The following is a 61,693-nucleotide window of genomic DNA, read 5'->3' on the forward strand; positions in this document are numbered from 1 at the left end:
CCTCTGTCCAGCCACTTACCCCTGCAGCCAAAGGCTGGAACTATTCTTCACTTCTTTCCCTACAAAAGAAATGATGTTACCTCAATGCTCACCTCACCAGCCTTCTGAGTCTCTCTCCTGGCTCCTTAGCAATGATTACATCAAATTTAAGGGTTTGCCAGCACTACGAAAAGCTCTGCTTAGCCCATTGGAGGATCTTGTGCTTTCAGCACCAGGGAGTGTCAGGAAAATACAAGTTTACAAAAATGAAGCAAGTGCATTGTTATTCCTGCTAGTCTCAGAGTCACAGCAACTACAGAAGACCTCCATTTCCTGTGTTTCAGCACTGTACAACAAAGCAGGAACATCTATACCTGGATTATTCCTGGTAGACATATCTCTAATCTGTTTTCAAAGTTCTTCAAAGACAGAGATGCCATGACCTTCCCTAGGCAGCTTTTCCATTCCTTTACTACTTGAACTGTTAAAAAACTTCCTTGGTGTCTAACCTGAATTTTCTGATGTAATGTAAGCCCTTGCATCCCATGGCATACATATGTCATAGACAAAGAGAACAAATTAATTCCTTGATCTGCACTGAAGACCTTTTCTTAATTGAAGTTTAACACTTCTTTCCCTCTACTTTTCTCCTAATAATCCTTTCTTCTTTCATCTAAATAACCCTTGTTTGTTTAGTCTTTACTTGTAGGTCATGTTATCCAGTCCTCCGGTCTCTTTTGTGGGTCTCTTCCTGAATTTCTCATTTTCTTCTCCCATGAACTGGAAGCCTCTGCTTCTGCAGAACCTTCATCAATGATTCTCTTCATCTGGACATTTTCATCTAAATGAGGTGTATTAAGCATATGGGTATCATCTGTGTGTAAAAGAAGTAGAAGAATAATCAGTTGCTTCTGTTGGTTTTCTTTTATTATGTCTTTCTTAGCCTCAGGTTTTTCTAGCATTCCATCATTTGAATTATGAAAGAAAAGCACAAAGTAAAGCCCTGGACAAATTCCAGTAAAGGTGAGACAAATTGTAACACTCAATAGGGATGTGATTGTCAGAGGCTCTTTTAAAGCTAATACTGAGGTAATACAGAGAGATCTCTGTTAGAAAAACACATCTGTAACTGAATTTTTGGTTAAAAAAGATGTATGGAACTGGAGCTTAAAAGGTGGCTGTTATCTTCTGGCTATGTGAGAACTACCTGTAGGCAATCTTGCTGGGAAAGTACTAATCATAGAATCACAGACTGGGTTGTGTTGGAAGGGACCTTAAAGATCCTTTAGTTTCAATGCCTCTGCCATGAGCAGCAACTTTCCACTTAACTGTGTGGCTCAAAGCCCCATCCAGCCTGGCCTTGAGCATCCCTGACCTTCCAGGGATGGGGCATCCACAGCTTCTCTGGGCAGCCTGTTCCAGTGCCTCACCACCCTCACAGTAAAGAATTTCTTATTAAAATCAAATCTCAACCTAGGATCCCAGTTGGAAGCCATTCCCGCTTGTCCGATCCCTACAGACCCGTGTAAAATGTCACTCTCCAGCTTTCTTTGTAGCCTGCCCTTTAAGTATTGGAAGACTGCTCTAAAGGTCTCCCTGGAGCCTTCCCTTCTCCAGGCTGAACAGCCCTAACTCACTTAGACTGTCTCTATAGGAGAGATGATCCAGCCCTGTGATCTTCTTCGCAGTGCTCCTTTGGATTTGCTCCAGCAGGTCCATGTCCTTCTGTGTCCTTGGGTGCTCCAGAGCTGGATGGAGCACTCCAGTTATGGTCTCAGGAAAGCAGAGTAGAGCCGTAGAATCATCTTCCTCAACAATCACTAAAAATCCAAATGAAATCTGATGGAATACACACCTGGCCTAGGCCCTTTATTCCAGTTCATAACAAAGGGAGTTACCTGAACACATCATTCCCATGTGACTAGAAACATAAACCCTTACTATCTGGTAGATTGAAAGAAATATTGCTAAAGGGACTAAATAACTGACAGTAACGACAGAAATTTTGGCAGCAATCAAATACAATTTGCAAAATGAATGCTACAGAAAGGCATGCCCTCTATTAGTTTTTGCCAATTTTTTAATTAAAAGAGTGAGTCATACTTCATGTAAACGTGCTTCCCAATTTTACTGACTCCCTGGATTTAGGGAGCAGAAAAAGAAGCACAATACATGAAAAGTTCACAGACTTTCACATTCTAGTTTAAGGCCCATGGGCTAGACCTGTTAAAGGAGGAATCTAAACTTTGGAGTCTAAACATTTGGTAACAAGTTCTGAAAACGGCAATCCACATTTTCAATTTGTAATCTCTATGAAGAGAGGTAAATGTTTATAGAGAGTATTTAAAATTAAATACACTTTCCTATAGCTCATCAGTAGGACTCCATCAGGGTAGATCTTTACAGAAGCATCCCTTTTTCTGGAGCTGGATCCTTGATTGGGGGCCACAAGGATACAGTACCAGAGATCAAAAGCACTGTCTCCTAAGCACAAGCATAATTATTTTCCAAATACTGTGTAGGAGTCACTCTTTTCATTCCAAACAAGGTCAAAGTAGGAATGGTACAGAAAGCAGGAAACCTGAATTAATTTCTTCTCTCAGAGAGTGCTGAGGGAAGGAGACTGCACTACCTAGTATTTGCTGTTGAAGTCGATCCATTATTTGGCAAAGAGGATACTGTGGAAACTGCAGAATTAAAAACCAAGACACTGGAAGCACAGCTCAGTCATATTTACACACATGACTAGGCAGAGACATTAGCAGAAGATATACAATGCATACCATACATAAGGTAATATTTCTTGCAATGTATACAGCCTAATTACTGTCTGAAGAACTAAGGTCCAAAAAGCACCTCAGAATCCAATTTTTAAAAGAGCAGGCAGAGTTCACTCAGTAATGTTCCTACATGCAGTAGAGAACCTGCTCTGGCATGAAGGACTGAAACACCGGACTCACACTAATTTATTCCCAGTGCCTTAATCACTAGATAAAGAATGCGGCATGATTATATGGCTAAGAAAGCAATTTCCAACTCAGGGGACAAAGATAGTCTGGTGGTATGGTCAAAAAATTTAAAAATACGTATTTTTCATTAGTTTCACTCAGATGCATTAATTTAATGTGGGTCGAGTCTATGTTTCTCAAGACAAACCATCCTAAACATTAACTCAGGACATTTCCAGGTTATATTGAAACCTCTTCAAAGGTGGAGGACATCTCTTTCCTGGGCTGGAGTCATGATGTATATAGCTACATTGTAGCTTTCTTCTCTTCCATGGTCCTTGCAGCTAATCGTCATCTGCATATGTTATTAATTAAAGTATTCAGCATAGCAAACCTTAAACAGAATTTTGGAACTTCCATCTTGGCCTAAAGCTGAGCATTGAGGAATGTCCTATATTCTGCTATGCAGGAAAAAGGAACTGCTCTGTGAATGTCAGAAGTGAAAGGTGTCTTTGAAAAAATCCTCTGAATGCCCTTCACAGATGGCATCTCTTTCACTGATTTACTGAAGTTTGATGATCATTTGATTATATTGTATCTGTCACTCAGTGTTAAAATATCAATACTGAAGATAGCTTTTTGTAGAAGGATAAAAAGATACTCCATTTCTCTTAAAGTATTTAAACAGGAATGCATAATATGATATACATCTGTCTGCCTCAGCATGCTTTAAAGCAAAATCTTATGTCAGCTAAAAATAACATTTCCATCACAATATTGTTTTCTATGTTAATTTTAATTTCTTGTTATAAATTATATTTTTAAGATTTTATGATTGAGAACTAAACTATAAGCTAAAGAGCAACAACCAGAAATATCAGTTACAACATCAGTAACTGTCTAAAATACAGAAACTGTGAGAAAAAGGTACAGGTTAGAGGAATAAAAATTGTTTACAGGGAAGAATATTCATTGCGAAGGAACTGGATTGAGACTCAAGAACTAAGAATTTTGAACATGCTTTGGTTACTATTCTGGTGTGGCTTTAGGCAAGTCACTTTATGTTTTCTAGTTACATTTGATTGGTGAAACAGAAATAATATTTCCTTACTTTATAGGTGTATTAATAAGGATATGCATGCTGATATAAGACTCCTATGACATTGACTGATGACAAAAATTCTTCAATTAATTAAAAGAGAATTTGCATTATTTTTCTTCTTTCAACTAATATTTAATAGCTCAGTTGTCAGCAACAGAATACTCATCAAGTGAGATAACAGCCTGGGAACCAGAGACTGAGAAGAACAGCCCAAAGTCCAGGTTCTGTCTGTGCATTCACACATTCAATACTTCACAGCAGCTTGGCCAAGAAAAAGTGACTGATACGATCAAAGGGAGAACTGGTTTACTGAAGTTCTTTCCTACCTCTGAGGAAAGCATTAACTCTTCTCAACAATGAATTTGCAGGAAGCACTGGCCTGACATGGAATTTATTTTCTTGAGTTAACTTGACAACGGGCAGGCAGCTGAGGGATGTTTCGCTTCCCCCAGTGCCTGAGCTGCTGCTTGTAAGTCAAGTGTAACCCAGCTCTACCTGTCAAAGGCTGTAAGAGAACAAGTGGCAGCCCAGAAAGATGACATATACAACCACCAAAAAGAATCTGAAAAAGGTAACTCCATTGCTGCATCACTAAGGGTCACTTATCATCTAGAACTCAGTGACAACCTTTGGAAACAGAAAATACAGAGAGCATAAAGGTAAAGATGAGAGATGTCATGAAGATGCCTTTATCCTTTGCTAGGTCTGAACTACTGTAATGAATGCAGTTCTTAACATTCATCAGAGCATCCAAAAGATGGTGAAACTCACGATTTCCTACTTTCACAGCCTTCAATAGACATGATAACAAGTAGCTGTGTACATTGTAAGAATTAGTCTTTTATTCAAGAAACAGCCTCTTCCCCTCTCCTCTAACCTGGCTGCCACCAGGTAGAAAGTCCTGCATCGTGTATAACAATTGTTATGGTTGGACAGGACCTCTGGAGATCATCCAGTCCAACACCCCTGCCAAGCAGGATCACCTAGAGCAGGTTACACAGGAACATGTCCAGGTGGGTTTGGAACATCTCCAGAGAGGAAGACTCCATGACCTCCCTGGGCAGCCAGTTCCAGTGTTCTGCCACCCTCATGCTGAGGTGAAACTTCTTGCGTCTTACTTCATGGCCATTGCTCTTTGTTCCGTCTTTGGGCACCACTGAAAAGAGTCTGGCACCATTCTCTTGACATTGGAAAAAAGTTAGGAGGTATTTACCAGAATCAGTTTTTCAGTTCCTGAATTTTTTGTACAGGCACATCCAGAATAAATTATTCCCTTGGATTTATGTTTTTAGAATTTAAAATTTCAGAAATTAAATGAGTGATGTTTAGTGGTTTGATGGGTAGTGGTGTAAAGTTCGGCTGATAACCTGCTTCACAGCTAGATAAAATCTTCATATGCTATGAATTACTTCTCATTTTCATCTACCACTTTCATACAAAAAAAACCCTAAACAAACAAGGAAAATATGGAAATTGTCACTAATAATATAACACTTGCACTATGCTGTGTTCAGACATCTCAGAACTACGTAAAAAAAAACAGGTCTTAACCCTCTCACTGATACACTAAGAAAATAAAAAATTTATGTTATTTGAATTTTAATTTATAAGTCAAGAAAAATCTTCTAAGTTTACACAAGAAAATGGAATGAAGACTGTGAGAGTAGACATTGAAAATTTTAAGACTAGTAATTGATATATGCCATAGTCAATGTTATTTCGGTTATTCTGGTTTTTTCTACATTTGTTTTTAGGGTACTAACTGATGGATTTTCACTGTGATTTCTGTAAATCAAACTCACCAGAAACTTGGCTCCTGAATCATCATTCTTTTAAGAAATACTGCCTGGTTTTTGCTTTCCTTGTATTTATTTGCAGTGATAAGATCCTTTTAGCAAACAGGTGGGTTTTGCAACCTGCTCCAAGGGAAATCTCACCATGTTGTGTGTAATCTCTTTCGGCTTCTCTGTTTGAACAAATCACAGGTAGATTTAGAAAAATGCACTGAAAACCCTCTCCTACATGCTGACAGTTACAGTAAGCAATAGTTCAGCACTGCCAATAGCAGAAAGTAAACAACATGTCCCTGTGTTTTTGTGACATATCTGAGGCAATGAAAGGAGTACAGGTTCTTATAAAGGACATCCAAGATTTTTCTCAAATGGGAGAGTTTGGATGCATGAAGATCAAAACATAGATTGAACACTGGAGGAATCCTGTTTATCAGAGTTGTACAATAAAATTCCTGCAATAATTATATTATTTTATTTCTTGGACTCTCATGGAAAAGAGTGCAAGTCATAGCAAATACTGCCTAGAATAAGAAAAACAGCACCAACAGAGTGATATATCTGTTTCCACATCATGTGGAAAAGATTAAGCTCTCTTGTATGTCTGCTTTAGTACAATGTTTAATTATATACCACATACAGATCTTTCCAACATGTCTCAGGATTAAAAAATTAAGAAATTATGGCAGAATACTGAAGAAGACTTATCTGTAGCTATCTCATTTCCTGAGGGAATTAGAAAGTCTCTAGTGAATAAGTGGAACAAAAAAAACTGATCTCAAGGTTAAGGCAATTGAATCTTTTGCTTATCCTTTTTGCTTCTAGCCTCCCAACAGTAGTTTTCTGGTTTTGGGTTTTTTTTTTCTGTGTGATGCCAGCCTCCCTCTTAGCTAAGTATTTTACAGATTACCAGTATGTTATTGTTTTCTTTCTTTCTTAAGTGCTGAAGTCTTCACAAAAATGCCGTGCCCCTTTGTGCCATCACAAGCCAACCAGTTTGGTAGATCTGTCTCAAAGGCGTGAGAACTTTATACCGCTTAAGAAAAAAATATGGCTGTGTGTTCTGCCCTGAGAAAACAACTGTATTTTTCTTTAACTTTATTCTTAGTAAAAAATCAGGAGGCTGCCCATTCCACACTTGGGCTGTGACTGTATTAGCAAATCAGACACTACAGACACAGCTGTGCAGCATGAGAAGCCAAGTGGCACAACACAGTTTGCAGACATACCCCTAAATTATTTTCCATCTCAAAACAGAAGGGCCAGAGCCTGCCTGTCTCCCTGGTTTACCAAACGATGCCAGTACCCAGGCTAACAATTAGTACAGCCAGTCACAGACTCTGACTCTGCCTAGATTTATGGTATAAACCTAACTTCCAGGTTTCAGCTTGGATGGGTACAAGTGGTAACTGCTGTCATTATAGTCCAAGAGTTCTATTGTCATTATATTACAGGGGTTCCATATTGCTAGAGCTTTGTACCTTCTTGAAGTTTCTTGTAGGCAGCTCCCCTAAGCACTGACTCCTCCTTGTCCTCACAGTGACCAACTGACTCCAGTTCACTCAACCAACCAATCCACTCTTTTATAACACTCTTCTGATTGGCTACAGGTGTGGCCTGTTAACATCAGGCCGGCTCCTAACCCTTAGTAATTGGCTCAGCTGCAACTCCTCAGGGGGTTAAGACCACTTTCTATACTACCTTTATTTACTTATGTTCTATGCCCCTACAGGTAACATTATGATCAACTGAGATGAGCAAGTACTGATGATCCTTCCCTAAGCCACTTCTCTGAGGTCTTTCTCAAGTGGCATTTCCAAACTCTTTTAATAAAGTTGCCATAGGAGTTTTATAACTTTTAATTGAAAGCACCTTATGATAAGGTCATTCATTATTTCTGTTTCATTATGTATTTATTTGTTTCTTTATAAAGAAAACACATACATGAATTCATTTAAGTAGGTTGAAGTCTGCATTTGAATGTTACCTAAAGTGCTGCGCATCATTTACATTGATTGTGCATTTATAGTTCAATACTAGTATAATAAGAATGATTTATTCCATGAAATTACAGTAAAGCTGTATTTGTATAAGTACTTGATTAAATCTCTTTCTGAAAATTTTGCTATTTAGACAAAATAATATCAAAGCAGATTTACCACTGTTTGAGCATTGTAATTTCTGCATTGTTGTTATTGTTGCTGTTAATACACAAACTGTAGAGACCTACCAAGATACAAACACCACATACCTAAACAGCTCTTTTCTCTGTGAAAGATGCCTAAACATTTTACAAACTATTCATCATTCTTCCCTACAGATACAAGGGTGTTCTGGAATTGCCTCTGGCATTTGATTAGTGGCAACAGTTCAAGTCAGCCTGAGTCAGGAAATAGTATCATACTACTGAAAAAGGGCAACAGTTTACTTATGCATGATAAAATTATCTGAATTAGACTTGTAATGGTTTTGGCTGGGGTAGAGTTAATTTTCTTCACAATGGTATGGCCCTACCTTCTAGATTTGTGCTGAAAACAGTGTTGATAATAGAGGGATGTTTTTGTTGTTACTGAGCAGCCTTTGCACAGCACTTGCTTTTCATGGTGCCACACTGGTGAGGGGCTGTCGGTGTGTGGGAGGCTGGGAGGAGATGCAGCAGGGACAGGTGACCCAAACTGGCCAAAGGGGTATCCCAGACCATATGGGGACATGCTCAGTACATAAAGAGCTGGGGGAGGAAGGAGGAAGAGGGGAACTTTAGGAGTCATCACATTCGTCTTCCAAGTCATCATTACATGCAGCTTTCCAGGGCATGGCTGAACACCTGCCCTGCCCATGGGAAGTGATGAAATCATTTCTTGTTTTGCTTTGTATATATGTGTAGCTTTTTTTTTTTTTACCTCTTAATCTGCCTTTTTCTCAACTCATGAATTCTCTAGCTTTTGCTCTTCCAATTCTCTCCCCCATCCCACTGGTGGGGAGTCAGTGAGTGGCTGTGTGTTGCTCAGTTGCTGACTGAGGTTACACCACAGCAAGGCTCCAAGGCAGTGCCATGAAACAGTATTTCTGCTCTTTCAGAAAAGGGTATGGATTATTTCCCACATTTTTATCTGACATTCCTCTTTACTGGTACAATAGCCTTCCTCTCATTTTGGGGTTCTCATTCATTGTGAATTTCTAGGCTAAAAAATCTCTTCTGCATTGGACAGTAGTCACACCTGAAAACTGAACAAATGGCTGCTGGAGTTGCACTCTCCACTGTTAGATATAAACAACTTGATTACTGGAGCTGTTAACAAGTTTGAAGTGACTTGTAGCAGTTACAAAGCAAAATTACTGAAAAAAGAACTAATATTACTTTTGAGAAACCTTTTTCAATTAAAATTAATTTTTAATTGAAAATTTTAAATGACAATTCCTAAAGAGTATAAAATTCTTGATGCTTAAATGCTCTTATGCTAACCTGTTTAGGGACAAATTTTATAATTCATATAGGATTCATTACTGAGAAGGGACAGATGAAAGTTATTCCAGAGAAAAAGCAGCTTTAAAGCACAATACCTATACTAAATCAAGCTGTGCAATGGTGGCCCACTGAAGTTTAAGTAACTTAACCAAGAACAAATCAGTGAAATAACAGCTAAATTAAGAAGGAAATATGATGGTTTATACATAATAAATGTAAATAGTGATAGTTTCAAAGGGGCTAGTTATGTAGCTGGCTAAATACTACTAATTGATGACGGTAAAACAGTTTTATATATCTCTCTGTTGTGAAAATAGACCTTGAATGCAGTATTTAACTTTAGTTATAAATCTGGCACGTGTTTATGAACTAAAAAAAAAAATCACAATTAATTAAAAGCTATTTTCTGAGGACATCAAGTTAATGAGCTATGCTACTTTAATGTAAACAAGTATGTACAGATTTTCTTGCTAAGTATCTACATGAGCTCATGTCTGCAAGTCAAATGAAAACCCACTAAAGCTTATTTTTGTTTCCAGATGAGAAACACGGTGGGATGTTTGAGACATCGGACACCACAACAATTAATAGCATAATTTCAGAGCTCACCGATGATCTCTTTTAGATCCATTTTATGCTTAATGCCTGCTTGTGAGTGAGGCTGTGGGCAGCATCATATTGTTTCTCTCCTCAATTTTAGTGCATTTCACACTCAAGTGTGCAAATCTCCCCCCTCACCCATAAAGCTTCAGGCCTTGCACCTTTACAGCAATAATTCTCTTCATGACTCAGAGAGAATATCAAATCTCAGAGCCTTTTCTGTGCTAGGCCAGAGACTTAGATTTCTCCATGCCCTCTGAGCTGTCTGCTTTGACAGCTATGGAGATATGGATTACTTAGGGTTTGCCATCATGTCCCACACACATTGGAAAATTGCCTTCTAGCCTAGAATTGCCAAGAAGCTTATTGTGCTCAGAGGGAGATAGATAACCAAGTAATTCAGTAATCAGGTAAGTAACTTTGCCTAGGGAACCTCCCTCATGACATTTCTGTCCTTCACAGTGGCACCATTAAGTGGAGTTACTCCTGGTTTACTCCAATAAGCAACCAAAGGAAATGTGGCTTTTGGTTCAAAATTCACCTGGTTTAGGGACTGTCAACCAAGGTGATCCAGCTGTTCTTAACTCATGAGAAAGCAAGTGAAGCAAAAGGAATTTCACAGGTTGAGGGAGGTGATCCTCAGCCTCTACTTGACCCTGGTCACATCTGGAGTACTGTGTTCAATTCTGGTCTACACAGTTTAAGAAAGACAAGGAGCTACTGAAGAGGAGACCGCAAAGATGATCAGGAATCTAGACCAGCTCTCTCATGAGGAGAGACTGCAGGGGCTGCCCTTGTTTCTCAGTCTGGAGAAGACTGAGAGGGGATCTTATCAACACATACAAGTACCTCAAAGCAGGTGCCAGACTCTTTTCAGTGGTTCCCAGTGACAAGGAGCAACGTCCATTAAGAAAAACACAAGAAGTTTCACCTCAACATGAGGAAGAACTTCTTTACACTGAGGATGTCAGGTCAGAGCACTGGAACTGCTGCCCAGGGACGTTGTGGAATCTCCCTCTCTGGAGATATTCAAAACTCACCTGGACATGTTCCTGTGTATCCTGGTTTAGGTGACCCTGCCTTGGCAGGGGGCTTGGGCTGGATGATCTCCAAAGGTCCCTTCTAACTCTAACTATTCTGTGATTCTGTGATTCCAAATCCTTAGATCCCAAAATATATTCTATAGGATATAAGTCAGTTATATCCTGCAAAGTTTGGCAACTGGAGTATCCTCTGCAAGCTGCAGCACAACAGCTCTGTATTCAACACTTTATTCACAAGATAGGGACAATAAAATTGCTCATATCTGAAACAGGACAGAAAATAATCAGGTACTATCATTCAGAATCAAATGAAGATATGTCCTGAAATACAAAGGCTCACATTTGGATTTTTTTCTCTGTGTGCATTGCTGCCACCAAGGAGCTTACAATATCTTATAAATACCTCTTAAGGAAGGAAAATAAAGGCTATCAGGAAATGGATATGATTGCAGAGTCATTTTTACAGGCTTTGGGACCTACATTTTTAAAAACAATAGCAATAATAATAGTAATGATAATAATAATAATATGATTTTTTAGTCCTGGGAAGGTAAGGTTGTTGGATTTAGACTGTGAATGGTTTGCATATTTATAAATGCTTGCAAGAGTGAGGAATGATTATTGCTGCACATTGATAAAGAATTGCCTTCTTCCTCAACAGGACTAATAGCATCTGCAGTGCTGAGACTCATAAAGCATTACTGTTGGCTTTTAAGATGATTCATAGGCCAATTTTAACACAGAGAGGTATCTTAGCATAGCATTGGGAGTCAGCAGTTCCTCCCTTCTGATCTGGGCTCTGATACAAAATTTTCTTTATAGCCTTGAGCTGTTCACTTAATCTTTCTGCCTCATACTCCACATCTGTGAAATATGTAGTTACCATATTCACCTAACAGTAAAGAAAGGTCATTGTTTCTCTTCTCCAAAAATATTTTCCTTAGGCCATACCTCACCTCAAAGTCACGTGAGGACTGAAAGTTATCCTGTGGATCTTGAACTTTTGAGACTGGGTTAAAAGTTTGTGCTTGATGCCACATAATTTCTCTCCACAGAAATATCTAGTGGCAAACTCAGGTCCTGAATCCTGGTTAGACAGGCTACCTGACCATAGCACAGGCCTGAGTACAGACAATGTGGATGCTTAGTGGCTTAGTGAGCTTCTGCTTGAAGGTGGAAGGTAGAGTCCCCTTAAAATACAGTATAGATGGAATGCAGCTGGGATTATAACTTTGTTGCCTGTGTTCCAAATATCTACTGCATGATTTTATACAGAAAGAACAAAAAAAAAAAAAAAGAAAGAAAAAGTAGGCAATTCTCTCTTTGAACCACAAAGGGATCTCTTTAAATTCTTTTATTGTGAAGCCATGAGTTTTAGTCCTGCAGAAAACTCTGCAGCATGCTAATTCAGACAATGCCCAGCTTGCTTTACATCCATAGCCTAGAAATATATTGTACAAAAGAAATAAGTTTTTCTTTTCTTTCAAAACAGTAGCAATATTAAAATGATAGTTCCACAGACCAGAAGAGTATTCTACCAAAATGATGGATTTTTTTTTTTCAAACTAGTAGCAATATTAAAATTACCTATTCATTAATAGTCTAGGAACTTTTCTCAGTGGTTATTTAACCCTTAAATAGTCCATTCCATTCTTTGAAAGTCTAGTGTTCTCATTTACTGTAGAAGTTGTATTATGGTACCACAGAATATTAGCTCTAGGCTCCTCTTGTGGGATGTTAAACAACACCATTGGGAATCTGGCAATGAGAAAGATATATTAAGAAAAATTATCTAAACCAACAGTTAGGACTGAGGATGTTTCCCTGAGCATCTGGGAAGTCCTATTCAGGACTATCCATGCTATCTCCCAAACATGGTAGGTCAAGTACATCAGGAAAGTCATATCTTTCTCTTCCTCTGCACTGACTAATGATACCAACCAAACCAAAAGATTTAAACCACTGTAAAAGGAGAGGTGCGGCTGTGATCTCTCCTCTAAAATTAACACCACAATTTAATCTTGCTGCAGTGTTTCAGTATTTTTTTTCTAATTAAATGAGTTATGTAGCATGATGTCACTATTACTACTCAGTAGAAAAGCTGCAAATGAGAACTTGATTCGTATATTCTACAAATGTGTTTCATGATAAAAGAAAACTGCTCTCAAACTCTGTGCATACAACAATCTGTTGAGGAAGTTGAGGAGCAAAGGACAGGGCCTGTGACCATCAGACTTTCTGTAACCATCCAGTCAGTAAAAGCAACATAAAACCTTTGTTTAGATTGATGAACATCTAATAGATACTCTTTCACAGAAGGGCAGATTCTAACTCAAAGTAAATACAAGCTTTTCTAGTAGATTTAAATTAGCTTCTCCAGGGTTTATATCCTGATAGAAGAATCATGTGATACTTTAAACATGCTTTATTTTGTTCTAATTTCATTCAAAATCTAGTCTAAAAATAATTTCTGGGATTCTCCTTCATTCAATTCCTTGAGTAAAGTTTACTTTTACTGGTTGACTATCCAGTACTTCTAATGTATACTGTTGCCATCTAGTGTCAAAACCCCAACAGTGTATTTAATATTCTATTTCCCATTTTTTAGGAGAATAAGCACATATTTGTATGTCTCTACTAACCTTTAAAATTTGTTTGATTTTCTTTTCTCCTTATCAACCATTTGTGATAAACTCCTACCATGTCTACTGCATATCTTTTCCAAGGTCAGCTAGCAGGGATCAGTGCTTTAACTTCAATTCTGTTGGGCTCCCTAGGCATGGGACAGTACTCAGGAACAATGGTGGGAAATTAAATTCTTCCCCAGAAGCTGCAAGGAATATGGGATGTCCTGCAGGAGGATCAAAGGTGATCCCAGAGGAAATGAATCTCATCTAACCAGACATATTTACAATATACACATTTACCTCTAAAATTCCCTCTGCAGTCATTGGAAAGACACTGGTACTTTCAGGGAGGAATTCATCTCATACTAAAGCAGAAGATGAAAACAGGTCAAATTACTGATGTGCTTTAAAATTGTCTGCTTCTCTCTGCTCCCCTACTATATAGCCAGCATCAGGTAGCAAACTCAGGTGAACACATCTAAACTAGAGATGGCTAAAGGTGGATGAGATGAATCTTACTTCGTCTCACTCTCATAAGGTCTGGAATTTGGACTAACTGTCCAAATTTGGATTTGAGCCTGTCTTTTAAATAGCCCTGTTTGAATATACCTCACAAGTTGTAATGAGATTTTCAAGCTATGTGCTTGCTGTCACTGATGGCAGCTGGTATCCTTTAAATCTCTTCTAATCATTTTAAGAGAGGTCGACAGAACACTGGAGCAAGCAGGACAATTTGATTACACAATTGATTAAAGTGAAGATACAGCAAAGCTGCCAAGACAATCTCTTTAGACCTGGAAACCCAAAGCACAATCCAACCCAATAATTCATCATAATGGCAAGTAACTGAAGAATGGGGATCCAGTTGTGCTATTTTCCTGTAATAGTTAGAAAGACAGCAGGATGTTTTTTGGTTTTTGTTTTAAGGCAACAGTTTTAATAGAATTGAACCTACATTAAAAGAGAAATTTTGGCTTGTCCTAGTCCACTGGAGTCTTGCCACTGATTTCATTGAGATCAGGACTGTATTCTCAGTATTGCTGCTGCCTACTCTATCAAGTAGCTAAGAGCTATGGAGCACAGCAACTGTGAAGGACCATATGAGGTGAAAGCTTAAGTCAAAAGAGAGTCTTGGAAAGAGTAAGATTCAAGAAATGTGCAACTTTTTCCTCTCTTTTCTGTCAAGTGTTCCTGTCTGACTATTAAATGTACACTCCCAGAACTCATAATTCCTGTGACTCTCCCCACATGTGTTTAAATCTCTGCTAATGCAGTTAGCTCTGCTTCCATATGGCACAGCAGTGGCACTTGGTTGCTGTGATTAACTCTAAGCCTTGGCTGGGAAGGTAAATGAAAAGGCATGCTTGCTGCTGAAGCAATTTGCCAGTGAAGTACTGCAAGCCATATGTTTCTCTATCTTCTTCCAAATATTTGTGCTGATGTTGCTAGAAGGCGATGTCATCCAAGGAAAAGGAGACGCATGATAGATCCTGCTGTGATAGATTACTGAAAGCATACAGCACTTGCCTAATGCATTTTTAGCCTCTAAATTCAGTGTTTTACAACCACTAATGCTGCTGGCAATAGAATTCATCAGATTATTCCTCCCACCAGCAGGACTGCTGCTTTGTGGGGTCCATTACTTTCTTGGTAGTGTTGGAAGTTGTGAAGGCTTTGCTCTTTATCTCCTGATGGACATAATGCTCAAAGCACGTACGTGCCACATAAAATTGTAAAAAATAATAATAAATAAATCAGACCAGTGGTCAGCACTGCTATCCTCAAGTAAGGTTAAATAATTGCAAATTTGTTTTAATTCAGTAATTTTTCTGACATTAAAACAAAATTAATTCCCCAGACTGGCACAGACTTATCTGAGAAACAACAGCATCTTGGGGCTGGTCTTCACTCTGACAAATTCTGGCTGAAGTTACTGAGCCCAGTTCACCTCCCAGATGTAATCTCTGCAGCACCACTTTATTACTGCCATGGGATTAATACTCTCTAAACTAGGCAGCTTCCACAACAAGCATGGAAGAGACTACCAAAGGAAAAATCATTCAAAGTGGTAGTTACATCCAGATGAAACTTCATCTGTCACTATAGTAACTCAACCTAGTCCAGCTTTAAGGGCTAAAATGTCACTTTTTCCTGATCCTCTTATCTCTGCTATGCCAAAACATTTTGTACAGATCCCAGTTCTGCATCTGAAAGATCTAGCATCAAAGTTATAAATTACTCTCATTTTTTATTTAATTAAATGAATAAAATGTAACCATGCTATAAAATAGAGACACAAAAATAGTACATGCCATGAATTTATGTTTTGGAACTGTCAGCAAATTCAATCAGGAAATTATCTCCTCAAATAAATGAACACAGGAAAGCGATTAACTGTTTTTAATTTAGCAACAACAAATTGTAATATCTTTCAGACAGGTAAATCAGAATTATGTCCTAACTTTAATAATCTATAGGCAGCTGCTCTGTCCTCCCAAAGCTGAAGAATTAATGTAAGGGTATAGGTTAACAGCAGCAATCATTAGTGCAATCATAAATATGTTCTTTTAAGCATATTTATTGAAATGAAATAGATGTCACAGAACAGAACTCTACAGGGTGCAATCCTGCTGCCATTACCTAGACAAAACTCCCTTCAGCATCAGCACTTTTCACAACTGGTGACATCACAGAACTGGACATGTATAAAAATCATAGAATACCATTGAAGTAACTGGACTGTCTTTAAACCAATTAGCTGCATCTTTAAACACACTGGCTACACTTTACCTGTGCTTTACAGTGGTCTAAATTCCAGTTTATCCCATAGACCTACTGTTAGTAATGAGGAGTGACTGTTAACCTCCATTTCATGGCAGTGTGGATGCACTCTTCAGGTGCCAATTTGTGCCTACAGGATGATCTAGATGTTAAACACCATCAGAAGAGCTGAGAATGGTCGCAGTGTGAGGAGACAGCACCAGTCCATGGCACTCCCTCTGTCCAGTCAGAACTGTGAAGAGCAGGAGCCTCCCCAGAAGCCATAAAGTAGCTGGAGGAGATGGGACCCCAGCTCCCTGTGGGAGCACAAGTCCTCTGGTTTTTGCCAAGGAGCAGCATGGGATTCTACTCTCCGAGACCTACAAAGTCAAAGTAGAAAGAAAGAAGCAGAAGAAATGGAAAGGGAAAAGAGACTCAATGAAATATGATTCCTGTTCTGTTCTCAGGTTTTAAAGACATTTAGTCATCCTTTTGGTACGGGCAGGCAATCATTGCTGCAGTAAATGTTATGTTCATTTAACCAGGATGCTTGCAGGAGAAAAACATTTAAGTGATTCTTGAATCTAACTCATGGGGTAACTGTATACCTAGTTATGTAATGTCAGCCTAAATAGCATTTCCAATGCTATCAGTAAGACTATTCCCATTGCTTATTGGTATTTGATAGCATAAATTTCCACCTTGAAAGGCACATTGATCACTTCCTGCTGTTCGTCTAGTCTAATACATGTGTTAAGGCGGCAGTTTTATTTAATAGGTTGCAAAAACAATTTATTCTTTGCATATTTCTTGTGTTCAAATAATATATAATTGAATCTATGTGTCTTCCAGGCCTATGAGCTTCTGAAAATGCCTGTTTAGTTTAATGGTAATCCTATTTTTTCTATAAAATGCATCAGGAAAAAAAAATTCCTATCCACAAGGCTTTTGACTGTTTTGTAAAAGTTCCTATCTGCAAACATAGATTTTATTGTTAAGATATCTATAAAACCATAATAAAATTTCAACACAGCATATGAAGAAATGTACACTCAGAATTATATAGTTCTAAACCTCTTGACAACTGTTTAGATGGACTGCCACTTTGTCATGCTGTGTGTAATAGAATGGTCCCAAGAACTATGCAGACATCTATCTGTGAGTGAACAAAATGCTGCTTTTGTTTCTTCCTTATCAGGGAATAAACAAAACACCAAGAAAACAAGTCTGAAATTTGCTCAGCTTTTTTCATTACTGTTTTTTGTACTGGACTGGCACTGAATTTAACTATAAAGTTTAGAATTGTAGTTGTATATTATGTAGTTGCTTTTCTTCCATATAAAAAGCCTGATTCATTTCCTGTGAAATAAAGGTCAAAATCCTCCCTGACTCCCTTGGGAATTGGGTGGCACTTCAGGGGGTCATATGAAGTGGTGCTCATATTAATACAGTAAGCAGAGATCAAATGCAGGAATTTCAGCCCATAAAGCTTACTGGACAAACTCACCACCTCCCCCAGACACCCCTGCCCAAATGGATTCTTTAGTAGGAAATGTGAATTTAGGGATTATAATTACATGGTGAGTAAGGCTATGAATAATAATCATTAAAGTATATTGTGCTCCTATTTCACAAAATATATTACTTTCTAAGGCTTCCCCTGTTTAGTGCTTCCAAAGGGAACTCTTTAGTATTGGAGATCACAGTGGATTACAAATCAAGAGGACTACTAATGATGAGGCATAAAATTACTGACACATACTAATCTCTGACAGACTTTTGAGTAGTTAAATTAGTTGTAAATATACAATATATGGAGCATATATTATACAGTAACCTCTATGACAGTCAATCATCAGGTTTTTGTTTTGTTCATTAGAATTACCTGTAGTTGCATTCTTCCAAGAAAATATAAAATTATTCTGAACCCATCACTCCAATGCCCTACCAACTAAAGGTTCTGACAGCTTGTTTGCTGTTTCATCTCTGGGTCAGATTGATAGTCCATTGATGCCACCCTCATCAGCAGTGCTGTAAATTACTCTATTGAAAACAAAGACAATTATGTTATTTATAACCAAAATTTATTTCTCAACAAAAGCCTAATATGCAAGCTTACATGTACACAAAGAGTAGATTAAAAGCACTAATTTCCAGTTGCTGGAGATGGTGGATTTTAAATATGACAGTAGCTCCCTTTGGCCAAAGCCATGGACAGCCTGAGCTCAAGCTGAACGTCCAAGGGCTTTGTAGAGAAAATCATCCTAATTCAGAACCTCCTGAGAAAGGGGAGAGGAAATGTGAGGTTTCAAAGCCCCTACAGGACACCTGCAAGGGATGACACCTTACAGTGCAAGCAGCCACCTGACTGCCACTATTGATGGCAGACATAACACCCCTCAAAGAAAGCAGCCATTAAAGCTCTGTCTAATATGGAAATGTCTACAAGGGCTCAAGGTCCCAAAGCTGCTAAAACATCACTTCTGGCCACAAAGCTGCACCATGAGGTGATAAACATAATGCATTGTACTAACTCCATTTGTGATAAAAGATGAGCATGAGAGTAAAACCTGCATCCCACAGAAGTGAATACACATGCCAGCAGAATTTACAATGCTCCAGAGCTCATAGTGTGATTATCCCAATCCCCTTATTCTACCACCTACCCCTACAGAAGTAGTTGTTTTTATTTCAGTCCTCTTCCTCCTTGTGCCACTATCTCATTCTAGCCTTTGCGCTGTTGAAATTTGCTCAAAGGAAAGACATGGGAACTGAAACTTACTAAAACCTCAATAAACTAAATGTTCAGTTCAACATGCACAAATCTACCAGAGAAAGGCTTCCAGTAAGAGTGAAAGAATGTCCAGTTCTGAAAAAAACATAGGTATGGGTATAGTATAAAAACAGTTGAAGTAAGAAATTGGTTAGTTTTGTTTAGAAATTTCTGTGGAGTCTGCATTGCCAGTGGAAAGACACTTTCACTTTAGGGACTATAATCACAGTTTTTATTGTACAAGACTTTTCTTTTTCCTTACTATGCATTTGCAGTTTGCTTCAAGAAACAAACCAGAAACCAGACATTTTATAAGCCAGAACCACAGTCCTTTGATAACACTGAGCTAAAGCACAGTAGCTGAGTGTAGCTTGAATTACTAAAGTTAAGATTGTGCATCCCATGCAGATGAAATAGTGTCAGGGTTTCAAGCCCACCTGGAGGTGAAAAACCACACAGTCACTCACTCAGGTCCCCTCTTCCCTCCCCCCCCAGCCTAGCTGAAAGCAGGACAAGATTAAAATGTGTTTGCTAGCTTCCATTAATATTTTGATAAATCAGAAAGTGTGATTCTGTTCTACCGCTTCCATAAACCACAACATAAATTGACTAACACAGTTATTATTTATAGGTTTTTCATTTGGTATAAGCAAAACCTAAGTAAGCTTCAGGGTTGGGGTTTCTTTTAATTTCAACATGCTTTCCTTTTTATTTCCTCATTGGTCAGCTTTATCACAATAACATTGCTGTTATACCAGATACAGCTTCTGCTGCTGAGATAAAGACCATTACTGATAGCATTAGTAATTACATTTGGGTTTAGGCTATTCCATTAAACCATGCATGTCATAGGCATAGCTAAATGGGAGTGAAGCACCCTATGGACAGAGGTTTTAATTATGAGCAGATATACAAATGAAGGTCTGTAGGGAATTTCATTCTGTTTCAAACCACTTCTCCAAGGTAATTTTTAATTCTTAGCATATCTTTCCACATTCTTAGAGATCTTACCAATTTCCCACCATCTACCAATTTAACATGCATACACTTAATTCTGTATTCCAGCTCACTATAGAAGTCATATTAGTATTAGATTTTTGCCACCAGAACTTAAAGTTAAATTTACAAATTATAATTGATGTGTTTTATTTTCATTTTTTGAGAATTGACACAGTATATGCTCTTTTGCAGTTCTGTCACACTTCTCTAATCCTCTATATGTTTTCTATATAAATTCTAGCATCTTTGATTGCTTACTAGCTCTGTAACTCAATTTATCAGGTCCAGCCAAACTAATAAACATCTAATTTCTCTAAACATTCTAGCTATCTTTCTCTTCCAAACCCTATTTTTCTCTTTCTCTTTGAAAACTTACCCTTTTCAACTAGCAGTTCTGCTAGCCATCTCCTTCAGCTGAGCATTTTAGCAAATACCAGTGCATATCATTTTATAGAATAGCAGACTAATAGTTTTCTTCTTTTCTTATCCTTCTAGGTACATTTACTAGTTTGCATGCAGTTCCCTTCAGTCAGATTCTATATCATAACTATATCATATGACCGAGTAAGCTTCTCTTCCTGTAGTGACGAGACTTCTCTGTAAAATTAGATTTCTTTGTTCCAAATCTTCCTATGAAAAAAGCCAACAGAAACAAGAGAGAAAAAACCCTCTCTCCTTCAACAGATATCTTCTCATTTACACATTAATTGTATATCTGTCTTAATTATTACAACATTGTCCTTGGTTTTGATCCATTTTTTCCTTGAGTTCTATGTCCCCAGCTTTTGCTGCAGAAGTCACTTTCTCTTAGGAACATATTTGAAATCACTAATCCAAACCAAGTTAAAGATTCTATGGATGCATACAAATATACTGAAAACAGATGGTAACTTACCAATATAGAAAGTCTGCTTCTAAAAATTGGTGGTTTTTTCTGATTAAAGGTTTCAAGGAGGTTAGAAACCTCTTGCCATCCTTCATTACCATAAAAGCAATAAACCTTATTTTGATGAGTAATTTCTTATCAATTTCTATATCTTGGACTGCCATGAAATTCCACCTCACACTGAAAATTCCTAAACTAATTAATTTTCTTTCTTAGTTATCTTTCTCTGAAATAGGCAAAGCACATATTTCTTGGAAAATGAACATTTCTTTTCCAAACCTTAGTTCTGACCTCACATTCTTTCCATCACAAATGAGTTAGTTGCAGTATCCAACCTGCCATTGATCAAATGGTGTAATTTCTGTTCATGTCCCAGGGCTTTCAATTAAAGATTTGTATCAAGATATGGTACATGCTCTTTTTCAGATTGTTGCTCTGGAGTTATCTAAAATCATGGTTTTACTGCCACACTGAAAGTTCTTCAGTTTCTCCCTTAATGTTATTTCCCAGCAAAATGTTACTGATTTTTTCCACAGAGTAATTATTAGCTTTCAAAATTCTTTTCCCTCTGCTATATAGTGTTTGTTCCAACCAAAGTAAATCTGTTTTTACATTCAACAGTGAATTATTATAAAATACATCTTCCATATTAAATTTCTGCAACGAACATTGATTTGCAAATCTGCCGAAGACAATTACTTTTCTGAGTGTGATCATTAACAACCTACTGTATATCTGTGAATCCTTTTTTCCCCACAAAGCTCTTACAAGATGTTTCTGTTCATCAATTCTTTCCATTCCCCATGCTCTTTGGGGAGCAATTTGTCTGATGATAACACATCCCTGTGGGCTGGGGAGCTGAGAGGGGTGCTGGCGGACAAGGCAGGGGCTTTGCAGTCACAGCATCTCTGCACAAGGCAAGAGATGGTGGCCAGGTTCAACCAAGAGTCCAGATCAAGGGGTAAGGCAGCTTCAGGCAGCCCCAAGCTCAAGCTGGGAAGCCAATCTGCAGGTCTAGGTAGGAGCCCAGCTCAGCAGGCTCTGTGGCCAGGCCAGTCTGGTTCCCCTGGCACTGCCAGCAGCCTCTCTCCAACATTCCCAGGAGGAAAGGGGCTGCCCTGGGCTGCACCCTGCCGAGCTGGACCGGCTCCTCAGCAGCCAAGCCTTTGGGAAGGGAGATGTTGTCTTATGCATCTACAGTTTCCCTAGCACACTAAATTATTTATCCTCTCACACTGAGGAGAGTAATAAACCTAATGAAGGAAGAGCGGTAGCATTACCTCTTGTTTTGGCAGTATCCATGATAAATATTAAAGAAAAAAAAAATGCCAGGCACAAAAGAAATTTCTCAAAAAACTGTGTAATACACTGAAAAACACACATTAAGAAATATCTGGGACGATGAGGCTTTTTTCCAAGTTTTGATATTAGTTTTTATAGGTTGCTCATTTTTTTCCTGAAAAATGAAACTATTAAGCAACTGACTCCTTGGAAAAAGACCAAGTGCTTGGATTATGTGTTCTTTTCAATTTTTGTTTTACATATGAGTTTTGTCTTCATCATTGTCATGTGTTTCCTTCTGCTTTCTAATGATTTTATTGCTCCTGCATCACTTTCCTGTTTCTTTTTGTTAGCATTAAATGTTGCTAAGTAACTGAATCGGGCTGCGGTATTATTTGTCAGAATTACTCTATTTTTTAAAATACGTATAGAGATTACTCAGCAAAATGAAAACCACTCTCCCAGAGGAAAGAAGGTCATTTGCATCTACCACAACCCTCATTTTCGGGTGATTTCTAAGAAAAAATTGGAAGTGATTCCTATTAACATACTATATGTAAACATAAACACATATAAACATTCCTACAATGCATCTTTTGAGACCAAAGAGTTAAGAAAATATGATCTTAATGACAAGATCCTTTACGTGCTCTGTGAGGTTATCCTAAGCCACACCAAATAACATTCCTTTTGCTTTTAATAATTTGTCTCAGATCTTATAAGCAATTGTAATTTTAAAGTAAAATAGCTTGGCTTTCCTTCAGTGTAAGTTCATTTAAAGAATTCACCTTTGCTGTGGATTATTAAAAAGAAATCATAATTTCAGTAATTTAATAGCAAAAAATGGGAAAGATGGAATTCACCATTTCATTCTCCTAATTTCATGTTAACATAGCCATGATCTAGTGTCTCATCTACATGGACCTGCAATCAGCAGTAAGGGTAACTATCCCAATCACAAAACTCATCTGGGTTTAATGAAATTTTCACTTAAAAATCTCTCTGAAACAATCAAAAGCACTAACAGCCACACTGCAGATCAGTTTGTTCAATTTCCACTGCGAAGGTTTAAACTGCTTTAGTATTAAATAAAACATAATAGAAGGCTATGACACCAGAATAAGAAAATTACCATAGAACTTTATAAGGAATATGTGAAATAGAATCGTGTCAATCAATATTAAATTATTCAAGAACTGCTCAAGCTACTCCATGTTGATCAGAATAGTCTTAAAAGCTTCCACATTCTATTAAGTTATTTTACATCTTGAAACCCCCCTGAAGTGAGCAACATGCTTTCTTTTGTATACTTTTAACACAGACATGCACTACACATAAAAAAATGTTTTAAAATAAATTTCTCAGTCTTCAATAAATTTTTATAGGTCAGAGCATGGGACTCTCAAGATAGCAACTATTCTTAACATGGGAAATATCTCCAAATTTTGTCATTTGAAAATTTATCATATTTTATTACAAAAAAAGGCAGATGGAAAGGTATCAAAAACATTAAATAGGAGAATTACTTCACAAACACTTTATAGCAAAATGACTTTGGTTTTGAAGTACACAGTTAGAAAATTTCACTTGCAAGAGAGGATGGCTCAGTAGTAACTCTGGGCAATAACCACTTTGCATCTGCTTCTTGAATAACCACAAGACTTTTAGACACTTGGAATGAAACCACATATACATAAAGTCTTGTAATAAGTGGCTCTCTACTAAAAATAAATTAAAAATTACATTCTTCCAGCTCCCTCTATTGTATAATTAATATAAATATGCTGAAGCCAGCAGGTGAAATATTATACTAGCTGGGCATGAGTAGCAGCAAATATGCAGGAAAGAGAGTTGTCACAGAAAACCCAATTACTTATGTACCTCAGCTATTAATAACTTTATTAAATTTGAAGCACAAGTCAAAGAGTGTGACCGCCTAAGCTGGAAGTCACACTTGTCCTTGTCCTTCTAGGACCTATACCAGAGAAAAAAGAAAAAAGCTAGAAGCACATAGGAAGGAACAGTTTCTTCCCTCCCTATGGTATCCTCCCTGAAGTGTGAGGCATTCACCCAGGGTAACATCCCCCAACTGGGCTTGATGGCAGCAGGTGTGAGCAGCAGGTGTGAGTAGCAGGTGTGAGTAGCAGGTGTGAGCAGCAGGACCAGCAGGTGAGAGCAGCAGGTGTGAGCAGCAGCACCAGCAGGTGAGAGCAGCAGGCTGAGGAGGGGACTCTGCCCCTCCTGGGGTGCTGCACCCAGCGCTGGGGACAGAGAAGGGCCATGAAGGTGCTGAGAGGGCTGGAGCACCTCTGCCACAAAGACTGGCTGAGAGAGCTGCAGCTGTTCAGTGGAGCTGCCGGGAGACCTTCTACAGCTTCCAGTAAATGAAGAAGGCCTACAAAAAACCCACAGAGAGGCTTTCTACAAGGGCATGTACTGATAGGAAAAGCAAGAAAAGCTTTAAACTGAGAGAGAGTAGCTTTAGAGTGGATACCTGGGAGCCTTTCTGCCCTGTGAGGCTGGTGAGCCACTGCCACAGGCTGCCCAGGGAAGCTGAGGATCCTCCACCCCTGCGCAGTGATCAAGGCCAGGCTGGATGGAGCTTTAAGTTCCATCTAGTGGAAGGTGACCCTGGCAGGGGGGTTGGAAATAGATGACCTTCAAAGATCCTTTCCAACCCAAACCATTCTATGATATTAGGAATCGTGGTGCCCACCCCTCTGCTCTCTCACTCCTCCTCTTCAGCAGGACGGGAGAAAAAAATAATGAGAAAGCTTCTGGGTCCAAATAAAGACAGAGAGCCAATTACCATCCACCAACAACCATAATCCACCAATTACCATCATAGGTAAACCAGAATCAACTTGGGGAAGATTAATTTAATTTGCTGTGAAGTAGAAATTGGGTATTTTAAAAACAGCACTGTGAGGAACAGAACAAAAAACAGAAGCACCTCTTTGTCAACTCCCTTTTTTTCCCAGACTCAACTCCACTCTTTGTTCTTGACTTTTCTGCTACCTCCTCTCCTCCACAAATGCCACAGGGAGATGGGAAACTGCAGTTGGGGTCCCTTCATAATGCTTTGTCTGTGCCACTCCTTCCTTCTCATGCTGCTCCAGCATGGAATTCCACTCACTGGATAGAGTCCTCCACAAACTGCTCCAGGGTGAGTCCTTCCCAAAATGCTGCGCTTTTTCAGAAGTAACCTCCTGCTTACTTTCATGGTTTTAATGCTGCTTACTCCTCAGGTAAATACAAGAGAACCACAGCATATTTTCTGAAGTGCATCACTTTTGGATTAGATGTTTCCCTCATGAAGCTCTGCTAGTAAAATCCAGCCTGCCCTAAAGGAACAACCCCACCAGAGCAATGAGCTGAGTACTCATTGTATGTTCACACACCACAGGACACCTCAAAGACAGAACAGGTGGAAGGATCCTGGAGACAAAAGGATTTGTGGCACATTATGAAGGAATAGATCCAGGTGCAAAAGAACAAAAAAAAAAAACCAAAACCTTTCATGGGCTGGAAAAGGAGATTGACATGTTCCTGGCAGAGCAGTGGTGTAGAGTTTTTAATATTGACTCACATAATTTGCCAATGCAGGGCTGGGAATGTTCTCAGTCAGGCCCTGGCAGAGAGTGTGAGTGGCCTACAGGCTCTGGCTGTGCAAAGGCAGCACGTTTGCCATGGCTGTATTTGTGCCAGGATATTGGGCTCTTGAAAAATATTTGGGTATTCAACCTTTTTTTTTTCATCTTCAAGAAAAGAAAGGAATCCTATCTCTAGTTTAATTATTAGTAGTAACATATTGAGAACACAATGAATCCTAGACCAAATATAACTACTCATGTGAGTTTTTCAAGACCAAAGACAGAAAAGAAACCCTTCCAGGTCTTTGCTGAATTCTGTGCTGTTATGACAGTGAAATTATTTTATAAGCTCATAAGCTCCACTTTCTTATGGGAAAGACTAGCAAAAAGATTAAGGGCTGCTTCCAGGTAGGGACAAGATGCAGTAATTGTAGTATTGTCAATCCCAAGCATTCAAATAATTAAGATAATAATTTCTACAGCACAAAATTTAGGACCAATTACAATGTTTCAAAACACTACTTTAATTTTACTATTAATGTCTTGACTTTTTAAAAATAGTTTTCTCCATAACTGAATCTAAGTGAAAATTGATTTTAAGTGAAATCAGAAATGTTTATACAATCATATATTAGTGATTTGAGGTTTTAACCCACAAGGCCGTCCACAAACTCGGTTTTCCCAGCACACTGGCACACCCGGGGCTGAGGCACACAGAGGGAGACCCCCACCAGGGTACTCAGGGCACACCCGGGACACCCGGGGACACAGGGTGACGCCGGAGGTGGAGGGAAGTATCACACCGGGGGGGTCACGCTGGGCATAGAAGAGAGGGGTCACACCGGTGACACGGAGGGAGCACACCGGGGGGGTTCTCTAGGGGGGGTCACACCGGAGGGTCACACCAGGGGGAGTTCCCTGGGGGATCACATCGGGGGGAGGTTCCCTATGGGGTCACGCTGGGGGGGTTCCCTAGGTTGGGGGGGTCACATGGGGGTTCCCCCAGCGGGTCACACCGGGGTCACACCGGGGGTTCCCTGGGGGGGGTGGTCACACCGGGGGGGGTTCCCTAGTTTGGGGGGTCATACCCGAGGGGTTCCCCAGGGGGTCACACCGGGGTCACACCGGAGGGTTTCCCTAGGTTGGGGGGGTCACATTGGGGGGCGGTTCCCTAGGTTGGGGAGGTCATACCGGGGGGTTCCCCAGGGGGTCACACCGCGGGGTTCCCTGGGGGGGGGTCACACCGGGTGGGTTCCGTAGGTTGGGGGGTCATACCGGAGGCGGTACCCTAGGGGTGACACCGGGGTCACACCGGGAGGGGTTCCTCAGGAGGCCCCGGGGGCCCCGCTCCGGGGGCCCCGTCCCGCGCGCGCGCCACACGCCCCGCCCCCGCCGACCAAAACATTGGCACGTGCGGCCCTCGGGCGCCTGTCACGTGACGCGGCCGGCTCGCGCCGGGGCGGAGACTGCCCCTCCCCGCTGCGCCAATGGCGGCGCGCGCTGCCGGGTAGCAACAAGCGCGGCGGGCGGCGGCCAATCAGCGCCGGGCGGGGGCGTGGCCAGCGCGGCCCATGGTACTTCCGGCAACAGCTCCGGGCCCGGGTCGAGCGCCGGGCGGGGTGCGGCGGGGACGGCGGGAGCGGCACTGGCACTGGCACTGGCACTGGCACTGGCACTGGCACTGGCACTGGCAGCGGCAGCGGCACTGGCAGCGGCACCGGCAGCGGCACCGGCACCGGCAGGTGAGCGGGACCCGGCCCGGCAGCGGGGTCGGGATGGGGATAATGCCTGTGGGGCCGTGTGCGTGAGCTCCGTCGGCCCGCGGGGTTGGGGCTGAGCGTGGGCGGTTGTGGCTTGAGGGGTTTGGGGTTGGCTCTTAAGGGCGTGCGGAGCTGAAGGAGTGTGGGACAAGATGTTAAAGGTCAGGGTGGGTAGATGGGACTGGGACTGGGGCCAGGGACGGGCAGCACTGAGGGGGCTGGAGGGGGCTGTATGGGCCCTGTCTGGGCGATTGGAGTGTTGGGGTGTCGTCAGGCTGTGTGAGGATGGGAGCCAGCGTGGTTTCACCAGGGGCACATCCTACCTCGCAGGTCTGGTGGCTTTCTCCGGTGGGATTTCAGTGTTGGTAGCTGAGGCCATACGGGGTCACACCGTGACTGGTGTGATTTGCCTGAACTTGTGGAAAGCATTTGACACTGTCCCACACAAATTCCTTGTCTCTGAACTGGACAGACGTGAATTGGACAGACAGACCGCTGGGTAGATAAGGAGCTGGCTGCATGGTTGTCCCCAAAGAGTTGCAGTCAACAGCTCTGTGTCCAAGTGGAGATGAGTGACAAGTGACATTCTTGAGGATTGGGACTGGGCCTGTTTAACATCTTTGTTAGGGACATGGACAGTGGGATTGAGTGTATCCTCTGCAAGTTTGTGGAAGGTACCAAATTGTGTAGTGTAGTCAACAAGCTGGAGAGAAGGGATGCCATCCAGAGGGACCTTGGCAGGACAGAAACGAGCATGTGCAAACCTCCTGAAATTCAGCAAGGCCAAGTGCTAGGTCCTGCAACTGGGTCATGGCAGTCCCCAGCACAGGTACAGGATGGGTGGAGCATGGACTGAAAGCAGCTTTGAGGAGAAGGACTCAGGGCTGTTGATTGCCAGGGAGCTCAACATGAGTCAGCAATGTGCACTGGCAGCCCAGAAAGCCAGAGGTGTTCTGGGGTACACCAAAATAAGTGTGCAAGGGAGGTGATTCTGCCCCTCTGCTCTGCTCTCCTCTCCTCATACACCACCTGCAGCATGGTGTCCAGCTCTGGGATTCTCACCATAGGAAGAATGTGCTGGAGATAGTCTGGAGGAGGGATGGAGCACCTATGAGCACTGGCTGAGAGAATTTGGATTGTTTAGCCAGGTGAAGAGAAGGCTTTGGGGAGACCATTAGAGCAGTCTTCCAGTCCTTTAAAGGAGGGCTACAAGAGAGCTGGAGAAGCACTTTTTACAAGGGCCTGTAGTGACTGAACAAGGCAGAATGGCCCCAAACTGAGAGAAGGTAGGCTTAGGTTAAGTCTTAGGGAAAAGTTCTTTACTGTGAGAGTGATGAGACGCTGGCACAGGTTGCCCAGAGCAGTGGTGGGTGTCCCATTCTTTTTGGTGTTCAAGGTCAGGTTGGATGGGGCTCTGAGCAACTGGTTTAGTGGAAGGTGGCACCCAGATTGGAACTAGGTGATCCTTAAGGTCCCCTCCAACCCAAACCCTTCTGTGATAGAGACCAGTATGAGGGGAGTACTAAACAACTTCTTGTGGTTCATATTATTCCTCGGAAGCAGTAAAAGGATTGGAAAAGCAGGTAGGCATGAATGAAGTTTGTTGCAACTGGGGAATGGATGATGTAAATTTTGGAAAAGGTTCTTGTTAGAAGCAGAGGAAAGCTGAGTTATTAGTAGGAAGAGGACTTTAGTCAATCCTGAGGCCTAAGCAATACACTTTGTTTTGCATACTATGCAGATTTTTAAATAAAGAAAAACCCAGCTGGCTCACTCAGACTGTATTTCTTCTGGCTTTTTATCCTCTTCTAACAAGTGTATTGGGCAAATGCTGGTCAAGATTGCAAATTTTTAAATAACTTCATAGTGATGTTTACTGATGGGGCCTAATATTTTTTCAAGTTGAAGAAATATTAGAAAATGCATGTTTGTGAGGACCAAAGCTGTTCCTGTTCTGTATTAACATGTGTTTTGAATATGATAATGCTATCTTCCCTCTGTAGCTTGCGTGTGAAATCTCTTGTTAAACTAAGGAGCAATATGTTTGTGTGATGAATGGGAAGAAGAGAGAAAAAGCTGACAAGGTTATAGTCTTCAAAGTGTAGAAAACTGCCTTGTTCAAATTCTCAATGTGTCAGAAGTGAATCTCACTTTTGAAAAATGGTAGCAGAACACTGTTTATATACCTATGATGACCTGTGTCTATTTGTAGGAATTTCTGGAGACATGTCACAATGGACTTTGTTGCAGTCTCCTTTTGTCCTGGTGTCTGCTTAATGGGCTGGCATGGGAATTGGACTCAAAAACAACATAAAAAGATTTTTGGGAATGTTAAAATTCCTTTCCCAAAACATCACTACACATTGTACCATAAACTCAGTGTTTGTAAGGATTAGAAAAAACGAAAGGAGCAACATTGATTTTGTGAGCTGTCAATCTCTTTAAAGCCATTTATTAGTCACTTATGAAAATCAGTAATCTGCTTGATCATGACAGAGCAGATTACACGTGATATAATTGATATAATTTTCTCTTTTTGGTATCACTCTGTTCATGGGCTAGGATATTTTTCCTTGTTCTCCAAAGAACAAGGAAATCTAATGATCTTGATCTAATAAAATGCTGAAAGACAAGAAGAATGTTATTAGAGAATAAAAACATCTACTTAAACCACTGAATCTGTTTCTTTAAAGAATGATCTACAGAGAACTTTTCTCAAGGTATTTTCTTTTTAAGGCTAAAGAGAAAACTGAAATAATGACAGGAAGATTTGACACTTTTTAAATAAATAATAGACAAATAATCTCTTCTTGCTGCTTATAGAGAAACCATGCCATTTCTGGGCCAAGACTGGAGATCCCCTGGATGGAGATGGGTTAAAACAGAAGATGGATGGAAAAGATGTGAAACCTTTAGTCATGCACTTGAGGATGGGAATAATCAGCTGAATGATATCAGCCACACAGTGTAAGTTTAAAAAAAAAAAAGTGATTCTACATGAATTAATAGCAGGTGGGAAGGCAAAATTGACTTAATTTCCATTCAGATTGCAACTGTTTGTGGTAGCTGATGTCATCTGTATACAAATGCAATCATGTGTTTTGTGAGTTAGGCAGGCAGGAGACCCCTGTGGAGACTGTCTTTTGTCACTGCTTTGTGAGTTGCTTGTTTGAGGCAGCCAGATCCCTTCTTAGCCTATATGTCTTTCAAAGTAATTAAACAATAAATACTTTAAAAAAACCCCAACGAAAACCCTGCCCCCCAGTGCCTGTTTGAGTACTATTTAAAGGTAAAAGTGATACTTGTAAATTGCAATTGAACCTGGAAGTGAATGCAGGCTTTCTGCTGAGTGGGTGTTGGATTAGTTTGTGGCAGCCATAAAAAGCCTTTGCTCCAAATATACAATCAGTGGTAGCTTAGTGCTCATTCTCTAACACAATAGATGACTGTATGTGCTCCTGTAGGACAGGTGAGAAAGAGATCAGGTAGATAAAGTGATACTTGTGGCAAATGGCCACAGGCTGGTGTGATATAAATCATTCTGTCAAAACAAACTTCTCCACAAAGAAGCAATTCTCAGGGGTAGGATTCTTGGTCATAAATTCCAGCATAATGTGCTCATAATGAGGAAAGGGAACATTTGGTGTTTTGTTGTTAGTCCAGTAAACGATAACTCATCTGCTTTAGAGAGGGATTTACTGGGAAGCTAGGATTTGCTGTAGTCACACACCTGTATTTTCTAAATTTGTAAAGCAATCCTCAAGGGACTTATCAAGCAGTGAAGCATTATTATTAAGCTTAACCTACTGTTCCCTTCATGCCTTTCTTCCTTTTGTGTTAATCTGTCACTGATCTCATTTGGGCTTCTTTATCCACACAGTCTGGCCACTGTGGATACAAAACTGTCTGGAAGAATGTTCAGTAAGCCTCCAACATAAAAGTTGCCTTAAATACCTTTGAAAAAAGTATTTAGTAAAGTAAGGGAAATCTAAGTACTTAGCAATCGTGCAAATTGCTTCAAAAATAAATATCATGTAGGTTGCTTAGTTAATACTGTTTGATAAGTATGAAAGGAATTATCAGTCTTTGTGAATACCATTAAGACTTCTGCTCATAATTGTGTGTGTGTATAAACGTATATATGTGTCTTTTCCCCAAAGAGCAAGGTGAGGTATTTTTATGGCTTCTTTGAGCAAAAATACTGAATTTTTTTTCTTTTTTTTTCCTTAGTCTTGGAAGACCCTAGAATTGAGCTCTTCTGGAGCCAAAAACTGTACTTCTGTCTATTCAATTAAAAATGTATGTTGTTCAAACTCAGACTAGAGAATTCAAGTTGGTATGTCTTGGCATTGTAGCACTACTTTGGAGTAATTTTGCTACACTTTTAACATTGGATCTCTGATTATAACTTGAACTTTTTATATGCCAGTTAAGTTCTGCCACTAAACTGCAATTAATGTCTATTTGCACAACATTATGAAACAATTTAGAGTGGAAATGACCTCTGAGCATCATCTAGATGAAACACGTGCTTAAAGTAAGGCTAGCTGAGGTTGGGTTCTGCAGGGCCTTGCCCAGTTCAACCTTGTGCTTTTCCAAGAATTGAAGTTCTTTTCTGGGTTCCTGTTCTAAGTTCTGTTACTGTCAATGTTATTTTGTTGTTGTTGTTGTGCTGTCCTATGTTGTATCATTTCTCCCTGCCCTTCTCATTTCAGTAGGAATTTCTCTTATCGCAGGTTGTGTCCATTACCACTTAACTTACTACTGCCCACCTTCTCTAGCCTTACAGTCTCACTCCATCTTGTATGTAGCCTCATGTTAAAAACTGACAGCAATTAGATTTCCCTCCACCACCAGCTCCTAGAACTGAGCCAAGATCATTTCTCTACCCTTTTGCACCATGTACTCCAGTGGCTTGGTGACTCCCCACTGGAGTTGTTCCAGTATGACAAAGTTTTCACTCTTTTGGGGGGCCCCAAACTAGACACAGTGCTCCAGATGAGTACTCCTGCCAAATAAAGATGGATGTTTGCTTCTTTCAGTCTGCAGGATACACTTTCCATAGCTCAATCCAGGGTGCAGTTGGCCTAACACAACACAAGGGCACACTGCTGACCTGTTTTCAGCTACTTATCCTCCAGACTCCTGGCTCCTTTCCTGTAAAACTGCTTCCTATCCAGTCTGTACCCAGCATATACCCAGGCTTGGGCTTCTTCTGTGTGATGGGCAGGGCTTCACATTGTGGTACAGCAGTGTAAGATGTGCTGCTGGCTGGATCTCTGTACCATCTTATGCTATTTGGAAATAATTATGGTGTATATTGGAGAAAACTCAGCTTAGGAGATTTGTTAACATGATGTAGCACTAAAGAAAAACAAAACTTGATGAAGTGCTTCCTTGTAGAAGAAACCTATAGTAAACAGTACAAAATTACTTATTTGTCTCTCTTTAAGCTGCCCTATGAACAGGGATGATGGTGTATGTCAATCTGCCAATCTAGCAGGGTTTTGTTCATTTATATATATCCATTGTAAGAAATAATCCTTTTCAGTAAAATATTCTGTAAGAATCTCTTCTGAAGATAGTACTTTAATATTGTATTTAAGGGAGCAGTTATAGCAGTTTTCCTTTGTAAAGAAATAAATTCAAGCTATGGAGTTGAATGAAACCCTTTCTAGTTTTGCTTCTATTCTCTTCTGTGAGAGAAAGTGCCAAACATTGTCCTTTACCCATTAAAAATACTTTCTCTTCAGAAATTATGAAGATCTAGTCACAAACAGATTCAGAAATAAACCGTAAAGACACATAAGTTACTTAAATTGAAGAATGTGTTCTTATTAAAATAGAACTTCATACTTTGCTTGATTAGTCATCCAGTGCTTTGGTGAATCCAGCTGCTGAATTAGTAAAATTGGTGGACCTAATGGTAACCATGCTTGAACAAATATAATCACTGTTGCAGAAGCAGTTTTAATTATTTGGCATAATGCTTGAATAATTGCACTTTGGATCTTTTATGGAAACTAAGATTGAAAAAAAACCAATGAGACCATCACTTCAGTAGGTCTTAGTTATTTGCCTAAGAGTGCCTTGCGTTCAAGGTACATAGTAGCTGGAAATGTGACTTGGGCTGTGTGCATTCAAGCTCTGTGGTGTGGATGCTGGCCATGAGTGCCTGTAAATTGAAGCAAAGACACTTCCAGTGCTGTGACACTGTGTCCTTGAAGTGTTGTGATGGAGAGAAGCTTAGTAGGGGTGGAACTGCCTTACAGAATTGTATGCAAGTATCTTTCATTAGCCTGCAACTTAGGAGTAAAGCTGTCTTATGTGTTCCTTTTGGGGTAGAAGGAAGAGAATTAGACTAATAAGATTTTCACGATGGTGATATTTACCTTTTTATGTGTTAGATTCATATGAACAACTTGGGCTAGCAAGGTAGTAATTTCAGTCTGCGGTGTCTCTTGTCTAATTCTGTGAGACACAGTGTTCACATGAGTGATTTTGCCACTGGATTGAAGTCCTTTGGTTTGAATCTGTTAACAGATAACATTACAATATATTTGTCAAATGACAAAATCATTTGTTGCATGCACTTAGCTCGGGATTTTCCGTGGTCAAGCTGTTAGAGTCGCTTCTAAAATAATGTGTCTCTGTAAATAATTGCATGAGTTGAGGGGCCACATGAAAAGAAGCAAGGGGATGAGGGAAAATAGTTGGAGCTCAGATAGCCCTGTCACATTTTCCATAATTTTAAGTGTCATACCCAAGAGGTAATTTAAATACTGCTATGAAATTACTTTTTTTGGAAAAACTGAAATTGTTGCACGATCTAAGATATTACAGTTCTAAGGACACCAGGTACTTTGCTTTTAAAAGCTTTAGAATAATTTTTTATGAAGTGTGTCATCAAGACAAGAGAGTAAGAATAGCTGTAAATTGGCAGTATTATGTATGTATTTAAATCCTGCCAGGTGCACTCAAATGTCATGTGCAGTATTATAATAAAACCACTAAATTAAGGCTTCTGTTTCACCATATGGCACGTGCAGCACTTGATTTGGTTTCTTGTATCTTAGCTTGGTGTTTGAGGGGGCAGGGGTTGCTTTTGGAACAGTAGAGCAGCTTCATTACTTGTCAAGCAGCTCTGCAGATTTCTGGAAGGAGTGCTAGCAGTCACTGGGAAACTCTGTCCTTCTGTCCCATTCTTCTGGTGTCTGTGGGACCCTTGCTTTCATTCATTGCTTTCAGACTAAAGGTTTGTCAAGAAGAGTGGTGTTGTTTACAGATCAGGGGAAGACTATGTGAAGTGGGACAGAACATGATGAAATAAAGCCTCATATCAGAAGATCCTCAGAGGTAACAGTACAATTTGTCTTTTCTCTAAAGAGACTTGAGGAATTCCAGGAATGTCACAGGCAAATTTGAATGCTAGATAAAGGTGTTTAAAATAAGTCATCATTTTCACAATTCCTTACATTTATTGATTCCTGAAGCTGCCTTAGTTATTTATATGATGCTTGGGAAGTGTATCTTATGAGGTGTCAGGAGTAGGATTCAAATCACTTCAGGTATGTTACTGGCCTAAATTCCTTTCTAGGGACACTTGGATCCAGGAACAAAAGAAGGAATCTTTCCATATTAACCTTCCTTTTCCAAGCAGGCCTTCAGGAATGTGGCCTCCCACCCTCTCCCATTGCTTGCCCTGGGTCAAGGGGCATGACAGAGTTTCTGTGCTGCTTGGATTATGGTGCAGAGTATTAGGATCTATCTTCCTAGTCTTGTATCTGTTGTTAGGATGGTAGAACTCTGGGAGCTTTGGGCTCAGTTTGTGGTTCTGTAGCAACTCTTCAGATTCTGTCATAACTTCTCACATGAAGTGGTGATGCAGCCAATATGCTAAATCGTAATTAAATTAATTTTAGTGAGTTTAGAGATTTCCTGTATGATAGCTTTGGGGGGAAAAACCCACAAAAACAAACTGCTGGATTGGAATGTTACATAATCAAATAACTTGTGTTGATGTTTTGTTTTTGTCTCTTGCTGGTTTCTTCCCTCTGAACTCTTTTGCTGTTTGACCAGATGTGATATTTGGCACTGTTCTATGGAATATTTAAGGTGTTGAGTCTTTATCCTCTGCTTTAAAAATATTAAAGACTGAACTAATGCCATCACATTGTATTGAGCACTATCTGAATGCAGATGTTAGGTTTAAATCCTGAAAAAAAAAGCTAAGATGAAACTTTCTTTTTCTAAATCTTCTCAACTTGTGTATCTTTAAGCTGAGCTAGCATGTACTGATTAGAACAATTCAGAAACCAAAAAAATTTTACAGTGTTGTTTAACAGATGGTTCAAACCTGAAAATTTTAACTCTGTAAGCTAGTAGCAATAGACTAAAATAATTTGATCTTTGTCACTTTAATGCCAAGGTACAGGTTACTTTTCAAAAAACTTCTGTCCTTCAGTTTACAGTATTCAGTTGTTTTAATCTGAAGTTCAAACTGGCAGTGATAAAAAACAATTTAGATTAAAAATAGTAACACATGTGAGGAGTTTCAACTTTGTTACCAAAGAGCAGTAATGTAGAAACAAATAAGTCTTCCAGTTAAACTTCATTGCCATGTATCTTTCATTATTCTTCTTATCTGTGCAAGACCGTGGCCTTCATATGAAGTATCTTCCTTCTCAGTGCTAGAAAAGAGAACACCCATTCTTATCTTTGTTGCTGGTCCTTGTAGTTATCTGCAAAAATGGAATGAAAATTTCATGAGTTGTGTAGATTTTCTGTAGCACAGACAGTTTTAAATGCATATGCATTTTAGAAATGTTAGCTTATTAAAAAAGATTTTCAATAATTTATATGTGTATTTTTAATATTTGCACTATGTGTTTGATATAAACGAGCATTTGGTGTAGTCCTCAGTGCTGGGTTACATAGTCACCTGTCAGAAGTGACATAGGTAGAGTTGAGTCTTTCTGGCAGTGACAGACCACTTGGCTCTTGATGCTGTACAAATCATTGGTGAAACAGTGCCGTGACACCTGTAGTATGTGCAGAGTTGTGAATCAAAAGTGTCTTAAAAGGACTTTCTTTGCCCTAAAGGTGACAGTAGTAAGAGAGATGTGTTCATTGCTGGCTTTCTGCCTGTGCAAGGATGCGCAATAATTCTTCACACTTTTTACCTGTGTGCAGTTAAGGCTTGGTCCACTTCAAAAAATGGATTTTTGTAACCAGAGCTTTGCAGAGTTGTCCAGCTAGTACTATCTCCTTAGCAGTCCTTCTTGAATGTCAGTAATGCTTTTCAAGGTTCCTCTTAGGAAGATACTTTCACGTATTAATCACTTTGGCATAAAATTCAGCCCCTCTCAGAAGAAAAGAAGACAGCTTCTCTCCAGATACATGTTGCTATAGACAATGAGGTAGAGGATCTTAATTAAGAACATGATTTCTTTTTTTTTCAGCTGGTAGAATTTAATGCAGAAAATTGTAAGATATATGCATCTTAAATATTTGATTACTGCTATTCTAATTAGATGTTTTTATTTCAGTATCATAACTGGAGATGATGAGAATGAAGAAGTGTACAATACTGAAGACTGTGAGTTTGCAGCCAAGAAAAGGAAAAAAGATCATTTTAGGAATAACACAGACTCTCAATGTAAGGCTGGGGTTTTTCATTTGTTTTAGAAGACCATGTGGGTTCAGAGAAATGTTATTATAGTCATGTTATACTCACCTGTAGAGTAGCCTTCCAAATTGTGCCTATTTCTCTCTTGGCAACAAATTCTGGTGTCAGAATGATATGTCTTAACTGAAACTGTGTTATTGATAATTTATTGTGTTGGATTTTTTTTCAAAGATCCAAAGGTAATTCATTTAAGAATAGTAATTGCTGAGTATTAGGTGTCTTCTGATACTAACCACTGTTATGTTTTGTGGACTAGTTTTAGATTAAATTCTTCTGGATGCTTACGGGAACTTCTGTTTCTCAAACCAGATGGTTTACTTTGTTTATTTCAAGTTCTAATTAGTCAACAAACTCCAGAATCAGTTCATAAATAAATATATTTTGTCATAATAATCATATCTCTTGATAAGGACTTTATCAGTACTGAACTTCTTGGAGACAAGTCCCCATTAAAAAATTAGGATATGAAAGCCATTTTATCAGTTCTCATTTGTAAAGGATTGCTGGTACTTTGGACTGCAAATGTCTATGACAGCAAGTAAATTACTGAAGCAGAGAATTTGGTAGAGTAGGTAAAAAAGGTAAGCAGCTACTTGGCATTTCTAATGCTTTGATCTTGAAATGATCTGTTACTTGTATATCCCCAAAACTGTTAGAGAGATGGTGTTGCAGAAAGCTGCAAGCTTCTCCAGGCTTGTCTGAATTTAAGGTATTTCAGAAGATTCAAGGGGCTCTATGTCTCATTTGACAACATGCAAGACTTGTAAAAGCTGAAGGTCAGCCTGATTGCCTTTATTTGTTTTGTATCCTTGCCTTCCCTGCAGTCCTCTGCAGTTAGTTAGAACCAAGTCAATATAGAGCAGGCACCTGTACAGAAGAAAATGGATTAGAGGGGTGGAGTGGTCAGGAACTAAAGTGTTGTCTATATCTGCTGTACTTTCAAATGCTAAGGAGCCTGTTGTATAAAAAAATAAGGTCAGGAGTTATGTAGGACCACTGTCATGTAAATGATTGGTCGCAGCTGACAAAAGTTGTCATTCATCTGCCAATTGTGTACCAGCTCTTGTGGTTTTAAAAAAACATTTATATAACTTTTCTATTATTTTCATGAAGTCCATATCGTGTGACAATTTTTAGTTATTTTTTCCATCATTTATAAACTTCCTTCTATTAAAACTGTTCTGCTATCTTATGAAGCATTTTATTGAAAGTTGTATGTTTAGTTGAGTTTCTGGAAGGCGTTAACTAATGCAGAAGCCTAAAATTATTATATTTTAATTTTATTTTAGGTTTTTATCGTGAAAAGTGGATTTATGTTCATAAAGAAAGCACCAAGGAAGTAAGTCTGTGTGGTGTGGGTCAATTCCTACAATCTTTGTGGTTCTTAATTGACAGACAGTATATTGAAAAAAGTATTTTTGCCACATGGTCTCAGGGGCTATACTTAACTCTCTTCATTGGCAGCACTGGACACCTGCACATGGTGAGGCAAAAGCAGCTGGCAAAGTGACTTCTTGGTAGGTCTTTGTGGCACAGATGTGGGAACTTGCAAGGATAGAAATACAGTTCTTCACTGCTTATCCAAGCCCATCCATCTTTCTGCTGTCTCTTTGGACTAAAATTGAAAGCATTTGCAAAACTAGATAAATATCTCCAGAGATAGCAGGCAGCCGCCTGATATTTTGGGATCTTGAATTTGAATGGAAGTAAGTAAAACATCAGTTTCAAATTTTACAAAGAGGATCATTATTTTCAACAAAGTCCACATGCTTTCAGTTTGGGATATAAACTGTATCATGAAACTGTAAAGGGAATATGAAATCTCTCGGAGTGACCTCTTGGAAAGTTAAAAGACGTCCATTGTATGTAGATATTAAATTGTCTTGAAGTGTGAGTTTCATTCCTGTGCTGATTGCCATGGCTGTCTGGGATGTGTGGAATTGGAACACCAGTAAGGAGGTTTTACATCCACGTGGTAATGCCAGACAGGAGAGGGGGAAGGAGGTGAGGCTGATGGACTGTAGTCATGCAGGCAGAAGTAGCTTTGCATTTTAGAGCTGAGAGTGACAATACAGAGTTTTTTACTCAGGAAGGGCATGCTGTGGAGGAGAGCTTACATAAAAGGACGTACTGCAAGACTTTGCAGACCTTATCGACCAGTGACCCAGAGACTGCCTGTCTACATCTGAAGGGTACTTTAAAGCTTTTCACCAGATTCACAGCCCTCTTTCTGCTTTATTTTCTAGATTGAGTTACTTGGATTGGTCTGCAAAAGTCTCAAGCATGCTTTTTCCCTTTGTGCTGTCTTAAATTAGGGTGAGAAGGAGCAGGGGGACAGCCAACTGTCACCAGTCATTGTGGTGCTTTGAATCATGAGATTAAGCTGAGGTTTCAAAAGTACATTGAGGCCAAAATACAAATAGCCTAAAATCATGCATTGGTCTTCTTCATAACCCTTATATAAAGGGATTAATTTTTCCCCTACTTGTACAGAAGTTGGTGCACTGTGACATGTGAGTATTTGCTTCTGTTCCTTTTCCATTCAGAGAGCAGACAAAATATTTTGGTTACCTTCTAATATTTGACCATTCATCTTTCAGGTTTATTTGGGTTTTTAGTATAAAAAAACAAACCAGGGATGGTTAGAATTAAGCACTTATCTTTCAAGTAATTATTTGTATAAATTTAAAAGCTTAGAGTAGTAGGTTGAAAAAGTAGCAAGTAATAAGAATACATGAACCAAAAAATCCAGAGCAGCAATTTAAGCTAATCTAAAACGTAATTTGGAGGTTCTAGTTTTTCTTACAGGTTATAATCTTTCTTGATTTTGAAATAATGGTCTCACAACTAGGAAGCATTTCTTCCCAAGCTGGATACTGTTTTTTAGGGTAAAATGACAAGATAGGGAGGTCTTGATAAGAAATATGTGAAACATGCTATGGGAGAGCATTGGAATTAAAGAAAACCAAAACAAGTGTGGCAGAAAATAAATTGGAGATGTTTTTTGAATAATTTTGTCATGATGGTACACTGGGAAGGGTAGAGCTATAGTTTCATAGCAGTCTGTTCAGGGAAATGTCTCTTATGTTAATGTTTTAAGCATGACCTGATGATAACTGTTTAGCCAGAGAACAGCCACAAATATTTCAACAATTTCAAAAATTTCAACAAAAGTTTTGCTGACTGTATTGCTATTAGCTAAGCAAGGTGTGCATATTGAGAAGTATGCAGCATGCTTGGGTCTGAGGTGCATCAGCTGTATGAGCAAGCAGTGCAATCCTGAATTTGGTCATTAACCAACACGCAGTAATTATCGCCACTCTGCAGTGAATTCTTAACTGCCCCATCCTGCTGGGGTACATGCATGGTATGTGTTCACTGGGTCACAAAAAGGAACATTATTTGTACTTCAAAACTTGTCAACATCCCATAATTTACCAAGGAAGTCTGTCTAGGAATGAACTTTAAATTATTTATCTTCCTCCTTCCCTGGGCTAATAAAACCATAATAGCACACTGCTCTTCAAGACTCTTTTACCAGTCAGGGATTTTCCTAGCCTCTGTATATTTGGTCCTGGGCTCCAGTGTGGTTTTGTGGCTCTAAATGTACTGAGTTTACATAATCCCATGTCATTTTGGGCTGCTTCTTCCACCTTAAATTGTTCTCAACAGCCTCTGAAACTTCCATTTTCACATTAGGATGCAGAGAAGCAAGGAAAATGTACTTGCTTTTGCTCTCAGTGCTTAAAAAAATGTGCCTAAGCTCCCAGCACCTGGAAAATAAATTCTAGATGTTGAGACCATTTTTTCTTCTGATCCCAGAAGCAACTCGCTGTGTTCTCACCCTCAAGTGTGAATCAGATAATTCTCATAATTGTAGGCTCAGACAGCTGTAGAAGCAAGCCCTTCCTTGTGCAGGGCAAACGGGGACTGTGATAGCCATGAGGGAGTGCCAGCATTGTGAGAGTGGAGTAGATTCCCAGGGAAATCAAATACCAGTGGTGCCAGATTACACATTTAGTATGAATTGAAAGACCTTGCCTACCTACCTGATAGTTACAAATAACCTATCTTGTTTAATTTAATTTCTTGTAGAACAAATAACTCTTCAGTCCAGATGCACTGTATTTCCAGGGAGTGTGGTATCCATTAGCATCAGCTGCATGTCAGAATGCTTTTCTGAATGCTTTGCTCAATTTTGTCTTTGTTTCCTTCCATTTAAAGTGTGTTTTTCCCTTTCTCAGAGACATGGCTATTGCACCTTGGGAGAAGCCTTTAACCGCTTGGACTTTTCGAGTGCAATTCAGGACATCAGGAGGTTCAATTATGTGGTCAAAGTAAGCTCTTTATTTTATATGTATATTATAAAAATGCACTTGCTGGTCTGCCTGTTTGTACAAAAGGAATATTTTTGCACTAACAGATTATGATTTGTAATTGTATAAATATCCTGATCATATGTAATTTATAATGCAAGTAGCAACTTCAAACTGAGCAAATTTTCTCTGCTGAAAACTCATTATATGGCTGTCTGAAAGCCTTTAGTTTGAGGAGGATGGTGGTGGCCAGTGTGCTGTGTTATTTAAAAGGAAACTTCAATGGTGGTTTCAGTTGTAGTTCATCAGTCTGGGTAATGAACTCTCTTTAAAGGTAAAATAATTTCTATACAACCAAAAATAGTAAAGTGTTTTTAATCTTAAATATACATTGCTGCATCTCAAATATGTTTCAAATAACAATTTCCAGAAGAATACTTGATGTATAAGTATTCTGCTATTTCTGTATCTTCTGTAACTTCTTACCAGTCCTGTGATTCATTGCAAGTTTTTTTAATCAAGGACACGATATCTATACATTTATCTTTGTTAATGTTCCTTATAACTTTAGACTAGAGCCTTAATTACCTAAATGCCTCACCAGCTGCCCACTTGGGAATGCCTGTTTTGGGGATACTGATCTCTTTCTAGCCCCAGGTTTATTTTATTATCTAACTTGAGGTGGTAAAGTACTTGTCCCAGCTCCTAGAGAACCTCAGAATCTGAGTCATATCAGGACTAGAGTGACTGTTCAGTGGTGGGGCTGTTCACAAATATTGTATTTCTTGGAATGTATCCTGAACTTGAAAAGACACAAAAATTAAATAAACATACCAGGAGAACACCCTTACCACTAGCCTGTGGACTGTTTGTAGAGAAAACACATTCTACCCATCCCTGTGACGATGAGGCAATGTGTTATAATTTCAGAAAAACAAAAGATGTGGAAATAAATCAAAAAGGATTTGCTTCCAGGCTAGTGGTTAGGGTACTTGCCTGGTTTGTTCCCCTTGCAGGGTTTGAGGTTTTTTGGTATATGTATGTATTGTGGTTTAGAACATTACTTTCTAATGCTGTTTTGGGAGCAGAATCAAGAGTCTTGATCCTTCCCAAGACTTTTCAGCCTTGAACAGTAGGAAGAAGAAAAACCAAAGCACTTAAAAAAGGTGATTTGATATAAATGGTGTCAACTTTGGGTGTCTCACTTGAATAGCAAGGAGGTAAAAGGAATGCAGATTGAGAATTTTGCATTTGTTTTAGATGCTGCAGTGCCTAAACTGGGTTGCTCAAAAAGTTGATCAAGTCAAAGTCCAGCATAAGCACATTGACCAGTTTTTCTTCTGTTGACCAAGAAATATAAAAAGCTGGTTTAGTCAGCCAGGCTTAAGATCAGTGAGGAAGGAGCAGTACTTTAAAATTCAGAAATTTGGCCTTGCAATCCAAACCATTATTCTGCTAATAGCAAACCGTAAGAAATCTAAGTGAATTTAAAATAGTAGATAGACTTTCAAAGTCCTTTAAATGCTTTAGAATTTATTTGGAATTTTTAAATTTAGAATTTACAAATAAAAATCTTTCCTCATGTCTTGTATCAGTTCCCCTGAGGTGGTGGCTGTTTGTTGATAGCAAGGTATAACTCAAGAATACTATTTTTAAAGACCAAACCCTACTCTAGCTCTCCTTTGATCCCAGACCATCAAGATAATTCTCCAACTAACTAAAAAGATGTAATTCATTATTAAAAGTTAATATTGATGTCTGTCCAGGACTCTCTTAGGATGAGCAGTGAGGAGAAAGTAGGATCAGTTAGGGTTTTTGTATTTGTTGGTGCTGTAGTGTATTGATAACTTTGTAGCTGTTCAATTCTGATATGCTGAATTTGTTATGGGTGGATTTTGTCCCAATGTTTCTGAGTAAACAGAGATCCATTCAAATTACAATCTCTAGTAGACAGCATAAACCATGGCTCTGCATGTATCAGTGTGTGAGATCCTAGTACTCTGCTACTTTGCTACAATTGTCTTAATCCTTACATATTAACTTTCACTGAAATTGGAATCTTCATTACAATCAATCAGGGGGAATTTGTTTCTTTAATTTCATCTTTAGACTGAGCAATGTAACTGATTTTTTTTTAATTAATCAAGAGAAATATACCTACTTGCTTGAACTGGCAGACTGCCAGAGGCCTCTAGGTATGTTCTCAATTATTAATCAAGCTAATAGGCTTTGAAAAAGCCAACAAAGAGATCCTGGTATCTATTTATACAGTTTTTGAGATTAGATTGCTTGTATTTAAATACATCAGGACAATTATTTCTTTCTTTCATAGCACATAGTATTTTGTCAGAGATCGTGCAGAGGAGCCAGAAGTAACATTATTAAATCAGGGACAGAACAGGTGTATTCTTTCTTTCTTCCAAGGAAAACTATTGTGGAGTGAAGTGTCAAGTTGGTGTTTTAGAAATGAAGATACAATATAATTTTTGGCAAGCTTAGTCTTTTTCAACCTCTGTGCCAACACTTGGTGCTACCTTGCACCAGAACACTCTGTAGGAATGCTGTTTTCTGCTCCATGCTTTTCCTTTCCACTGTGTTGAGAACACTTGTTCTGAGCTCATAAAGTGCAAATTGCAAAGCCCAGTGCCACACCTCTAAACATTGCAATGGCGTCACAACATCAAAGTCTCTCATAATAAGAGACAATTTTTTGTTGAAGAGCTGATGGTTCTTATCAGCTACAAAACTTAATCTGAAATGTAAATGCAAATATGCCAGAATGGAGCAAGGGCTGCCTCTAGTAGCTATAGCTTGGCATTCATGTGAGGCAAGAACTTAAGCTGTTGTGATTGTTTTGCCCTAAACCATTGCCACCATTTTTGTCACTTTTTTTGCTCACAGTGGTTTCAGAGACAGATGTGTGGACAGCTAGGAGATTCTTACTATAATACTTTCTCTAAAGTTACTGATATGGTTTGTACACCGCTCATTATTAGATAGCTGTGGTTTATTCTACCAGGGACCTGAATGTAGGTCTAATATAGAAATTGGGTTTGCCTAGTTTAGGCAAAATAGGGTATTTCCTCTCCATGAGTAGAAAGTAGTGCACTAAATCCATCACACTTCAGTTTGACCAGTATGATGCTTTCACTCAGAAGCTGTAATTCTGGTAGCTGGCATCAGTTCAGAGTGATGTTCCTGGCCACCAGATCTGTCAGAGACTGCAGGACCCAACTACATCCAAGTTCATATTTGTATTTGTGAGCCCCCAAAACAGACTCTCTGTTGCTTCACTACAGCTCATAAAGTATGTCATGTGCTTTGCCAGAGATAAGCATTTGTACAGTATTTTGAAAATGTGCATCCTTCAGAAATTGTTCATGGGATGCCAGTAGGAATGCTTAAAGCTTTCCACATGTCTTACTTTGTCTTATGAAATCTGTAGTTACATTTTTACAAAATGCCAATGCAGGCTGTTGTAGGTGAGTGTATGCACTAAATGTGCATTTAAAACCATCCTTTACTTCTGTCATTCTTCTGACTCTTAATTCTTCGTCATAGCTTTTGCAGTTAATTGCAAAATCCCAGTTAACTTCACTGAGTGGTGCAGCACAGAAGAACTACTTTAACATTTTGGACAAAATTGTGCAGAAGGGTAAGACCTAAAGATTCATAACCTAACTGTTCAGATTTAATTGGTGTAACTAAATTATCAGCTGATTTTTTTTGTTGTTGTTAGTCTTATTGCCATTTTTACATTGTAAGGCATAGTAATAGCTTTCTTAATTATGCCAGGTTTCATACTTCCCATCTCATGATGGCAGTAAGTTATTTTCTCTTAGTTATTGAATAAAGTCTATTGAAAGAGGTTGGTGGAATTGTGACATGTAGATTCTATTCAAAAACTATTGGTTACTGTTAAATTATACTCTTCACAAAATGCAGAAGCTTTTAGGTTAATAAAATTTTTGGGTTTCAGTTTGCATGATGTACTGAGACTCAAAAAACATACATTTTGATTATTTTAAGAAAAAGCCATTACATTATATTGATTTTTTTTTTCTGGTAACCACACTAAATGGAGATGTTATACTGTGTGCTTTGAACTAAACAAATTGGATTTATGCCTACCTGTTTAGCATTAAGCTTATTAAATGCATAGCATGAATTTTTGCATCAAATTTACCTGTGAAATTGTTAATTATTGATCTTGCATCTAAGGAACAGCACCAATGAATGTCATGGTGGGAATTAGGGCAGTTACTTGTACACAAACAATTGAGTTGTAATTAATTCATCTAAAAAAGGAGTGTTGATTAGCTTGAGCTATTAGCTTGATTAACTCTGTGTCAACCAAAATTGTGTTTGGTTTGATTTGTTTTCCAGTTATGGAAGACCAATATAATCCACGATTGATCAAAGATCTTCTGCAGGATCTGAGTTCTACTCTTTGTATACTGATTAGGGGAGTAGGAAAATCTGTGTTGGTAGGCAACATCAATATTTGGATTTGCCGATTAGAAACTATCCTTCTGTGGCAACAACAATTAAAAAATCTTCAGATGAACAAGGTACATTATTAAATCATGTTAATTAATATTTGGGGGAGTGGAATTATGTTGAATATTGCATGAGGATTTGTAAGTGAACGAAGTTTCAAACACATTTTAAACAGTTTTACTTGTTTTGTTCTATGAAGAAGTAATGTGAAATTAACTCATTGGCATCAACTTAATTTTCTAATGTTTTATTAGCTTTTCTCTGCTGAAAACTGCTCCAGTGTCTGTACCGCTGCTTTGTAGTAGAGATGTATAGATAGAATAGGTTTTCCCACTCAAGTTTTAAAAAAATTGTCTCTAGTTTGTCAGATAGACATGGGGGAAAAGCCCCAATTTTTAGTTCCAAAATAAATTTTGTACAACTGAAGAAATAAAAATCTAAAAGACATTTTGGAGGTGTATCAGCTCAAGTAGCAATTTTACAGATTTATTCATTAGCACAGTTGCTTTTGTAAAAAAAAAAGATAATGACTTCAGCATCTGGATTCTCCTCATGCAACTGTGTTCAAAGCATGTGGTATGCACTGTTCCAGGGCTTTATGGTGGAAACTTCTGATGATAAGCAGACAACTTTTTTAATCTGACTGGGTTACTCCTGGAAGAAATCCTGTAAGATATTGCTCACTATAAAGTCATACAAGTGTTTTATCTATTGGCTTCCAGCTATGAAATTTTGAAATTGTCCTTTCTGTGTGAGCTGGTTATCTGAATAAACCAGCTACTTTTGGAATAGAAAGGAGAACTGAGAAACCTGGTCTCAGCAGTTTCCATGCACCAGGAAACCACAGCACAGACACTTCTGAGACAGTGCAGCTACTGCTGTGCTTGTTCCCTTCCAGTGTCACACTTCCCTTGGAGCTGTTTTACACTGGCTGAAGATTCCATGAGGAATCTTGCATATGTAGTGCTCACATAGTCATTCCTCAGAGGAGGTATGCTGCTGCTCCAGCAGTGCTTGGACCAGATGACTCCATGGAAAGTCTGGTCTCTAAGCAAGGTGAATGGCTGGGAAGGAAGCAGACAGAAATGTGAGCCCATGGGTGCAGGGCTGCTGTGCTGCCACCACCTTGTGACAGGGCAGCTCTGCTCCCTGGGGCTGGCAGCTGCCCCTGCTCCCTCCCTGCCAGCTGGGACACGGCCTCCAGCCTGCTGGGCCTCTGCCACCTGCCACTGTGGGCTCCAGCTGTAGTCCTGTAGGAGCTGTGCTGCTGCTTACCCCACTGCAGCTCACAGAGGTGTATAGTCTTAATGAAAGTGTTCTCAGTGCTCTCATCTGTTACCTCTGCAGGTCTTCTCGTTTATAAATGAGGGGGAACTTTCCCTAGACTTCAGAAAATATCCCACTCTCTTCTGCCTCTAACTTCCAAAATGCTTTCATTTTGTATCTCTGGTCTTCAGTCCTGTATTCTGTATTCTATTCTGTACTCTAGTTGGCTTAAGGCAAGTTGATATGTGTTTTGTTTGTTAATAAAAATTGAGACACTATAGTGATTCAACAAGTTAGAAATAATCGGTTCATGCCTTTCTTATAGTTAAGGCTTTAGCCCACTATAGATGGAATTGACTAGATTATAGTTTTCAAGACTGCATAATATTATTTTGAGACAACAGAATTGCTTCAAAAATTATTTGAAATTTAAATAATGGATTAAGGATATGTTTATTTTAACAGTAGGAAAGCTATGAATTATAAAGCTTACAGTTTGTTGCTTCTTCTGTGCATTAATTTAAATTTTCAACAGCAGTTAGAGAATAATTGTAGGCAAGCATTAACCATAGATTTTACTCAATGATTTGAAAAAACTAAACTAAGACCTAAGATACCTCTAAAGTAAAGAATCTTATTTGAACTTTATACTGTCATGTTTTTATAGCTAAAAGTCTTCAACTCTTATTTCCAGCAAGTCAACAATGGACTTACACTTAGCGATCTCCCTCTCCATATGCTGAATAACATCTTATACAGGTTCTCTGATGGCTGGGACATTATTACTCTGGGTCAAGTGACCCCAACTTTGTACATGCTTAGTGAAGACAGACAGTTGTGGAAAAAACTCTGCCAGTACCATTTTGCAGAAAAGCAGGTAATAAACTCAGATATTTGTATAAATTTTTCTTTTTTGATATCATATAGTAATAATGGAGCATGAACCTGCCCTTTTTGAGATATAAGTGTATCATTGTGCCATAATCATGAGTATTGTCTGTATTTGGGGCTTGATTCCTCCTAAATGTTCAATTCAGTATGTCTGTGAGTTTAGGGTAACTACTGGGCTGTTTCCTTGCATTATTTTTGAAAGTGAATGCATTATTTTTGAAAGTGAATGCATTATTTTTGAAAGTGAATGCAAGGAAACAGCCCAGTAGTTATCTTAAACTCACAGACATACTGAATGCAATATTTAGGAGGAATCAAGCCCCAAACACAGAGAATATTCAGGATTACTGCACAATGAAGGCAGGATGGGCTTTTTAAAAAACTGCCTAGCCAGTGTTGTAGAGGAAACCTCTAAAGCGTTCTGAAATAGAGCTTGCTTTACCGACTAAGGTAGGCAGACATGTTCCTCCAACTTTTAAACTACATGAAAATTCTGGAGACGCCAACTTGAATCTTTGCTAAGAAGATAAGAACAAATGCTTTGAAATTAATAAAAGAAAGAGAAGCAGTAGTTTCCTGTCACTTCCTCATAAAGAGCATTAAATTAATCTAGGAATGACTCCAGAACTGTCTTCATTTTCTAACGTTAATAAATGCTGGGAAAAAAACAGACTAGGTGAAAATAAACCTAAGAAAGTAGAAGGTACCTCCTCAGAGCTGGAGGAAGAACTTCTGAAATCTAGTACATTCTGTACTGGAGGAAGCCAAAGTGCCCCTTCTTAAATCTGGCAGGATGAAGTTGCTTGGTGACTACCAGATTAAGTATTATCGTAATGGGGAAGACAGACCTGAAGCTTGATTAACTTATGCACCATTGACCCAAATAAGATTTTTTTTTTTGTGTGAGATGAAAGGTTTTAGAATTAACTGTGGGAAAAAATAGACAGAAGCAAACTGAAGACCCATCTTCAGAAGCAGCCTAGAAGAATTCAAGGTGAAGTTACAAGGACAACAAATTTAAACTTGTGTAGCAGTTGAGTGGATTTTGAGGGTAGATGAGGTAAGCTCTATTGAACAGTGACAAAACTGGTTAGAGAGGAACTTCTTATACTAGGGTTATGCAGGGAGAAAGATGCTGAAGGGTTTCAGTGTAATTAGCTGTCCCTGTGCCCCATGAAGTACTCTTGTACAGTGTTTCCAGTGTGTTCCTGAATGTTCACATTCAATTTCTTACTAAGTTATTATTTAATGATATTCCCATATCAAATTCTGCTTCTTCTCCTTAAAATTGTACTGGCTTAATAAGCCACAGAATCACATGAGGTTGGTGTTTTCTGTCCCCTGCAGTGTGTTTGTTGAGCCATTGAAACAACCATTAAAACATAATTGATATCTGAAGAGCATTTTTGGAAAAAAAAATGAGAGCCATTATGAGACAAAATAAAGTGTAGCTGAAATCCGAAAGGCATTTCTATTCTCTCCCCATTCAGGAATTGTCTTCTGAATGAAGTAGGCCTTCAATGTATTAGCATTACTCCACACTGAGTGGAACAGAGGTCTTTTATAATACATACTTAATAAACCTTGTCTGTCTCTCAAGCTGGGGAGGAATAGCTGTTGTGCAGCAGCTAATCTTTACATGCAGATTAAGTCCTCAAGAAGTACATCAAACACTAATTGTTGCTATCCTTCTAGAAAGATCATGACCAAATGTGAAAAATAAACATGTATATGCTTTTAAAAATAAAGAGCTTTATTTAAATTCATAATGCTTTAACAGAAAACTGCCCTCTGTAATGCACAATCATGTTTTTAAATCTCATTTCTGAGTGGTTTGGGTTTTTCAAAGGATAAAATTAAGTGCTTACAGCTCTAAATACTGTTTTGTTAAATGCTTCTTGACTATAATTAGAATAATTTTGAGACAGTAGAATTAAGTCAGCTGTGTATGGCCTAGTTTTTCTTGGCAAATATGCACTCTCCTATTTTTAGTCTTTGCCTTCCATCTTTTTTTGTGGCCAGATCTCTGTCACTGCTTTGCAGAGATGTATGATATCATAATATTGACTTCAAAGAATTCTAGTTACAAAACTTCAGTTTGACTACCTTCCCCCCACCTTCCCATGTCCTTTGCCTGAATTGACTACAACGATTTTAAGGGAAGATACTAATTTTATGTCTAGTTTTGTAGGCATTTGATTCCATCAGAGAAAGGTCACATTGACTGGAAGCTGATGTACTTTGCACTTCAGAAATATTACCCAATAAAGGAACAGTACGGGGACACCTTGCATTTCTGTCGACACTGTAGTATTCTGTTTTGGAAGGTAAGAGCTTTGGAACAGATAATCAGAAGTAAGTTCAAACAGCTACTGGTGATTATCTGCAAGGAAAAATATTACAGTCATCTTATCAGTTTTCTCATGTGAAAGGTGATTGGATAATATCTAACTTCAAAATAATATATAAAACTTCCGTATAAAATCTCTGTTAAATTCTAAAGTTGTTCTTAATCTTGCCTTCTTATTTCTTGGTATCTGATAACCTCAATACTTAGAATTGCAATGAAAAGTGCCATGTGGAAAGAGTTACTCTGTCAAATCTTATTAATTTGATCTTATGGAAAGTTGTGAGGGACTAGTCTGAAGTTAGTGTTTTTAACGATGCCATGGTAATCAATACATGTCTAATGAGAAATAATTACTACGTGTTTTCCTACCACATTGGTGTAGAGCTCTGTATTTTTATATTTTTGCTTCTGTCCCATAATAAGCTTGGAGGAATGTTTAAAACTTCATCCAGAGTGTGTTTTATCCTGGTTTTGAGGTTTGCCATGAAGCATGTGTTGTCTTACAGGATGGTTTTAGTTTCAGTAGGGCATTCTCTTCTTTAATGTGTGTTATTACCTAATCCTGCTTTTGCTCTGTGTTGCACTGTAACAGAGCATTCTAGTTAGTGAGACTTCCTTAATTTTACAGCTGAAAGATCAGATATGGGTAGTGTCAAGTGGACAGCAAAGAGCAAGAAATGTTTGAGAAATCTTGGAAAATACTCATATTACTCATATTCTAATTAACATAAATTAGTTGCTCTTGTGTCATCTTTCTGTGATTTTTATGAGAAGTTGTATGTCAGTGTGAGGCTTTTAAATTTTCCTTCAAAAAACCTAGGCTGTTTAACAGGATAAGCTAAATCCTGCTAGAAATAGCATGTTCCTTAATGATGTGATCTTGAAGTTGAGTATCTTTGATATCATGGGAGTCCTTCCAGGTAGTAGTGTTTAGCAAAATGAATAATAGGAAAGCAGGTAGCCAGAATTGGCTTCTACTGTGAAAAGTCTGGGCATTTTCTGAAGGATCTGTGTCAAGAATGACTAAGAACTTTCATTACAGTGGAATGAGTCTTTAGCATGTAGCTGAATATGTAGGGTAAATCCTCCCTCTGAAAGGGAAAATTTCAAATGTAAGTACACAGGTTTATTTAGATGGGCATTTGTGGTATCAGATTTCTCTGGATTGTCTGCCTTCACTGTGTAGAGTTAATGCTTTCCACACTAAATATCTCTCATTTTGATCTTGGTATAATTGAAAAGTACAAGTCTCTAATATTAGGAATTACTTTGAATGTGTTTGGAATTAAATGTTTAATTTTGGAGATGGGGGGACAGTAAGAGGCAGTGAACCTGTGCAGGTTGCAGTAGTATTCCAGTAGTAGGTTATAGCAGTCCAGGTGACAAGACACATGTTCCAATGTGCTGCTGGAATAATAGGGTTCATTTTGGACTTTTAAATCCTTTGAAACACAGCACTGGAAGTTCTTAAGGTACTTTGGACTGATGAGCAGTACCTTCTAGATCACCATTCCAGTGCTGCCTCATCCTGGAGATTTGGGTGGGTCTTGTAGTGACAGTGCAGTTATAGATTGGTTGTGTGCTTCTGCACGAAAATATTGGAGCAGGTGTTTGGGATCAGCTGTTTGAACAAGAGCACAGTCAGCAGGTTGAGGAAAGCCATTATCCCTTTTCCTGCAGCACTCATTAGACCATCTGGGATGCTGCAGCCTTGAGGCCCCCAGCACAAGGGAGATACTGATAAGCTGGGTGAAGTTCAGGTGAGGGTCATATAATCAGGGAGCTGGAGGACTGGCCATGTGAGGAGTGGTGGAGAAGACTGCTTCAAGGGGACATAAGAGCCTGCCATGAGGACAGCCAAGCAAGGGAACAGTTTGACCATAGAGCTGATGCAGTTTCCATCCTTGGATGTGATCAGGAACTGACTGGATGAAGCTCAAAGCAGCCTGGTCTGATCTCCCAGCTTAGCCTGCTTTGAGCAGGAGTCTGCGCTAGAGACCTCCTGAGTGCCTCCCAGCCTGATCATCCTGATCATTCTGTGAGCCTACATTGCAGTATTCCTTCTGTGGTCTTGGCATCTAAGCCTTGTCTCTGTCTTAAAATAAATTATGATCAGGCTGAAGTGAATTGTTAAATGAATTGATTTATGCATAATTGGCACCCTTATTGGCAGGGACAAATTAATTGTTCATCTGAAATACTGTCCCTCTTTTTACAGGGCAGTGTGGGTCAAGTAGTGCTGGTCACTCAGTTATATGGGGGAAAAAATAGTGCTGCCTTTTGTTGCAGACCCTTGTGTCTGTATCCTTTCCCAAGCTTGCTAAAGAGAGGTGAGATATAAAGCAGGGGTGAGGGGCAAAGGAACATGAGCTACTTTATTAAATCTAGATAAATCCTGTTCTAGGTGAAAATACTCCTTAATCAGAACTTCTGTCAGGCTTTGAAAATTTATTCAAGCTTCAGTATTATCCTTGATTAGAAAGATTGTTAAATATGAGCATATGAGTACTTGACATATAATTATATCTCTAATGCATGGCCAGAAAAATCCAAAATAAACAAAGCAAAAAAACAACAAAAACACTACCACCAAATCCAAATTTTAAAAGAGAAATCACAATTACTGCAGAGGAAAAGTAACAAGTGTTTGAATCTTGAAACAAATGGAAGCCCTGTATTCTTGAGATAGCTGATAATATGTAAAAATTTGTTTCTTCATTTAATGGTTTAATTGAGAAGTCAGGCAACTTTTGTTTCCAAGGTCATTCAGAAGAACTTCTGGCAGAGCTGAACTTTTCTTCATAAGGGATCTATTGTTATTTTTCTTCCTTCATTAAAGAGGCAAGCAAAACATTGGAATAGTTGCAGAGAAAAAAGTGCTAAAGCAATCAGGGCATGAAGAAGTCTAGGAATGATTAATTTGTCTTAACTCAGTTGTGCTAACAAGGAACGTGACTGCTCTCCATAAATTGTTTTTGGAGACAGAAGTGGTGCATAAGCATGAGACTACTTAGGGAAATTATTTACACTGAAGGCCATCCTTGATGCAAGTAAATTGTAGTTTTGAGTAAGTGTGCTGGGAGTTAGGAGTTTCTGTTTGAGACAAGGATCTCAAATAGCCCAAAAGCACAGGCTTAGCTAGGGATGAGAAGAATTTTCAGCAATTTATGAAATTGATAATATAATGTAATTGCTGACAATGTGTGAGGGCTACTCCCAGTAAATTCTTGGAGCCCTCTGTTTTGTGTTCTTTTCAAAGAAGGCCTTGCAAAAGAAAGGACTGATGGCTGCTGAATTGAATTACCTGTTGAACTGATGAAGTAGGGAAATGACTTTTCAGTATACATCTAATAATCATAGTGGGTTTTTAACAAGTCTTTAGGAGTTTTTCAGGAAGAGGCATTTGTAATCCTTTACTTGTCTAAAATCTGTAACCAAAGTCAATGTATATATAGCACGTAGAAGTCTCCTAAGTTCTTTGTTGGAAGTACAGTGACTTCTGTACTCTCCTGTGTTAGGAGGGAGTCATAGGAAAATTTTCATACTGAACATCTGTTTTCAAAATGACTTCTTGCTAAAGGATTTGTCCGTGATGAAACTGAAAAAACCACATAATTTCAATAGTGCAAAAGTAATGACTAATTATTGTGTGATACCTCTGTGGGTGCTTTCATGTATACTATTTCCTCTGTTCCACTAGGCACCATTGCAATTGTGGCAGGTTCTTTTATTTTCCTGAGCTTACTTAGTAATACTTTTCAATTATCTCAGACATGGCCACAGAAGCTGAAATATCTTTTCTTCTTTCAGTTTCCAGGGCTTGATGAAAACAGTGTAATCACTTTGCATAACACTTAATTTTAGTCTTCTTGCAATTTGTGCTGATTTTGGTTCCCACAAAGCTGCTTGTGATTTGCCACAAGAATAAAAGACTTTTTCTAAATGGCTTATCAACCTTTGCTTAAATAAACCTTAACTCTGCTTCTTTTACTTTATGGCTCTCCTTCCTGCTTCCTTCTTCACGATTTCAAAGGACTACCACCTTGCTTTGTTACTCCAGGTATTTCTTGTGTCTCATCTGTTTTCATTGCTGACTGTTCCATAATGTCAAAGTGAATGATGTGTTCCTTTCTAATTGTCTGTTGCTCTTTGTTTTGATTTTTCTTTCTGCACATCAGTTCAGCAGCAGGAATAGTTTGTTTCTTGTTCCCTTTTAGATAAAGGTAGTGATGACTTCTCAGCTTTTCATCATTTTGTATTTCCATATTCCCTCTTAATGCCATTTAAACTGGGAGCCATAATTCAGTTTCTAATGAGCATAGGTGTCAGTGGGATCAGACAGATTTTGTTAAGAAATAGGTTTCTCTGCACTCAGTGTTATTATAAACTGTTTTCTGCATTCCCTGATGTATTTAATTCAGTACTTAAATCTGAAGAGTAACATGCACTCAGATAACTTTCATACCAAGGTACTAAAATTGATTTTATTGCACTTGGAATGCTGTAGTCATATTTACTTTTATGTAGAATTTCTCTGAAAAGAAATTCCCCAAAACAGGCTGCATGTGACTTGAGATAGTCAAGGGAAGCAATTATATTGTTGCCTCCTGAATGAAGAAGTGGTGAAAATACTTTTACAGAGCTTCTTAATGTCTAGCTATGCTAGATTTTGAGGAAAACAACTACGTTTGCCAGTAAACACTCCTCCTGGGGAATTCTCTTCTTACTTTGAAAGAAGTCTGCTTTAGCTTTGAAACTTTGAAATAAAATTATTTTAACACTTAATAAAGTGTTTTTATTTATTATTTAGTTTATTATTCCCATGAAAATGTATTTCTCTTGAAATGAGGAGTACTCATAATTACAAGAAAGTTGTGATTCTTTATTTCAGTCCTCATCACTTTTTTCACTGTAAAACTTATTTCGTTTTCAATAACTAAAAACACCAGTAACTGATCTCTGAGATTTTTGTTGCACCTGTATTTCCCAACTGGGTAGAACTTTCAAAAATGCTTTTATAATGATGTGCAGAGAAAGCAGCATGTTACAAACTCAGTTTAAAATATTCAGGAGTACAAATAAGAAAGAGGGGATAAACTCTACCTTGTTTCCCAGAATTATAATTCTGATGGGGTTTTTTTCTGGAAACTAGGAAAGTAATGACATGACATTGACATGGCAATGGGTAGAGAAGATAATAGTCCATTAGCAACTACCTTTAAGACTGTTTTCTGGAGTGGTCCAGCTCTTCCTTGCAGATGTCATCTCAAGATGGTGTTAAGTTTAACACTTCTGATTTTGGTCTTGGTCATCTGTTCTTTCTCATCTGCAGATTCCCCCAGTAGGCAGTTCTACCTGGCTCTCTTTTTTTATGTGTATGTTTGTCTTTCCCTCTGTGTCATGAATCTAACAACTGTTTCTCAGGTGATGTTAAAGCAATTATTAAAAAGAGTGGGAGGATGAGGAGGTGATACCACCTGGTGTATTCTTGTAGTCCTCCACAGACTTACTGGAAAAACACAGATAATAAATCTATTGAGTAACAATTGTCACTGGAAAAGCAGAGCAGTATTTAGAATGTATTTCACCTGGTGCACTTTGGTGCTGCAAAGACTTTGGGTGGCAATGTGGCAGTGAGAAAAATAATCACTTAGAGACTCTTTCCTTCTATTAACAGAATGGCATGTAATTTCATTCCCTATGGGAACAAAAGCAATGAGGACCATGGTAGTCTGTGATCTATTTGTCATGTATTTGTCTAGTTTTCTTGCCTCATATGGTGCATTCACCAACATTGGTGGAAAAGAGACAGAAACTCCTTAAAGCCTGGTGAGGACACTTCTGAGCCTTACAACAACACTGATAAGTTTTTTTAACTTCTCCATTGAACTGTCTGGGAACTTCTTCTCATTACACCTCTGCATTTCCCTCATTTAGGCGCTTTTAATAAGATGCAAACTACAACTTTTTATTCAAAGAAGAATTTGAATCTTAAATAATCAGACAGGTCTGCTGAGGTCAAATTTCTGCAAGAGGAAAGAAAGCACTGCAGGCTTAGTGAATTTGTAATGACAAAACCTTTCCACCCTGTCTTACTTCTCTATTCCTACCTTGCCTAGGTGCCAACTTCAGTTTTAAGGCAGTGCTTTCATTTCACTTGGGGAAAAGGTGGGCATGAAAGACCAAAGAAGGATTAGGGGGAAAATGCAGCAAGGTAGGAAAGCTTTTAAGACTGGGATTTCAAACAGACTGTTCAGGTTTTTTGAGGAAATACCTGCTGCCCATCATTTTCAAAGCAAGAGACTCATTTACCCCAAGAGTAATAGATGACTTCGTGTTTTGATTAAATAGATAATTTAGGCTCAGTAAGGCTGGTGCCTTTTGCCTTTTTGTTATGCTCATTGAAAAGATGATACTTTTTCAAGGGCTCCAGCTCAGGTTCTGGTAGGAGAGAATTGTGGGGTTTTTTTTTTTTTTGGTTTTTTTTTTTTGGTGGGTTTTTTTTTTGTTTGTTTGTTTTGGTTTTTTTTTTTAATTGTTTTGTTGGAGTTTTTTTTTCCTAAATTGGGGGTGAAGGGAGACGGAATATGGAAAGAGAACTTAGTTATTTTTCTCCTTCTTTTTTTCAGGATACAGGACACCCCTGCACAGCCAGTGATCCAAACACCTGTCTCATGCCAGTATCTCCTCAGCATTTTATTGATCTCTTCAAATTTTGAGATATTCAGTAGCTGTTCTCCTGTGTTTGTGGCCATTTTTGTGAAGAGTCGGGCAGGATATGTTATGCTTTTTGTGCAATATATTTAAGTGTAATGTTTTATTGTAGTTTAAATAAATATATGGGGGAGATTATCAGAGAGGTTCATTTGGCATATTGCTTTTGTGCAGAATAGCAAGGAGGAAAGGAGAAACATTAAGAAAATTTCGTTGTCAGGAAATCTCCAGTGGACTTTTTTTCAAGTCCAAGAAAGACCACTTTAATCTCAACTTTAAATCTATGCTTTTGACGCCTTAATAGTTGGTTAAAATTATGTAGGGGAGTTTTGAAAATTTCATGGAAGAATTAAACTACTCTTGCAGGGACCAAAGCAGGGGGTTTTTTGTTAATCCTTCTTTCTATAAGCCATGGTTTTCAAAACACCTCCATATAATTTGCACTATTATAAAGAATAGGCCAATATTCTCTTAGGCTCTTACTGCATCATTACAAAGGTGGCATTCATTTTTAGGAGTTAGTGAGTAAAATATAACTGTGGTTATATCTGCTGTTGAACCTATATGAATGAAGGAAATCAACCAATTTTTGTACATACATTATGCAAAAATATTTATTTTTCTTAAGGACTTTATTAAACATTTAACCTGTCTTAGCGCATCTTGCAGAACTCATGAGACCAATCTGGGGCTACTGGAAATCTTTCTGATGGTAGCTGCAGCCTTCATTTATACTGTTTGGAATGTCTACAAGTGCAACTGTATTAATTTCATCTTCTAAGAAGAAGACATTATTGAAATTTAATGAGGATGAAGTTGCTTGTTCCTAGACTGGTACAGTGGCAGAACACTATGCTCCTAACTGAGGTTCTAACCTGACAAGCTATGGGAAACACTGAAAGTCAGTCTGAGCTGGAGCACCTTCTGCCAAGTTAATCAGATGATAAGTTCTCCAGGAAGCTATTTTTTTCTATCCTGTAGAACAAAATAAATTGCTTGGCTTAAGCAGGTGAAGGAAAAATTGTGAAAGTTTTGGATTTGTCAATGAAATTTAACAATATGTAATGTACAGAAAAAATAAATCATGTACCACATTCTGCACTTGCTTGTTCTGAATCCAGTTTTGTACAGTGTAATAAATCATGTTTTTATCTGTTATTCCTAGAAGCCTCTGGTGCATAGAGATGAATCCATTTGAATTGTGTAAGATCTTTCTGTAACCCGTTGTCTGTAGTAATTGGTAATGGAATGAGAGGCATACAAGCAGTCCTAGTGCTATTGCTTTACAGTAGTTTGTTGTGTTAGCCCTTTTTGTAATAGCAGAGCTGGGCTGTTAATAGGCTGCACAAGAAGAGGAGAATATATATGTCCTTAAGCAATAGTTTTATGTTCATTCAATTGCTCTGATTGAAATGAATTGCTGATTTTTGTGGATTTTTCAATACAGGGTTTTGTGGATTTTTTTTTCTTTTTTTCATGCAGGTGTTGGCTGTGGTGAAAGTGATGATCAGGTGTGGATCCAAGGACCTCCATTCTTATTCCTGTTCATTCAGAGCATTGCTGCAAGCCTTGCTTTCCCAGCCAAGCACTGCATTTGTTAAGGACCTAGCAGCCCTTCTTTAACAACAATTTGTACCCCATTTATTTAATTCCTGTAAGAGCTCAGATGCTTTCCTGTCTCTGTGACCTCAGTAACCCTGACAGTGGCTGGTGCTGGCTAACATCTACTAATCACTCCTTTATCATGCTTACTTTTACTACCCTGCATAAAACTCCCTGTAAATAAATGGATGCTTTCTCTGAGAGCTTGAAGGAAAGCTTTTAAAGCCAGCATTTGGTTTGATGCTGCTGTGAGCTCTTCCCCCTTGTGCTGAGGGACTGTGCAGAGCCACCTCTCCTGCAGACAGAGGGCAAAGCTCTTACACTGTGACCTGAGAGATGCCCGGCACTCAAAAGACAAATAAGGTGACAGCTGGGGAAAGGTATTAAGAGAGCTGAGAGGAAACCTCTCTCCTAGCCACTGAATTGAGGAGAGAGAGAAATTACTTTAAGGTCTTATAAGCCATTTTAAGACAGGTTTGGAAAAAATCAGTATCTGTAATAATTTTCATGTTGAACTGGGTGCCCACGAGGACCCCAAGGCCCCAAAGGCAGTAAAGTGGCATTTTAAACATTTCTTCTGGATAAGAGATGTGCATAGATGTGCTGAGAAGCATTTCAGTTCAAGACTCTTTATTTAAGAAATCTTAAACACTGAGCCTGGAATCACATTGTCATGAGCAGTGATACAAGCTTTCAACACTGACAAAACTGAGTTTTGGGAACAGTTCCACAAATTTGTTAAATAGTGAATGCATTGCTTAGACTTAAGGCAAATAAGAGCTTGATTAGGAGTGGCTATGTGATGTAAGGTCACTGCATGCATAAGAAGGTAACTTTCAGTTGTGTTACTTAAGCAAAAAAGCTAAGGCAGTGATTTTGTAATAGGGTTGGTGGTGGTTGAGTTTTTGTGTTGGTCTGTTGAGTTTTTTAATTTAAAGTACATAAAGAATGGGGAAAGGATTTCACCTTTAGGATAGCAATCTTTAATACCTCACCTGAAGCACAGAACATATTTTGACAGCCTGAATTTATCTTCCTTTACTCCAGCACTCTCTTGTGTAACCTAAAGCACTGTAACCATGAGAAGAGTTATGCCTTAATGTGAAACCTCTGCTCTGTGGCCTCCTGTCCTAGGAGGAAGGGCAGGGACTCTCCTCTTCAGCAGAAAGGGTTCCTTGTAATGTATTCTAAATCTCTAAAGCAGAGGTTTCTTTTTCTTTGGGGGCAACTTTTGTCCCCAAACCTGGATCTCTTTATGGACAGATTTTGCAGTGGCAGTGGTAGGAAATCATGTTTTAACTGTGGCCCCTCCATGATCGCTTCCCAATCCTGGGTGATTTGGCTTTTAGTGATTTCTAGTCCTGAGAATAGCAGTTCAAAAGCAATCAGGATATTCACTGCCAGAGTCCAAAAGGAGCTTGAAATTACAATTTTGAAAAAGAAGGTCTCCCTTCCCACTCCCCAGTCACTGCCTCCCACACCTGTCTCTGAGAGACTCCTTGCCTTTTTTATTACGTTCTCTCCCAACAGTTTTGTTCACCTGTTTCTGGGAAAAGACATTCTGCCATGGACCCTTCTCTAAGAGCACTGTGTGAGCCTTTTTCTGTGGAGTCAGACAGGACTGAGGCTCTTGCCTGGAGAAAACAGAGGAGTGGGGCCTTGCTCTTTCTTTCCCCCTGCTCCCCATCCCTAAAGGGTTACATTAAGTTGCTTTAGGAGAAGGAAGAAGCTGAACTTCAGGAAAACACCAAGCTCAAACCAAGAGGCCTCTACTAGGACTAGCATTAAAAGACCAGTGGCCTTTTGCAGTCTAGAAGGCGGAAGCACTGAGGGCTAGCAGGAAGGAGAGGGTAGGATGGGGAACAGTAGCACAATGTTTTGGATTTAATGGTGGACAAATTAGCATATTTACAGCTCTATCAGTGGCAAAGAACTTAGACGGAGGCTAGACCCTTAATATCCAACTAAAGTTGCTTGAATTGGCAGATAGGTACCTGCATTAAATAAATCAGTATCAAAGGTCTGGAGACAGTTGTTAAATTAGAGTTCAGAATATAGAAATTAGCTAATTATGCTATTTGCTTGCAGTGTTTTATACTTTCATCTGCAAGGCTCATGTCTAAACCCTCAAAGACACTGGAACATAATTCCCAGCAAAAATTCCTACAAAGTTCAGTAGGATGAGGGTTACCTTTAATGCTTAAAATGTCTCTATTGAAAGACATGACAGATAAGTGGATCAGGACAGATAAGGTTGGGTTTCTTTCTTTCAATTCCCATGGACCATCCTCTGTGCCACACACAGACCTGTCCCTCTACCTGTCAGGCATGCTGGTAATGCTTATTTCCTGCAGGTTTATGTGTACATTCTCCTACAAATATGAATAAAACATCTTCAGTTTTATATCTGTTGCACTTTATAGTCATTGTGCCTTCAGCTGAAAGTTTTTCTAACAATTTTCAAGGTCTACATTGACAGCTGCCACTAAATTCTAAAATTTAGTTACTTGATTTGTATATGCTCTTCCTACTTGAATGCTATTTTCCTGTAGTATTTATAGCAAAACAATAATGGAAGGATAATTTGTTTGCTGAGGTCAGTTATCATTCCCACATAATGCTCAGCTATAGAACAAAGTTCTGCATGCTGAGAGCACCTCTTCCCAATGTTTTGGTCCCCATTATTCTTTCAGGCACAGCCATCATTTTTAGCCCTATTCCTATTGGAAACTTTTAAAGCTGCAAATCTGCACTCCCCT

The 61,693-nt window shown here is 38.9% G+C and overlaps 1 protein-coding gene across 3 annotated transcripts; it reads left to right on the forward strand.

The window, feature by feature from the left end:
• The first annotated feature begins 27,548 nt into the window (after positions 1-27,548).
• On the forward strand, positions 27,549-58,490 carry FBXO25 (F-box protein 25). 3 transcript variants are annotated; one of them, XM_030946087.1, is made up of 11 exons: positions 27,549-27,589; positions 30,431-30,574; positions 37,156-37,265; positions 38,585-38,634; positions 41,540-41,632; positions 45,173-45,266; positions 45,998-46,182; positions 48,072-48,254; positions 50,452-50,595; positions 54,652-54,678; positions 57,248-58,490. In XM_030946087.1, the coding sequence occupies exons 2-11, from the start codon at positions 30,438-30,440 to the stop codon at positions 57,335-57,337; spliced, it is 1,113 nt and encodes a 370-aa protein (XP_030801947.1). In that variant the 5' UTR covers positions 27,549-27,589; positions 30,431-30,437; the 3' UTR covers positions 57,338-58,490. The 3 variants fall into 3 exon arrangements, with proteins under 3 accessions (XP_030801947.1, XP_030801948.1, XP_030801949.1); XM_030946088.1 differs by lacking the exon at positions 54,652-54,678; XM_030946089.1 differs by lacking the exons at positions 27,549-27,589; positions 30,431-30,574; positions 38,585-38,634; positions 54,652-54,678 and having other exon boundaries at positions 37,179-37,265.
• Positions 58,491-61,693: the final 3,203 nt, after the last annotated feature.

Source organism: Camarhynchus parvulus, chromosome 3, assembly GCF_901933205.1.
Source record: "Camarhynchus parvulus chromosome 3, STF_HiC, whole genome shotgun sequence".
In the NCBI taxonomy this organism is placed as follows: Eukaryota; Metazoa; Chordata; class Aves; order Passeriformes; family Thraupidae; genus Camarhynchus; species Camarhynchus parvulus.

Coding starts and splice junctions, on each gene's coding strand:
- FBXO25 (XM_030946087.1), top strand. CDS start 30,438: ATGCCATTTCTGGGCCAAGACTGGAGATCCCCTGGATGGAGATGGGTT. Junction 30,575..37,155: donor AATGATATCAGCCACACAGT/GTAAGTTTAAAA, acceptor TTTTTATTTCAG/TATCATAACTGGAGATGATG. Junction 45,267..45,997: donor GGACAAAATTGTGCAGAAGG/GTAAGACCTAAA, acceptor TTTGTTTTCCAG/TTATGGAAGACCAATATAAT.